The 70,642-nt window shown below is 34.3% G+C and overlaps 8 protein-coding genes across 12 annotated transcripts; 4 read left to right on the top strand and 4 right to left on the bottom strand.

The window, feature by feature from the left end:
* Nucleotides 1-162: 162 nt before the first annotated feature.
* On the bottom strand, nt 163-5,016 carry LOC133668497 (uncharacterized). Of its 4 annotated transcripts, none has more exons than XR_009833729.1 (4): nt 4,448-5,016; nt 2,372-2,632; nt 2,011-2,250; nt 163-415 (listed from the first exon to the last, which is right to left on the bottom strand). XR_009833729.1 is itself a non-coding variant. In XM_062088386.1 (3 exons), the coding sequence occupies exons 1-3, from the start codon at nt 4,865-4,867 to the stop codon at nt 2,062-2,064; spliced, it is 870 nt and encodes a 289-aa protein (XP_061944370.1). In that variant the 5' UTR covers nt 4,868-5,016; the 3' UTR covers nt 1,804-2,061. The 4 variants fall into 4 exon arrangements, 1 of the variants encoding a protein (XP_061944370.1); XR_009833728.1 differs by lacking the exon at nt 163-415 and adding an exon at nt 839-962; XR_009833727.1 differs by lacking the exon at nt 163-415 and adding an exon at nt 839-949.
* A 2,328-nt stretch (nt 5,017-7,344) lies between these two features.
* LOC133668669 (putative disease resistance protein RGA4) lies at nt 7,345-10,989 on the top strand. The gene has a single exon (XM_062088624.1). The coding sequence runs from the start codon at nt 7,345-7,347 to the stop codon at nt 10,987-10,989; it is 3,645 nt and encodes a 1,214-aa protein (XP_061944608.1).
* Nucleotides 10,990-20,937: 9,948 nt separating this feature from the next.
* Nucleotides 20,938-26,137, top strand: LOC133668276 (putative disease resistance protein RGA4). The gene is made up of 2 exons (XM_062088052.1): nt 20,938-24,969; nt 25,383-26,137. Exon 1 carries the CDS (start codon nt 21,300-21,302, stop codon nt 24,945-24,947), a length of 3,648 nt encoding a protein of 1,215 aa, XP_061944036.1. The 5' UTR covers nt 20,938-21,299; the 3' UTR covers nt 24,948-24,969; nt 25,383-26,137.
* Nucleotides 26,138-36,983: 10,846 nt separating this feature from the next.
* LOC133668752 (uncharacterized) lies at nt 36,984-40,241 on the top strand. The gene is made up of 3 exons (XM_062088735.1): nt 36,984-37,274; nt 39,265-39,484; nt 39,568-40,241. Exons 1-3 carry the CDS (start codon nt 37,110-37,112, stop codon nt 39,963-39,965), a joined length of 783 nt encoding a protein of 260 aa, XP_061944719.1. The 5' UTR covers nt 36,984-37,109; the 3' UTR covers nt 39,966-40,241.
* A 55-nt stretch (nt 40,242-40,296) lies between these two features.
* LOC133668751 (uncharacterized) lies at nt 40,297-46,419 on the bottom strand. Its single transcript, XM_062088733.1, has 13 exons — nt 45,879-46,419; nt 45,653-45,784; nt 45,504-45,530; nt 45,029-45,119; nt 44,286-44,329; nt 43,635-43,733; nt 43,303-43,360; nt 43,161-43,213; nt 42,846-42,947; nt 42,343-42,408; nt 41,379-41,500; nt 41,104-41,275; nt 40,297-40,599 (listed from the first exon to the last, which is right to left on the bottom strand). The coding sequence occupies exons 1-13, from the start codon at nt 46,014-46,016 to the stop codon at nt 40,531-40,533; spliced, it is 1,173 nt and encodes a 390-aa protein (XP_061944717.1). The 5' UTR covers nt 46,017-46,419; the 3' UTR covers nt 40,297-40,530.
* A 158-nt stretch (nt 46,420-46,577) lies between these two features.
* Nucleotides 46,578-49,846, top strand: LOC133668750 (pentatricopeptide repeat-containing protein At1g71490). Its single transcript, XM_062088732.1, has 2 exons — nt 46,578-46,780; nt 47,279-49,846. The coding sequence occupies exon 2, from the start codon at nt 47,487-47,489 to the stop codon at nt 49,689-49,691; it is 2,205 nt and encodes a 734-aa protein (XP_061944716.1). The 5' UTR covers nt 46,578-46,780; nt 47,279-47,486; the 3' UTR covers nt 49,692-49,846.
* LOC133668753 (uncharacterized) lies at nt 49,821-53,288 on the bottom strand. Of its 2 annotated transcripts, XM_062088736.1 has the most exons (5): nt 52,881-53,287; nt 52,445-52,559; nt 50,979-51,060; nt 50,457-50,508; nt 49,821-50,054 (listed from the first exon to the last, which is right to left on the bottom strand). In XM_062088736.1, the coding sequence occupies exons 1-5, from the start codon at nt 53,214-53,216 to the stop codon at nt 49,992-49,994; spliced, it is 648 nt and encodes a 215-aa protein (XP_061944720.1). In that variant the 5' UTR covers nt 53,217-53,287; the 3' UTR covers nt 49,821-49,991. The 2 variants fall into 2 exon arrangements, with proteins under 2 accessions (XP_061944720.1, XP_061944721.1); XM_062088737.1 differs by lacking the exon at nt 50,457-50,508 and having other exon boundaries at nt 52,881-53,288.
* An 8,517-nt stretch (nt 53,289-61,805) lies between these two features.
* Nucleotides 61,806-69,028, bottom strand: LOC133668668 (alcohol-forming fatty acyl-CoA reductase-like). The gene is made up of 12 exons (XM_062088623.1): nt 68,937-69,028; nt 68,700-68,803; nt 68,376-68,578; nt 68,119-68,219; nt 67,787-67,979; nt 67,525-67,689; nt 67,347-67,428; nt 66,988-67,260; nt 65,766-65,902; nt 65,532-65,664; nt 64,094-64,142; nt 61,806-61,939 (listed from the first exon to the last, which is right to left on the bottom strand). Exons 1-12 carry the CDS (start codon nt 69,013-69,015, stop codon nt 61,806-61,808), a joined length of 1,653 nt encoding a protein of 550 aa, XP_061944607.1. The 5' UTR covers nt 69,016-69,028.
* Nucleotides 69,029-70,642: the final 1,614 nt, after the last annotated feature.

Raw genomic sequence — 70,642 nt, 5'->3', positions numbered from 1 at the left:
CCTTTAGTTGTTTTTTTTAAATTAGATTTTAATCCAAAAATTTATTTATTTTTTATTTTTAAGTCCGTAGTTTGAGAGTAGAGAGAAAAAATTGTCGAATTCCAGTAATAAAAAAAAATCTTAGTTGACATTAAGGTTGTGAATTTTGTTTTATTATGTCCATAGCGACTAATATATCTCGTATCATTTTAAAAAACATATTACATTGAATCATTTGAAAAACATATTACATTGAATCATTTGTCTCTCATGTATAAGCAACTCTCCCATTTCAATATACGTTTCTTGTTCAGAAGCTCCACCTCCATATCATCATTTGTCTCATTAACAATCAAATTGTTAAAATCAGGAACCACTCTTTCTAACCCCTTCCAAGCATGCAGCTTTAAGAATGATTTCATAGAGAAGAGCTTGCCTAACCTTATAGCGACATGGATTAGTAGCTTGTTCCTCATCTCACTAATTACAAAATCTAACAATCCGCAAGCAAAAGAAAGCTTTGATCACCTATTGTAGATTACACAATCAATATATGGACCTCAATATCTTGGCATTTAAAATTATAAAAATAAAATAAAAGGCAGAAGGAGAGTACCTATTTGATGTTAATTTGTTTTCTCATAAAATTGACTACTGCAGGATTTTTTTCTCGAGTCTAACTAGTCAAGAATCGTGTGATAGCTGGAGGGAGAATATATTATTTGCGCAAAACAAAATCATTAGATTTTTAGTTGTATTTTTTTAAAAAGTTTAACGGGGTGTTCGGGCTAACTTGTGCATACCTTGAGTAATAAATTTCAACCATGATTTCATGTAGAGATTAATTTGAGAGCTTGCCTGGCGATGAACTTTGCTTGGTGATTTAAAATTGGTTATATAGCGAAGGAGTCTTGAATTTGTTCTCAAACACAAATTAGTCACTGAACTTGAAGATTTAGAGTACGTCCTCCTGAAAAAACCACCTAATTATTTGGTCAAATTGATACAAACACAGACGATTCTCAGGGCTTTCGACAGACGAAAGCACAAAGGACAATAAGCAATCAAAAAATCAAAAAAAAAAAGAATTAAAAAAGTTGCTAACAGTAACCTTAAATTTACATTTTATTCTAATAAAATCAATCTCATAACAATATTTATAATGTCTTTCAATAGGTCAAAGAATCGACGTATATTAGATAATAGAGTTGAAATCCTAAAACATCAAAGAAAATAATAGTAAAATCAGAAAAAACATAAAAAAAAAAAATCAAGGAAGGAATTAATCCTGAAGAACCTTCTATAAAAATTAAAACTGTTCCAATAATTACATAAAAAATTATAGCTTTTTTAAAATAATATACACTAACTAAATCTCCTCTTGAACTTAGTCTTATTCTATTAACCTATAAAAATATTTGTCGTTAGATCATTGCACAATAAATCTCCCAATTATTGGAAAAGATTAAAAAAAAAAAATTGCTCCTTATATCACTTACTCCTTGTATCCATAAACTCCTCTTATATTTGAATAACAATTTTCAAATCTTGGTTATTAAACTTGATATAAGAGTAAGGCTCTAGTTATGTATTAAACAGTTATCTCGAGTGAAAAAAAAAAAAGTTTAAATGACATAATTTAAAAAAAAATAAAAAATACAATAAAAAAAACAAAACAAGTCTTATCCAGATCACTTTACTTGCTGAAATAACTGCATATTGACTTTATTTTGGCACCTAGCCTAGATCAGGTACTGGGTTGGCGTAGGTTAACTTGCTAGATTGTTCCAGGTCATATCAAATGTCTTACTCAGTAGAATTGAATTATAAGAAAATCCGAACATGGTATTGCTAATGTCATTCAACTTCATGGGTATCTATACTACAGATTGTTCAGGTATATGAAATCAAGAGGTAAACATGGATTGAAATGGTTTAATTTTCTCAACAATATACAATAGCAGATGAACAAATTGGGAAGTTGGATTAGATTTATACAACCAAAGTGTTGTGACTACGTAGAAAAATCACCTTTGTATGGATCAAAGACTGTATCCTTTTCGAAAGAGGGATCCCAATGGTTTAATTGAAACCATTAGAAGCAGCATATAGGAAGTCCAAGAAGCCTGTTCCCTTGAGAACACCTTTACCAGTCAAGAGTTCAAAATCTATCAAAAACAAGAAGCCAATTATGGCTGCCTGCCCATTTATCAATTCATTCTTGCTGGTGAAACCGAACCCCTCTTGACCCTCATCGATTACCATTCTCACCTGATAAGCATGGACAGAACTTATCAATTCAACCACACAAAATTGGAGTATATGTACATTCTTTTCAATTTATATCCAGTCCACATGATTATGTTAAGACAAATCAAAGTATAGCAGTTACCTCGTCGACGTTGACATCAGATGCTGTCACACCAGGTTGAGCCTTCCCACTGAAGACAATCTCAGCAGACACATCAGATTTTACACCTCCACTGATACTGATGTAGATATTTTCTTCATCAGTTTTCACAGGATACACGAAAAGCGTTCTCAGAGCAGGTGTGAGAACTCTAAGCACGGGGTTATTTGGATACCATTCTTTGATGGCTCCAGTCCGAAGATCAAAAGTGCTATCAGTTGATGGACAAACTATGCAACCATCCTACGGGAAAGAAAGAATAAGGAAATATTCTCATGTTTCTTGTTTTCCCTTGGGTGTAAGAAAATATAACAAGTGCGCAACAAGTATAGACATAAAACGACCCATTTAAGTTTCAAAAGGTATTGACAGATACTCCACTACAAAGAGACAAGTGCAAGGTTCCTATTGTCACAGTAAAATAGCAGAGGAAACTTGATTACAAATGAATTTCCCAAGTCTTGGATGTGCATAAAATGTGAAATTCAGTGGAAAACACCTTTCTATTTTTATTTTTTTAAAGTCAATTTTCACCTGTGTCCAAGAATCCAAAGGCAGCTGGGGACATAATTTCATTCTTGCTATGTGGTAATTTTTTGTAAATATGATTTCAACTGCTGGTAAAATAAGGGAACTGTATGACTTTGATATCTATATGAATTTTTTTTTCTTTTTAGAATGTCTGTTGAAGGAAGCAACTGCATTGTATTAGTATAACAGAGCTATTAACCGAAGGTTAAATACTGTATAGTGCTAATTAAAACTTACTACAACTAAACCCACTTTCAGTCACAGTCTGTTAGTTAGAGAGAACATTTAAAACTTAGTTCAATGCCATAAATCCTAAAGATTGTTGAGGGTGTTTTATGTCAGACCATAAGTCCTAATCTATGAAAATTCAGATGATCTAAAGCAAGGATTGACAATTATATGTTTTATCATACTTGCACCTTGCAGCCTAACTACGGATATAAACAGTCAATAAACAAACAGAGTAGTCATTTCTGCTGAACAAAGCAGGCACCGAATCCTTTTTTGACTGTGGGATGAGGAGTTGTAGACTTAAAACTTCAGTTAAATGCACCAAAGGATAAAAGGAAGAAGTTAAATTTAACTCATCTGATGCCTATAGTTTATCTGATCTCTATATGATTGATATGCCTTCCTCACAATGGAAAACCAACACTGCTAATCTGATCTGATCCTGGGTTTCTGACACAATCATTTACAACCACGAAGGACCTTCACAACGGTCACCATGGAAGACATCTGAAAACAAGCATTAACTTCAACTGCTAAGCTTTCACACAATATAACCAAGGAGTGCTAAGCACTTTATAACTCTTAAGTTGAACGGTCCAATCTAAACTATATTCAATCACATCTTAAATCTCTTGCAATTTCTCAAGTACCCAGAATCTGTTATTTTAGAGATCAAGAAATTCAGACCTTGAAATGTAAGAAAGCTATAAGATATTAGGAGCTTAAAGGAAAGTAACCAAAAGCTTACTAACTCTCCCTTCTCTTCCCTTCACCACTGATGTTAGGTATATCCAATTACTATCCACTTGCACTCTAGAAGCTGACCTTTTATTTGACAAGAGTACTGAATTTAGAGAAACAATTACACACTTGCAAAGACGATGCACTGGGACTCATGGCTTAACAGATGGCTACTAATAGTCACTATATATTCCCTTTCTGCACAAAAGATTCTTCCAAGTTCCAATTAAACATTTGTATACAAAAATTCTTCTTTCGGATACTAGGATCCACTAAATAGATGTACTCGTGAATTATTGTCTTGTAGTTTCAAACAAAGCAGGCCACAGTGAGAAGAATAAAAGCATCTCTCTGACTTTCAACACTCAAATCTAGGATTCAAAATTACAAGGAAAAGGGGCATTATTCACAAATCAAAACATTTCAATCAAAATCTAATCCAAAAGCCCATAAAAACTGGCATTTCCCATTACCATCTTTTTTAAAAAATAAAAATACTGCTGCAGCGTTTAAAACTGAGATGAATACAAAACAAGTGAAGTAAATATACCAAACCTGTGTGAGCTTGGCATTAAGCAGACCTTCAGTATAGGCCCCTTCTGCAGGAGACCGATTCTCAATTGCATAAACCTGGTCTTTATACCATAGCAACAGTATAGTCTCTCCATCTTGAATAATCACTCTTCTTTCTCCCTTAGGCAGGGCAGTCAGTGGCACAACTGGAACCCAATTCTCTCCACCAGAAGACGGTGACTCTTCAGTCAACGACACCTCTGTTGCCTTGCACACTATTCTACAGTTAGACTTGAGTGTCTTACATGAAGGAGCAACAAAATGGCAGTTTATGGGCAATGCAAAGGATGGAGGGTAAGTGGGTCGGTGCCAAAAAGAGATGGTGGTTCGCGGTGGAGAGTTGAAGGAGTGGTTTTGAGTAAAAGGAGTGAGGTGGGAGGGAGCAGTGGTGGTTTTGGCCATGGGAGGAGGGAGATGGAGGGAATGATCAGACAGGAAAAGAGGGAATGGAGGAAAAGAGAGTGTGTGGCGGTAAGGATGTGCACGGCCACATAATGTGGATATTGGGAAAGAAGGAGCTTTGGTCGTCCGTGTTTGTGTTTTGTTGTGCGGCGTTGAGCCACAAATTTATATATGCCTCGTTGATGTGGTTTTTTTTTTCTTCATATATTTATGTTTTTTTATTGTATTTTATTTTTATTTTTATTTTTATTTTTTCGTTCACAATTTCATATAATAATTTTATTGAGAACATAGATTTTCCTTTTATTTCTAAATTTTTTTATAATAACTTTAATGAAAACAAAGATTTTATTTTCTTTTATTTTTTTATTTTTTGCATGGGTGCATAAATAGGAGGATGGTATCCACAACAGATTTAGAGGATTCAAAAATATAGAGGCCAAATAAAAACTCTATTTTTTATAAGTATCATTCTAATATGTGATGCTACTTAAATAAAAATTAAATTGAAAAAAAAACTATTAAATAATAACTTCATGATACAATTAATTGTTCTAAATAAGTTATTTTATTTGAATTGAGATTTAAAGTACTTTAGAAAGGTGTTTTATCATATTTAAATATGTTTCCTCACACAAAAAGGGTGTCGTCATCTAAGAATATATTCGTATTAGTCTTTCTCCATTTATAATATTTTTTTAATGTTATGTAGAGAAATTAAATTAATTAGGAAAAATTTACGATATGTTTAATGTGAAATAAAAGAAGGTGAAACTAAGCAAAAATTAAATACTATTTTATAAAAAATATCACAATTTCTTTTATTTAACTTGTTTTAAGTAATTTAAATTAAAATTGAATACTTGCCATTTCTGGTTAAATACCTAAACCTAATTTTTTATTTCCAAATAAATGTCTCTATTTTTTTTTTAAAAAAAGGAAAGAAGCAACTTGGTTGGGGAGGATATGCTAAAAAGAAATTCAAATGCATAAATGAGAAAGAAAAACCTAGAAAATAAACATTTTATACTGCAAAATCCAAAAATCCTCAGCCAAACCATTAACTAGCTAAAAAAACAGCAAGAAAGTCTTTGATAGGCCATTCAATACAAGTCCAAAGTTAGTTCAATAATTCCTAACTAAGAAGCAACTATTTTGGACGAGGTATGTTTCAACTTTGATGAAGAGATGAAGTTTAATAAGCACACACCTCTCTTTTTATTTTTTTTCTGTTAAATTGCTACTCAAAATATTTGTTAGGCATCTTTTGAAGTTATTTATTAATTTAAATGTAATAAATATTTGTTTTTAGATGTTTAGTCTTGCCACAATTTAGTTTGATATTTATAATTGTTTATTAGAATGTTAAATATCAGTTTGAAATATATTTTAGCATGTTTTAATGATTAGTTAATCAATTTTGAGCAATGGTAAGATATGTTAAGTACAAATGTTGCTTGTGGATTAGATTAATTTGAATAGCTTGCTAGGTTTGTTTGGAGTTGCAAACATGAGGTTTGAGTTTAAAAACAATGGGAAGAATCAATGAAATAATGTTTTTGCCTAAAAGAATGTTATTTTTTCTTATTGTCATTATGTACTTTGCTTGTTATTTTGCTCTTGATTTTTTATTTCTTGTTGTTTTGATAGTTCAAAAAAATTATATTGAGCATGCTTAACTAATATATAGTTGCAAGGCTTTGATTGTTGTTTCTGGGTTTTATATATTTTCTAAGTTTAAAGTCTTTGCTATTCTTTTCTAGATTTTCATTGCTTTTCTGGGTCGATATTTATCTATTGAGTCCTTGTTTTTCATGTTTTTTTTATTGTTTGTTAGCTCCTACATATGCACTTTAGCTTCTTGATTATTAATATAGGATCATAAGGTTTAAAAGCATTAAAATCATAGTATTTGATTTTTGATTCTTTCATTTTATTTTTCACAAAGAATCAAATAATTGTGAAATTATGTTAATTCTTGTGTTAATCCAACCTCAAAATCTTATTTAAATATTGTTTTTACATGCTTTTATGCTTTCAATTTGACATGATCTAGTCTTGTTTTGAATATATATTTTCTAGGTTTTTCCGAGTATTTTTTGTGTTTTTAAGTAAATTCAAATATTTTTTCTCTTTTAATCTTTATTCTTTTTTTATTATTATTAATTTTGAGTTATATTTGTTGGCTTGGACTTTGGGGTAGAAAGCCCAACTCATGTGTCCCATCATTTGGGGTCAATCTTCACCATTCCACCTTCGTGTGGATGATTTGAATGCTTCTTCATTAACTCTTTACAGCTCCTGCTCCTTGCAGCACAACCTCTGCCACTTTCTTGTTCTTGTTAGCTATTTGTTGCCAGTCAATTGTAAAGGCAAATAATAGCGAAACTTCCTTGCTAATCAAACAAAAAATACAAAAAAGAAAAAAAAAACAATTATAGTTGGGATTTCCATCTCCCAATCAACCAGTAAATCAAATGACAGAAGCTGTTTTGGTCAGTATTACTGATAGAATCTTGGGAAAACTAGGGAACCTGGCCCTGCAAGAGATAGCACTGATATGGGGTGTCAAGGACGAGCTTGAAAAACTAAGGAATACTGCCTCTGTTATCAAAGCAATATTTCTTGATGCAGAGGAGCAGCAAACAAAAAGCCATGAGGTTAGAGATTGGCTCCAAAAGCTTAAAGATGCCATTTATGATGCAGATGATTTGCTGGATGATTTCTCCACGGAAATGTTGCAACAGCAGCTGATGATGCAGGATCAGAAGGCGATAGAGGTATGTGCTCTCTTTTCGAAGATAAAGAAGACTGCATATGGTTTTACCATGTCTTGTAAGATTAAGGCAATTAGGGAGAGACTGAATGACATAGCTTCAGACAGAAGCAAATTCCATTTGACAGACCACCCCAGACAGATGCCTAGTGTTGGTGTAGAGAGGGAGCAGACTCATTCTTTTGTTTGCGTTGAAGAAGTTGTGGGGAGAGAGGATGATAAATTGGCCATTGTAGAATTGCTGTTGCACTCTAACACTGAGGAGAATGTTTCTGTTATACCAGTAGTTGGCATTGGGGGGCTAGGAAAGACTACTCTTGTGCAGCTCGTTTACAATTCTGAGAAAATACGAAGGCATTTTGAGCTAAGAATTTGGGTGTGTGTTTCTGATGTTTTTGATGTGAAGTTAATAGTTCAAAAAATTTTGGAATCTGCAACTAATACTAAATGTGATGGCCTTGAGATGGATTCCTTGTTAACTCGTCTTGGAAAAGAAATAGATGGCAAGAAATTTTTGCTTATTTTGGATGATGTATGGAATGATAACCGTGAGAGATGGCTAAAACTGAGGGATCTGTTAATGGGTGGCGCAAGGGGGAGTAAGGTTGTGGTGACGACACGCACTCAGTTGATCGCAACAATTACTGGCACAGCTAAACCATACTTCCTCAGAAATCTTTCTGAAGATGAGTCATGGTCTTTGTTTGAGAAGTTAGCTTTTAAACAAGGGAAAGAATTTGAGAATACAAGACTTGTAGCAATCGGAAAGGAGGTTGTTAAAAAATGTGCTGGAGTTCCCCTTGCCATAAGGACTATGGGAAGCCTTCTTTACTGCAAGGATACTGAAACTGAGTGGCTCTCTTTTAAAGACAGAGATCTTTCCATGATACCTCAAAATGAGAATGACATATTACCGATATTGAAGTTGAGCTATGAGCTACTTCCGCCATGCTTGAAGAATTGCTTTGCTTACTGTTCCTTGTTCCCAAAGGACTACGAAATTAATAAGCAAACACTGATAAAACTCTGGATGGCACAAGGTTTTCTGCAGCCAGCCGATGGAATGCAACATCCTGAGGAAGTCGGTCATCAGTGTTTCATGGATTTAGCTCGGCGATCCTTCTTCCAAGATTTAGAGTATGGTGAATGGGGTGATGTGGTGAGTTGCGGAATGCACGATCTGATGCATGACCTTGCCCTATTAGTTGGTGGAAGTGAGAGCTCTACAGTCGATTCTAATGCAGAAAATATAAGTGAAAGAATTCGTCATGTATCCCTTGACTTTGAATTAGATTCATCGCAGAAAATCCCCCCCTCTTTGTTCAAAGCAAACAAAATTCGGACATTTGTGCTGCCTGTGCAACCAGTTTATCGTAAAATACTGAATCAGGCTCCCCATGATACAATTATTTCCAGTTTCAGGTGCTTGCGTGCATTAGATTTCCATAACACAGGGGTTGACATTGTGCCTAGTTCAATCAGTAAGTTGAAGCATTTGCGGTATCTTGATCTCTCCAAGAACGAAGATCTAAAAAGACTCCCCCGTTGCATTGCGAGACTGAAGAATTTGCAGACACTCAAACTCTCTTCCTGCAAAAGGTTAGAAGCATTGCCAAGACATATCAGTAAAATGATCAGTCTTAGGCATCTTGAGATTGACCAGTGTACTGGTTTGACGCACATGCCAAATGGTCTGGGGCAACTAACTGCTCTTCAGACATTAACACAATTTGTAGTTGGCAAGTATGGCTCCTCCCCTGATCTCAGTGCACGCCTGAGGGAATTAAATGGCCTAAACGACCTCCGAGGAGAGTTCAAAATTTCAAAGCTGGAAAAATTGAAGGTTTCTGCAACGGAATCAAGGGAAGCGAATTTGAAGGGAAAAGAGAACTTGGAGGTCTTGAGATTAGAATGGACCAGAGGAGTTAATGATGACAGAGTTATTGACGAAGATGAAGTGTTGCTAGAAAGCTTTCAGCCACATTCTAATCTTAAGGAGTTTCACATTTACGGGTATAGAGCTGGAAAGTTTCCAAGTTGGATGGTGCTTAACTTGTCTTTATTGCTCCCGAATCTTCAGGAGATCATCATATGGAGGTGTTACAGATGCTTAGAACTCCCGATGTTTAGTCGGCTACCTATGCTCAAGGTTCTGAAACTTGAAGAGGTTACGGCTTTGGAGTACATCGAGAATAGCAGCAATGGGTCTTCTTCATTGTTTTCAGTCAGGGGCAATCTATCCAAGAGAGGAAAAAGAGAAGAAAAATCGGCACTGTTCTTCCCAAGCCTACAAGAACTTCGACTCTTCGACTTGCGTAACTTTAAGGGATGGTGGAGGGAAGAAGTTTCTGTGGTTAATAATGATGAAGCAACAGTAGAAACGACAACCGAAACAGCAGGAATATCACTTCCATCAGTAGCAGCCTGTGAGAAGCAGCAGCCACTACAGCAGCAGCTAGTTCTGCCATCATTTCCTTGTCTTTCAAAATTAACCATTGGCCACTGTCCAAATCTATCAAACTTGCCATTGCATCCATTTCTTAATGAAGTGGAGTTCAAGGATGTAAATGCTGGGCTGGTGCGGTGGTCAATGGTGGGTCTTGCTTCAATAGAAGGGAGTTCAGCATCAAGAAGAAACACTTCACTTCCTTCCTTCCCCTCCACTCTTAAACTGAAGCATTTGTGTATTGACAGCGTCATGGATCTTGTTTCAATTTCAGAGCTGGGACTACAAAACCTCACTTACCTTGAGCATCTAACCATAGAGAATTGTCCAAATCTGTCATCTCTTCCAGAGGAAAGTTTAAGGGGTTTAAGGTCACTCCGTTTTCTCTCCATTCGTGGTTGTGGAAGCCTAACGTCACTGTTCCTGGGATTGCAATATCTCACATCCCTCGAAGAGCTTGAAATCGAAGAGTGCAGAGCACTTGATATGTCAGATTGCGATGAAGAGAACAGCTTGCAATTTCGAGGAATGAAGAGCCTTCGAAGACTGAAAATCGGATATATGCCACAATTAGAATCTATACCGGATGGAATTCATGAAGTTACATCGTTGCAAGATTTAAAGATTGAAGGCTGTGTTGGCTTGAAGACTTTGCCAGAGTGGATTCATGACCTCAAATTACTTCAAAGGCTTGACATTTCTGATTGTCCCGAGCTCAATTCTCTACCACAGGGTTGCATGAAATCATTGCAAATTTTGGAAATCTACAACTGTCCCAAGTTGCTGAGAATATGTGAAACGAGAACAAGCATGGACTGGCCTTTTATTGCCCACATCCCTCATGTCTATGTTGACCGGAAAAAGATGACGATACATGCTGCTGATATCTCAAGCTTATAAGGGTTTCTGTTTCATTTTGCAGGTCTGCTCGTCTTCTTTATCCTTAATTCTTTATAAACTGCCATAGCTATCCCTTGCTTCGTTGGTTGTTGTTCAAGATACAAGAGTTTGGATTCGCTTTGTTATCAAGAAATTAAATGAGCACAAGAATTTTAATTGAAGAAAGAATTCAGGAATTAATGTCCAGAAGTCAAGTCTTTTTATATTTCTGATTTGCTGCAAATTTATAACACATCATTGCTCATCTCACAATTCAAGTACTAAATCAAAATTTTGTGAAATACAAATTTAAGTTGCATATTTTCAACGTTGTGTTCCATTGGCATGCATCTAATAGAAATTTAACCGATGAATTCATCAATTATGAGTATGAGGCTTTAACTATTCAATTATAACATGTTAGATCTTTTTGTGATATGATTGTTTTTATTTGTGAATCAGAGTCAACATCTGATTTGGTGAGGAGATTAGACGTCTACAAATTATACGAGTACATGAATAAAAACGACATATAATGTTATAACTTGTTACTCTATGGTTCGGAGACCGAGCACATTTAAATCTATTTTATTAATTTACTTTTTTTATTTTAGTTATTTATATTAGAAAATTATAATTGATAAATTGAGTTTAATAATTAAATATTTTAGGGTTATGATATTTATATGTTTTTCTTTTAGTTTGTGAGATAATTTTGTTGAATTGAATAAAAATTATATAGTTGAAGATTTTTCCAACCCTTATTCTTATTCTTTTTTGGTTTTTTTTTCTCTGCTTTTAATTCTTAAATTCTTTCTTTGAAGTTTCTTTCTTTTCTACTTTATTTATTTATTTATTTTTATTTTTTGTTCGAATGGTTGCATTTGAAATACTTCTATCCGATTTAATGGGAATCAAAACTTTTCCAGTTATCAGTTGGCTTGTACTAGATCTGAGTGTAGATAAAGCAATTAGTGTGCATATGAGCCTTTTACTTAACCTTTACTTAGAATTTGAAGTTATCGTCCATGAAAAGAAGTATTTTAAGTTATCATACAAGCCTTTTGGGGTTGTTTGCAACGTCCTATTTAAAAATTCAGAGTCAAATATGGAGCACGTACGGAACTAGAAGTTTTTTAATCTAACACAAAGTTTTTTTTATATATATAAATCATTTAAGTTGGAATTTATGTGTATTTGGAATGATTGATTTTGAAGTTAAAGCTCAAAATTAGTGAAATAAAAAGGGACAGAGTTTAGATCATAGTTTTCAGACCCGGTCCGGTGGCCAGCCCCATCCAAGGCCCGGGTTTTGAGTTTTAACCAGGTGTTTAGGTCAATTTTTTGTTTTTAAAAATCAAAACGAGATCATTTTAGTGAAAAAAATCAACGAGTTGCAACAGGGTCTTGCCGGGTCATCGGGTCAACCCACCGGGTCACACCGAGTTTTTTCTTTCCTTATTTTTTCTTCAACTTGGCCTGGTTTTAACTCCGGGTTCCAAATTTCAAAACTATAGTTTAGACTATAGTTATAAGAACCGATCTAACATGTTGAGATGTGGTGATCTATTACCTCAAATCTAGCTTAAATTGATGTAAATATTTAAGGGTCACACCGAGTAGCTTTCTAGGTTTGTTTGGAGTTACAAACATGAGGTTTAAGTTTAAAAACAATGGAAATAACCAATGAAACAATGTTTTTGCCTAAGAGAATGTTATTTTTGCTTGCTGTCATTATAGACTTTGCTTGCTATTTTGCTCTTGATGTTTTTATTTTTTGTTGTTTTGATAGTTCAAAAAAGTTATGTTGAGCATGTTTAACCAATATATAGTTGCAAGGCTTTGGTTGTTATTTCTATGTTTTATGCATTTTCTATGTGTAAAGTCTTTGCTACCCTTTTCTAGGTTTTCATTGCTTTTATAAGTTGATGTTCATCTATTGAACATTGTCTTAGGTCCTTGTTTTTCATGTCTTTTTTTATCATTTGTTAGCTCCTACACATGCACTTTAGCTTTTTGATCATTAATCTAGGATCATAAGGGTTTAAAAACACTGAAATTATGTTGTTTGTTGTGTTAATCCAACCTCAAAATCTTATTTGAATATTGTTTTTACATCCCTTTATGCCTTCAATTTGACATGATCTGGTCTTATTTGGAATTTATGTTTTCTGGGATTTTCCAAGTGTTCTTCGTGTTCTTAAGTAAATTAAAATGTTTTTTTCTCTTTTAATCTTCATTCTTTCTTTTTTGATTTTGGGTCATATTTGTAGGCTTGGGCTTTGGGCCAAAAAGCCCAACCCACATGGTGGGGCTTAATCCATTTTTTAAAAGGCAGTGTTTGGATGATTTAAAAACATTTTTAATTAAAGGTATGTTTGGCAAATATGCCCTAGTATTTTTTTCAGTTATATTTTTTTTTTGTGTTTTTTCCAAAAAGGCATCAAATAATTTCAAAAAATTTTAAAAAAATTCAGGGACCATTTTAAAATTATTTGTGGATCACTCGCATGTTTTTCAATATTTTTATTTAATATTTGGGTTGTAAATTTACTCTGTAAGATATTGATCCAATATTAAATATACCTGTTTTTTTCTTTAAAATTTCAGACAAATACAAAAAACAAATTCCTTATTGAAAAAAAACACATAAATATGTTTTTATTTATCTGTATATGGTGAAATTATAAAAATTGATAAACTTGGTACATGATTATAACCATTAACAGTTAAAGAGAAATGTTTAATAAAATTAAGTATTACGAGAGATAAGAATTATTAAGTAGTGGTTACATGTTTTATAAATCATGTTGCAAATTATTCATCTTGTAATTAGAAAATTTGAGATTCAATAAGATATGAATTTTGATATAGTAAAAACTAACGATGTTGCCTGTGATGAGTTTTTCAATCTATAAGTTTATGAGAGTATAAGAAAAAATGTATTTAAAAATAACAACATATTAATATTGTTCTTACTGAATAAAATGTCTTAATTCATCGCGGTTAAATAGCATATAATAATGTGCATGTCTTAATTTGATTTCTATCAAGTATCTTCCACTCACTATTTTTTTTTTTACAGGTCATCTAGCATGGAAAAATATTGATAAATTTCCACTTGAAAGAACTTTTTCACTGTCATCATGTCTTAGAACATAGTTTATTCTTGTTCTTAAATGAGACTCAAAATAAAACGAGATAAATGTTGAGATATCTTCAACAATATAAGCCTCATATATCGAAGCCTCGACAAGCACATTTTTTAAAATTTTTTCTTTAGGTTGAACAAATATATGTATGAAATTAACTGAATGTCTTAAATTAAAAAAAAAACAATATAAATTTAATTAGGATGAACGTGTAATCTCTAACCTCTCGAATGGATACATCTATCTATACTAGACATGGTCTCTAACATTTGCCTCAAGCAGTAGATATATGGGTAGATGCTCCATTGAGTCGAAAAAAGATGAAGGGAATATCATCTCAAGTTTGCAAATTGTCTAGACGATATTCATTTCAAACTTCTCCATATGTTGGGTATATAACTTGTTAGAGCATATATCTCTAAAAAAATAACTAATCTTTATGAGTGCATCTCATATCCCCTTTGGTAATAAATCATCATAAGCAAATGGAATGAGTTGTTGCATAAACACGTGATAGTCATGACTCTTCATTCCATACAATCTACTATCTTTCAAATTCACCAATCTAGATATGTTTGAAGCATATCTATCAGGAAAACACAGATTCTTAAACCATTGGTGGACAAATAATTATGCATTTTTATCTAAGAGAAAACTAGCTTTGGGCTTTGCAATCCATGACCCATCATAAACCAACTATTATTCTTATGGTGACAAAACAAAGGTATATCATTTTAGCATTCATGTTGTCCGTTGTCTTTCTTTTCCCGTTCATCACCTTGTCAAAAATATTTTCAAACACATTCTTTTCAATATGTATGACACCCAAACTATGGTGAAGGAGATTAGTTTTTTTAATAAGAAAGCTCCCAAAAAAATACTTTGTTATACCCAATTGTGGGTCACACCAAAACCAGAAAATTTCTGTTTACCAAATTGAAAATCAAACACAATATCCTTGTACTATGAGACCATGTCATATAATTGTTAAGGTGAAGGCCTTGTTATTTTCTATATAGTATGTGATTAGTACTTAAAAGTGCATTCTCATTAAGGCTTTATATCATCATATTGCATTAAAGTATCATTAAATTCCCTAACTAAAGCATGTTTTATAATAACAAGTCTGATAATATAATATATCTTTAATTTATGGTAAATGCTTATTTTGAATGTAGGTATATCTCACAATTCAAATGATTGATTGATGTAATTAACTATTGAAAGTGAAGAGACAAAAAGAGGACTAAGCTAAGAGAAGAGATGTTGGTTCAATTCCAAACTGGAACACCATTCGGTTATTGGATCATAACTAGAGTTGTAGACCTTGGATTTAAGTCTTCTTTATATGGATGGAAAGCTAAGACATAGACCTAAAACTTTTATGTGAAGTCTAAGACTCAATTCTACCGTTTTTAAGTTCAAATCTTAGGAACACCAGAGAAGTTGGAATCTGTCCTGCAGCTTAGACACTGTTCAGTTTTTAGCTCATATCTTGAGTTCTAGAAGTCCAAATGAGCTCTGGTTTTTTTTGTTGGAAAGCTGAGACAATTGCCCACAACTTTTATGGTTCAAGGGGCTCTAATTCTGATGTTAGCAATGATGTTTTGGCCAGCCAATAATATCAATAATCAGCCAACAATATCAATAACCAACAGCCAATAATGTCAAAAACCAGCCACCAAATCAATGGTTGGCCACCAACTATTTTCTTAGTCAACCAATCAATAGCTCTGAATTTTAGCTTATAAAAGGAGACATTTGCCATGTATTTAGTCATCTTATTTTTCAGATCAAAATCATTTTCTTGCTTTCTCTTTTTGTAATGTTCAAGTTTTCTTTCATGCTATATTAATCTCTTGTTTATGCTTTTTCATTTCCTTTAATATACTTAGTTAACTTATATCATAATCATGTTCTTATCTTGTTTATTTATGTTCTTCTTCTTCATTATGTTTAGCTAAGTTAGTTATGTCAAGGTGAAAAGGTTTCACTAATGGTGTTAGAATAAACATAATATAAACTCAACATGGACTTTAATGTTTATATCCAAGAAAGATTGTTATTAACATGTTTTATCTTACTAATTCTTAATACTTTGCTTGTTAAATGGTTAATCTAGATTTGCATTGTATAACACTTGGTACATCAAATGCTTGATCCTTCATAGTTTTCGGCAGACATCGTTGTTATGATTGAAATTTGATTTGTTGTTAACATACGTTAGCATCATGAATACCTGAAAATATTTACAAGTATGGTGTTACTTAGATAAGATGATTAATATGATCATGTTAATAATTTATAATGAGCTAATAACGATAAATCATCTGATTGGAACCTCCTTTGTATGTGGTTTCTAGTTGAGTAATAAAAAGAGTTTATATTATATTTATTTGAAATACCATTAGTGGATCCTCTAACATTGACATCTGTTTTATCATTGTTTAATCCTTACATCAATATTACATTTCAAAGTTCTCTTCAACATCAATATCATTTTCATCATCATCATCATCATCATCATTATCATTATTATTTATAATTTATATAGTTCACCTCCCTGTGGTTCGACCCTGGTCTTACCGGGTTATTTATTACTTCGACACTCCTGCACTTGGGATAAGACATCAACTCTTTGATCGTGTTAGTATGGACATATTAATTTTTCATGCATGTTTCAACCAGAAACCATTCTATACACAGGAAAATTATTAATAGTCCACATCAAAGTTGTCTTCATTTGAAAATTATGTTTCATCGAGACATCATATATCAAAGTTTTGAATAATCGTAATTGTTTTAGCTCATCAATCAATGGTCAAAGAAAAACATCTATATTTTTACCCGGGCTATTAGGACCGAGTATGATCATAGATAAGATAATAAACTTCAGCCTTATACATATCTTCGATTGCAAGTTGTAAACTACGAGTATAACCAACTAACAAGAATATGGTGCAGAAAATAACCTAAATGGATTGAATCCTTTTATATATAACCTAATATATACGTTCTATGGTTTCATTAAAATCTGAGGATGCATCCTATTAAGCCATTTCCATGCTTCACCATTGAAATGATGCACCATCACTCCATTTTTTGTATCTTATAAATGATGTCATGTCATGTTCTCAACAGTCTTTGAAGACATGAATAACCTTTGTAGTCTATGAGTGATTGGAAAATATATCAATTTTCTATGTGCGATAAAATTTCTTCCCCTTCCAATTATAAGTTTATATAGAGCATGTCCACAGGTTTTACATTTGGTCAAATCTATATTTTCTAGGTAGTACAACATGCTTAAGTTTGGACACATGTTAATTTTCTAGTATCCTAGGCCAAAGGGTTTTATCATGGATTTAGCAGCATAACAATTCTTTTTTAGCCTATTCCCTATAGGTAAAATGCTTCTTGCTTATTCGATGATTATGTCGTAACCAGCCTCATAAAATAAGAAGCAAGTTGTTTAAATCCTCTCATATCTTTTGAGGAAAGCTATTATGGAGTTGGTATGGTGAATACTGAACGATGGTCATAACACCCTCGCAGGGGTACTCATATAGTTAGAGTGATAAATGTGAGATCCTTGAAAGGTCATAATCATTGAGATAACAATGCCAAATAATAGGGTAAGTAAAGATCATCTAAGCTCATCAAATGAGCATATCCTTCCTAAAGATCAAGTACACAAGTTATAGCTTAAGTAGGCAAAAACGAAGGAGCCATGAAAACTTGTTACAAAGATTAAAGCTTTGAGAGACAAAGTTCATGAAGAAAGGGGACCTATGTTTTTTAGATAAAAATACGTGCGTATTAACCTCAAAGCATTGCGCTTTGATATTTACAGGGGGTCCAAGAAAAGAACCCTTAACATATTTAATTTTTTTCCCAACAAAGAGAAACTATCAGAGGTTTAATTCCTGCCAATAAAAAGACAAAGAAAACCTAATTTTCAAAATATGAGATCATGAGATATATTTAAGGTTATGTGTATGTAAATTTAAAGCATACCATTTCGAATGTGCTTTTAAGCCACTCATTTTAGACAATATCCTTGGCATTATTTTCTTTTGATTGCGCTTTTGAGCCCTTACTTTCCAAATAGTGCATCGTTTAGCCACATTTGTTTTATATAGTGCTTTTAACACTATTTTTTTCTAAGCACACCTTTAAGCCCTTATCCTCTAGATAGTGCGTCCTATCTCTTCTAGATAGTGCTTTTGTCATTATTTTCTTCTGAGTGTGCCTTTGAACCCTCATCTTCCAAATAGTTCATTGTTTAACCCTATCTGCTTTGCATAGTTTTTTTTGCACTATTTTCTTCTAAATGAGCCTTTGAGCCCTCGTCTTACAGATAATGTGTTGTTTAGCCCTATTTATTTTACATAGGGCTTTTGATACTATTTTCTTTTGAGCGCGTTTTTGAACCCTTACTCTTTAGGTAGTGCGCTGTTTAGCTCTTTATTTCTTTTAGATAATCCTTATAACACTATTTTTTTTAGTGCGCCTTTGAGTCATCGCCTTTTAGATATTGAGTTGTTTAACCCCTATCTTTTTTTAGATAGTGCTTTTAGCACTATTTTCTTCTAAGCGTGTCTTTCAGCCCTCACCTTCTAGATAATGCTTTGTTTAGCCCTATCTCTTTTACATAGTGCTTTTAACATTTTTTTCTTCTGAGTGCACCTTTGAGCCCTCACCCCCAAGTAGTGCGTTGTTTAGCCCTTGTCTCTTTTAGATAATGCTTTTGGTACTGTTATCTTCCGAGTGCGCTTTTGAACCCTTACCCTCTAGATTTGTCATTCTCAAAGACATTCTTGAATATCCCATCACTTTGAGAATTCTTGATTTAGTAAATCCACATCCTTTTATCGTTTCTTCTTTATAAACTTACTACCTAAAGTCTCTTACAAGACTTTCTATCACAAGCATTGTAAAGAAATAACAATTATCATAATCCGATTTTAGGTTCCTATAAAATTTTCTTTTTCTTTTTTTTTTAAATAAAAAGCAACTTGGTTGACAAGGACAGGCTGAAAAGGGATTCAAATGCATAAATGAGGAGGAGAAACCTAGAAAATACATAGTCTCACATTGCGAAACCCAAAAATCCTTAGCCAAACCATTAACTAGCCAAGAAAAATAACAAGAAAACCTTTGATAGGCTACCATTACAAATCCAAAGCTAGTTCAAAAATCCCTAGCCAATAAGTAATTTTGTTGAACAAGGTATATTCCAACTTAATTTGATAAAGGGATGGACTTTAATGAGCGTACTCCCTTCCTTTTTATTTTTTTTTCTTTTAAATTGTTGCTTAAAATATTTATTAGGTATTTTTTGAAGTTAAAGAGAGCACGTATATAGCGTAGATTAATGTTAGAGTGCTAGATGGCGCCGGTGGTGAAGTGGTATATTGGTGATGGTAATATTAATGAATATTATGACTTGAAAGTGTTTTTAATCTCATGACAGGAATTGGTATAATTTTCTCCAAATTGAAACTATTTAAAGATTGATTGGGAAAATATCTTTCGTATTTTTTAGTATTATTTGCACACTAAAAAATAAAAAAAAAAGTTAGTCATTAGATTAAAAAAGGAGCCAAGCAGCGTAGCGTATGCAGGTGACCGTCTGGTCCATAAATGAATTTTATTTTCAAAATCAAGATCCAACTATAACTCAACTGGGGCGTAAATCAAACGGAAGATTAAAAAAAAAAAACCGACTTTTGAACTCCGTGTCACCATTCTAACTTGACGGATTTGCCGGTTATTAACCATTTTGACAATTTTATTTTATAGATGTCATCATGCTTTGATGATTATTAGACTCTTTGTCGCATGCAGCGGTTCTTTTACACCCCTATTGCTAGAGGCTGTTGAGAAAGTACGTCCTGTTTTGATCATCAATGGGATTTCTTTCTTCCAATCCATAGAATAGTGCCAGCTTTCCAGTTTAGGAGTTCTGTCCCAGGTTGCCTAGCTAGCTTTCGTCTTCCTCTCCCTTGTCCTCTACTGGAAAAGTGTGATTTTGGGTGCTGATTATGGAGACATCCATACTTGCCTACACCCCGAGTATATTTGTTTAATTAATTATTATTAGTGGAGAAGCATTATATATAGATTGATGGGAAGTCATCATTTTGGCTGTGATCAAAGTACTTGTTGGACTTCTGGTGTGATTAAAGTGTCTGCAACAAAAAGATCACAAGCAGTTCCTCCTGATCTGGTTGTGACGCCTGCATTTTCTTTGAAAGAATTTGGAATGCATCTTTTTGCCCCTTTCTCAGAGCTGGGTGCTCCTTTCTTTTTTTCTTTTTACTTCGTAATGATTGACCTTCTCTTTATATATATAAAGAAAAAGAAAAAGAGAAAGGGAAAGGGAAAGGTTTGCTCATCTTCTTGGAACACTATTGGCCCTTAACGAGAAAAAAACGATACATGTCCTTTTACGTGCGCGACAAGTCTTTGAATTATTTTTTAGCTCCATTTCCAAACAGGAACTAAGACTTCGGAGGGGGTGATGATTGGTGTATAAAGAATGGTACTCCAACCTCCTGGAAACAGACTTTTCTTAAGAAGAGAACAAAATTTTGTTTATTTTTTCCAACCCGGAAGCATTAATTGCACTTCTCTTTTAACAATTCAGGATACTTGGAAATCTCTTTTATATTCCAGAGATATTTTCTCAGTTTTCTCTTTGGAAAGTACGTAGTGGCTTCATTTCTTACAATATTTTATGGAATTAAATAGTTGGTGGAACAACGACTGCATTGTTTGTTTGTTGCTAGTTTTCATAAAAAACAATTTGGGAGATCATGTGCGCGTTGGCATCAAAACAGCGATGAATGTTCACATATGCGTTTTATATTCCTAGTTTGTTGCAATTGGTCCCGATGTAGACTAACGATTGGTGCCATTTTTTCCCATCAATTGGGGTCAATCTTCACCATTCCACCTTCGAGTGCAAGATTTGTATGCTTCTTCATTAACTCTTGACAGCTCCAGCTCCTTGCAGCACAACCTCTGCCACTTTCTTGTTCTTGTTAGCTATTTCTTGCCAATCAATCGTAAAGGCATTTATAGCGAAACTTTCCTTGCTAATCAAACAAAAAATACGAAAAAAAAAAACAATTATAGTTGGGATTTCCATCTCCCAATCAACCAGTAAATCAAATGACAGAAGCTATTTTGGTCAGTATTACTGATAGAATCTTGGGAAAACTAGGGAACCTGGCCCTGCAAGAGATGGGACTGATATGGGGTGTTAAGGACGAGCTTGAAAAACTAAGGAATACTGCCTCTGTTATCAAAGCAATATTTCTTGATGCAGAGGAGCAGCAAACAAAAAGCCATGAGGTTAGAGATTGGCTCCAAAAGCTTAAAGATGCAATTTATGATGCAGATGATTTGCTGGATGATTTCTCCACGGAAATGTTGCAACAGCAGCTGATGATGCAGGATAAGAAGGCGATAGAGGTATGTGCTTTCTTTTCGAAGATAAAGACGACTGCATATGGTTTTAACATGTCTTATAAGATTAAGGCAATTAGGGAGAGACTGAATGACATAGCTTCAGACAGAAGCAAATTCCATTTGACAGACCACCCCAGACAGATGCCTACTGTTAGTGTAGACAGGGAGCAGACTCATTCTTTTGTTTGCGTTGAAGAAGTTGTGGGGAGAGAGGATGATAAATTGGCCATTGTAGAATTGCTGTTGCACTCTAACACTGAGGAGAATGTTTCTGTTATACCAGTAGTTGGCATTGGGGGGCTAGGAAAGACTACTCTTGTGCAGCTCGTTTACAATTCTGAGAAAATACGAAGGCATTTTGAGCTAAGAATTTGGGTGTGTGTTTCTGATGTTTTTGATGTGAAGTTAATAGTTCAAAAAATTTTGGAATCTGCAACTAATACTAAATGTGATGGCCTTGAGATGGATTCCTTGTTAACTCGTCTTGGAAAAGAAATAGATGGCAAGAAATTTTTGCTTATTTTGGATGATGTATGGAATGATAACCGTGAGAGATGGCTAAAACTGAGGGATCTGTTAATGGGTGGCGCAAGGGGGAGTAAGGTTGTGGTGACGACACGCACTCAGTTGATCGCAACAATTACTGGCACAGCTAAACCATACTTCCTCAGAAGTCTTTCTGAAGATGAGTCATGGTCTTTGTTTGAGAAGTTAGCTTTTAAACAAGGGAAAGAATTTGAGAATACAAGACTTGTAGCAATCGGAAAGGAGGTTGTTAAAAAATGTGCTGGAGTTCCCCTTGCCATAAGGACTATGGGAAGCCTTCTTTACTGCAAGGATACAGAAACTGAGTGGCTCTCCTTTAAAGACAGAGATCTTTCCATGATACCTCAAAATGAGAATGACATATTACCGATATTGAAGTTGAGCTATGAGCTACTTCCGCCATGCTTGAAGAATTGCTTTGCTTACTGTTCCTTGTTCCCAAAGGACTACGAAATTAATAAGCAAACACTGATAAAACTCTGGATGGCACAAGGTATTCTGCAGCCAGCCGATGGAATGCAACATCCTGAGGAAGTCGGTCATCAGTGTTTCATGGATTTAGCTCGGCGATCCTTCTTCCAAGATTTAGAGTATGGTGAATGGGGTGATGTGGTGAGTTGCGGAATGCACGATCTGATGCATGACCTTGCCCTATTAGTTGGTGGAAGTGAGAGCTCTTCAGTCGATTCTAATGCAGAAAATATAAGTGAAAGAATTCGTCATGTATCCCTTGACTTTGAATTAGATTCATCGCAGAAAATCCCCCCCTCTTTGTTCAAAGCAAACAAAATTCGGACATTTGTGCTGCCTGTGCAACCAGTTTATCGTAAAATACTGAATCAGGCTCCCCATGATACAATTATTTCCAGTTTCAGGTGCTTGCGTGCATTAGATTTCCATAACACAGGGGTTGACATTGTGCCTAGTTCAATCAGTAAGTTGAAGCATTTGCGGTATCTTGATCTCTCCAAGAACGAAGATCTAAAAAGACTCCCCCGTTGCATTACCAGACTGAAGAATTTGCAGACACTCAAACTCTCTTCCTGCAAAAGGTTAGAAGCATTGCCAAGACATATCAGTAAAATGATCAGTCTTAGGCATCTTGAGATTGACCACTGTACTGGTTTGACGCACATGCCAAATGGTCTGGGGCAACTAACTGCTCTTCAGACATTAACACAATTTGTAGTTGGCAAGTATGGCTCCTCCCCTGATCTCAGTGCACGCCTGTGGGAATTAAATGGCCTAAACGACCTACGAGGAGAGTTCAAAATTTCAAAGCTGGAAAAATTGAAGGTTTCTGTAGCGGAATTAAGGGAAGCGAATTTGAAGGGAAAAGAGAACTTGGAGGTCTTGAGATTAGAATGGACCAGAGGAGTTAATGATGACAGAGTTATTGATGAAGATGAAGTGTTGCTAGAAAGCTTTCAGCCACATTCTAATCTTAAGGAGTTTCACATTTACGGGTATAGAGCTGGAAAGTTTCCAAGTTGGATGGTGCTTAACTTGTCTTTATTGCTCCCGAATCTGCAGGAGATCATCATATGGAGGTGTTACAGATGCTTAGAACTCCCGATGTTTAGTCGGCTACCTATGCTCAAGGTTCTGAAACTTGAAGAGGTTACGGCTTTGGAGTACATCGAGAATAGCAGCAATGGGTCTTCTTCATTGTATTCAGTCAGGGGCAATCTATCCAAGAGAGGAAAAAGAGAAGAAAAATCGGCACTGTTCTTCCCAAGCCTACAAGAACTTCGACTCTTTGACTTGCGCAATTTTAAGGGATGGTGGAGGGAAGAAGTTTCTGTGGTTAATAATGATGAAGCAACAGTAGAAACGACAACCGAAACAGCAGGAATATCACTTCCATCAGTAGCAGCCTGTGAGGAGAAGCAACAGCCACTACAGCAGCAGCTAGTTCTGCCGTCATTTCCTTGTCTTTCAAAATTAACCATTGGCCACTGTCCAAATCTATCAAACTTGCCATTGCATCCATTTCTTAATGAAGTGGAGTTCAAGGATGTAAATGCTGGGCTGGTGCAGTGGTCAATGGTGGGTCTTGCTTCAATAGAAGGGAGTTCAGCATCAGGAAGAAACACTTCACTTCCTTCCTTCCCCTCCACACTTAAACTGAAGCATTTGTGTATCGACAGCGTCTTGGATCTTGTTTCAATGTCAGAGTTGGGACTACAAAACCTCACTTACCTTGAGCATCTAACCATAGAGAATTGTCCAAATCTGTCATCTCTGCCAGAGGAAAGTTTAAGGGGTTTAAGGTCACTCCGTTCTCTCTCCATTCGTGGTTGTGGAAGCCTAACGTCACTGTTCCTGGGATTGCAATATCTCACCTCCCTCGAAGAGCTTGAAATCAAAGAGTGCAGAGCACTTGATATGTCAGATTGCGATGAAGAGAACAGCTTGCAATTTCGAGGACTGAAGAGCCTTCGGAGACTGAAAATCGGATATATGCCACAATTAGAATCTATACCGGATGGAATTCATGAAGTTACATCGTTGCAAGATTTAAAGATTGAAGGCTGTGTTGGCTTGAAGACTTTGCCAGAGTGGATTCATGACCTCAAATTACTTCAAAGGCTTGACATTTCTGATTGTCCCGAGCTCAATTCTCTACCAGAGGGTTGCATGAAAGCATTGCAAATTTTGGAAATCTACAACTGTCCCAAGTTGCTGAGAATATGTGAAACGAGAACAAGCATGGACTGGCCTTTTATTGCCCACATCCCTCATGTCTATGTTGACCGGAAAAAGATCACGATACATGCTGCTGATATCTCAAGCTTATAAGGGTTTCTGTTTCATTTTGCAGGTCTGCTCGTCTTCTTTATCCTTAATTCTTTATAAACTGCCATAGCTATCCCTTACTTCGTTGGTTGTTGTTCAAGATACAAGAGTTTGGATTCGCTTTGTTATCAAGAAATGAAATGAGCACAAGAATTTTAATTGAAGAAAGAATTCAGGAACTAATGTCCAGAAGTCAAGTCTTTTTATATTTCTGATTTGCTGCAAAATTTATAACACATCATTGCACATCTCACAATTCAAGTACAAAATCAAAATTTTGTGAAATACAAATTTTAGTTGCATATTTTCAATGTTGTGTTCCATTGGCATGCATCTTGTAGAAATTAATTCACCAATTATGAGTACAACTTTTTAACTATTTAATCATATAACTTGTTAGATTATTTCATGATATGATTTTTTTTATTTGTGATACAGAGACAGAATTTGATCTGGTGACGACACTGAATTTATACTGCAAATTACACGAGTATATGAATAAAGACAATATAAAATGGCTTAATTTGTTACTCTCTGGTTAGGAAACTGAGCTCATTTGAGTCTATTTTATTATTTTATTTTATTTATTTTGATATTTATATTAGAAAATTTTAATTAATGGGTTGGGTTAATAGTTAAATGTTTTAGGATTATGTTATTTTTATATTTTTCTTTGAGCTTGTGAGATAGTTTTGATTAATGGAATAAAAATTATAAAGTGGAAGACTTTTTCAACCTTTATTTTTTTTTTTTTGCTTTTAATTCTTAACTTCTTTAAATTTTCTTTCTTTTATATTTTAAATATTTTTTTTATTTTTTTGGGAATCAAAACTTTTCCAGTTATCAGTTGGTTTTTACTAGATCTAAGTGTAGATAAAGCAATTAGTGTGCCTTTAACTTAACCATACTTAGAATTTGAAGTTATCGTCCATGAAAAGAAGTATTTTAAGTTATCGCACCAGTAGTCTTGGTAAGGTTTTTTTATTTTTGTATTTTGAGTTCAAGCTTCAACGTGCATAGTTGTTATTCTCGTAGTGCCTTACCTGTCTACTAAGTTTGTAGGGCATTCAGTAAGTTCGGGGATTAGTCGTGGTGCGCGTAAGCTGACTCGAACACCCCGGGTTATAACAAAAAAAGTATTTTAAGTTATTATACAAGCCTTTTAGGGCGGAACTAGAAGTTTTTTAATCTATCACAAAGTTTTTTTGAATTCATTTATGTTGGAATTTATGTGTATTGGAATAATTGATTTTGAAGTTAAAGCTCAAAATTAGTGAAATAAAAAGGAATATAGTTTAGACCATAATTAAAATAATATTCCTTAATTAAATTGAGCCAAGTCAATTTACATACCTACAAGGTCTAGGGACAGGTCAACTCCTGAGCTGTGTCCTGTAACTATGGTTCACGCATATAAAACGAAAAGCTTTGGCACAATGAGGTCAAATTTTGCTTTGCAACTGTCATTGAAAAGCTTCTTCCACATTTCTTACAGATGAAAAGGCGCAATAATCGAGTGGGTTTTCTATGCTAGCCCAACAGGCAACTGTGGAGAAGTTCCATGAAATTGTTGCATTCTTTGATATCATAGCCCTGGTTTAGAAGTTCCATGAAAATAATACTAAAGAGAGTGTTATTTTCTGTTTATTTTGGGTTTTTTTTATTTTAGTTTTTTTTTACTTTGATTTATTTTTAACTAAATTAATTTGGATGAAGTTTTTTGGTTTTAAATTTATGAAGTCAAAATCGAACTAAAATTTTTCTGAAATATTCTAATTAATCGATTTAATAAGTTCGGTTGTTCATCTGGAGACTCCCAGTTGAAATAGCAGAAGCAAGGGACGACTTGCTTCAAGGTATCTCCTATGAAGATGCTCCTTGAGGTCTAAAGCTGATGTTCTTAGCAGTCAGAATGTCCAAAAGGAACCGAAACCGCATTAAAATTTATTAATCACAGGTATTTGTAAGATTTATAGGATGCCATCAGCACAGCCTCTGAACTCATCATCCTGGTAAGATGCTTTCAATTTCTTGACCGAATGCAGTAGCTAAAAAGCAAGGGATATATAGGCTCTGCTGCATTCCCAAAAACGATGTAAAGGTTCAATTGTTAAGCAAAACAGCAATTACTTTGATGGCTTAAACGATCTTGCTGTGGTTTTGTCAGCAGCTTGACATCCCAAATATGGCAATCAATTACAAATGGATCTGTAGATGAGGTCCTTCGTCATGGTTTGTCACAAAAAAAGAAAAAATCCCAACAAAACTGGAATGAACACTAAAGAATAACCAAGCTCATCCCCATTAAAGGTGAAAACCTTTCCTCTTCTGCCTCTGTATGGGGCCAAAAATTTAAGTTGCATATATTACATTTTATAATGTCTGAATAATTATAGCAATATATACACCAGATTTGTTTATATTTTCCAGTTCTGAACTATCTTCAGAATACAACAAATCAAAGGGCCATTCATGACCACTTAAGTAGAGGAAAATCACTTCAACAGGAGGGTATATAATTCCTTCAAGATCATCAAGGAAGAACGGCTGAAAGATAAGGGGAAATTAGAGGAAGGAAATGATTGTTCAAAGTTGTTCATCCACATGCAATGAATGTCAATGTTCTTGTCCCTTCTTTTAGTTTGGAGGGTTCTTACTTAAAATCACAGTTGAATGCTCACAGCTAAAGAAAAAGTAGCTGCAGCAGTACCGTAGCAAATATACAAGAAACAGGTTTATGCTCAACTTCAATTATTAATTCCATATGGGGTCCCATCCACCTTTTTTATTCTTTGATTTTTCTTAGGATAGGTTTTTGTTCTGTCTGATTGTCTAAAATTCCAACATTTTAATCAGATTAAATTGAAAATCTTACTAAAGTTGATCGTGGCGGGATCGAGGCGCCATGGACATGTAATATAAGACCTTCCCATCAAGATAGTGAATGTAGGAGATTTATATTTAAGAAAAAAAAACTGATAAGAAATTCTTGTGTAAATCATATGATTCACTAAAATAAAATCAAAGAATCCCCTTCTCATCAGCACGAACTTGACAAGAACATCAATTATCGCCACCTAGTTGAAAACTATGCCAGCCACCTAACACAAAACCACAAATAATTTTGATGATTGAGCAGACATTAAGCTGTTGATCGATTGATGATTTCTTTATCAATATATGATTTGTTCTTTGTTTTTTCCTTTTAAAGGGGTGAAACTACAATTAAAAATAAGATTTCAAGCAAAGACAAAAAGTAGCTTCGTGAATTAACAGGAGTCTACTTGTAAACTTTGACAAGCTCAATAATGGCTAAGGCCAAAGAATTATAGAAGAAGATAGAAACAAACAAGGAAGTAGAATGTACAGAGAAAAAGGGTAAAGGAAAGCAATAACGTAAAGAGATAAATAGCAGATAATTAGCTTGTGAATAAAATTTTGTATATGAGATAAGCATTGTTTCAAGCAACTAGATATCCTTTTTATATTGGTATAAAGTTGGAGTTTTACATAAATTTCTAATATTGTTTATATCTAGAAAAAAGTTAATATTATGAATTTTAATATAATTAATTTACATTTTTAATAGCCCATCTCCTTCTTAGCAATCTCATATTTCCCTACTAATTTTTAATATTTATTAATGTATTCTGCTAAAGACTCTTATTCGGAATAAAACTTGGTTTTCTAGTCATTCATGTTAACTCTTATCTCTATAATCATTAGTTTTTTTCTAGTTGATCATGACTTCTAACTCTCTTAGTTAATCTTGAGTTTTATTTTCATTAGTTGATTGTTTTTTATCTTTCCTAATTGACTTAAACTCTTTTTTAGCCTAGTTGATTTTATTATTGACGATCAATTTTAGCCTTATTTTTCTTGTTTAGTAATGAACAATTATTATTTTTATTTGATTGATATATAGATTTTAATTTTTACATAAACAATGCCACTCATATTTTTTTATTTAAGATAAATGAAGAAATATTGACTTGCCCTATTATTAAATCTATCAACAAATCAACCATTAATAATGTGATAAATTAAACACTACTTATTTTAAATATCAACCATGTTTCACTTTTTAACTTGTTAGCTAACTAAGCAATTTCAAAATAAAATGTTGTTTGGTTTAGAAGCAATACTTAAAAGTTACTTGAGTGGTTAACTCTTACCTTTTTCTTGTTTAGCTTGTGTTTAAATAAGTTATGTAGATTTTCTTTTTATTTTTACGATGGCTTTTCTAAATATCTTCTTAGAAACTTACCTCTTGAGTTGTTTAAGATCTAAAACGATTATGGATAAAGATGGCGGTATTTGGATTTAAACCTTCTTCAGTATTTTTGTCAAGGTTGTTTATTATAGAATAAGTCTGTCCTATGTTGAAATCGTTCATTGTGCATTGTTATTTACCTATTTTTATGTTGGATTATGTATGATCTTGTTTAACATTGGTTGTGTGTGTTGTTGGCCATTAATACCATATATTAGTAATCTAACAGGTGCCTTTCATATTGATTTTTAACAAAAGAACAACTATTCTTTTTTTCATAGCTATATGTTTGGTATGGTGTATTGTTTAGTATCATCTTTTCTCATCAATGTGTTTAGTTGATGCATCCTTCTAAACTATGAATTGGTTAATCAATCTTGTTTCCATGTTTTTTTTTATATAGGTTTTAAAGATATTGGTGTTTTGTAACTAAACCATAATCCTCGTCGCTATGTTTAGGTCATTTATGTTATGGCTAATGGTTATGTCACTCAATATCAATGAGTCTTTCAAGCTTAAAGCTCTTGGTATGTCATTAAATTATAACTTGTTCAGCTTTCCCTCCTAAATCTTCTCTTTTAGAAAGGATGGCATGATAAATAGAACACTTATAATCCTCACAATAAGGCATCTCCTAAACTTTTTATGACAATTTGTTGGCTTTTCCATGATTGATATATCTTTTTCAATAAAATACAATCATAGCAAGCAATGAACTAGACAACTTGAGTTGTATAAAGAAATTATTTTCATATCATCACATTGATTAGTAAATTTAGCTATGTGTTTCTTGTTAAATAGTTATTGTCTCTAGAAAATTGTTTGAAGTAGGCTATCTTGATGCCTGTAGGAATTGAATATAATATTTTAAGATTATAGATGATAATATGTAAGCCTAGTTGTATGTCTAACTTTTAACCCCATCTCTTTTAAATATTGAGCCAACTCAACCTTATCATTTTTTTTCCTTTTCTTGTTAATCAATAAAAAGTGTTTATGATGCATGAGGATTAAGGTTTTCTTGTTAAAAATAGGTTTGTGTGAAACTAAACTACCTATTAACAAATTGTTATGGTTGTAGATATAGATGTTGTGCAATGTAAGTGGCCTAATACTGCTTATACACTTGAGAGGTCAATAATGCATCAAGAGAAATTATGCCTAGATTGAACTATGCTTGCTACGAAGTCAGATACGTGAATATGTGATATTCAACATAAGATTATATAGTTCCAAGTATCTTTATTGGAGTGCTTGATACTGCAAAATATCCTAGGACTTTCCTTTGTATGTCTAGATTAAAAAAAATGCTCAATATACTCCTTTTAAGCTTATTTTAGATCTAGTTGAGTTAATCAGATGTTGTCTGCATAGTTTTGTTAACAACCATAATATTATTATGATAGGTTTTATTAGTTATATTCTTCATCTTAATCTAAATAGCTTTTAAATCAACATTAGGCATAATTGTGTTTAAGTTCTAATAAAATGATGTTCTCTCAAGAGCAATCATTTATATCTAATTGGAATTTGACACAACTAGTTTTGACCACCTGATAACACCATTTCATCTTAAAGAAAGATAGACATAGAGTTGTGGTGAAGGAACATAAAAACCAAGATATCCGTCAACAGTTGATAGAATTAACAACATTATGATAGGTGAAAAAGTAAGAGCCTACATAATGATATTAGGGTTTTTTCTAAATGTAGTTTTTTACTATTATGGGGAATTAGATGATGAAAAGTCATCTTGTGGCATGTCTAACCTAAATTTTTTCTACTAATACCTATGGTGATAGTGGATTCATAGAATTTGTTTATTGCCTATACTAATTGACCACCAATTATTATAGAAATGATTTTATAAATAGGTTTTTTTAGATTGTATAATTCTTGATCAAACAATCGCACTTGACATACCAATTTATTAACTTGACAAATAATCATTATGATCTATCAAACACCAATTTATTGATTGATTATTGACTTCTCAAACAATATGCTATATATTCTTTTTTCCTTTCTTCAAATAAAGAGAAATTATAATTAGAAACTGAATTCCATATAGAGATAGATAACATCCTTATAAATCAAATGAAGTGTAGGAGTCTACTTGTAAATCTTGACGGGCTTAATAATCATATGTAATACTAAAGAAATAAACAACAAGGCAAAAAAAAACGATAAAGAAAAATCTGTAAAGGAAAGCATTGAATGAAAAAGGTAAATTAAAAAAAAAACTTGTAAATAATATTTGCATATATAAGTTGCCCATCATTTTTAGTAACTAAAAGGTATTTTTATATTGTTATGAAGTTTGAATTACTTGTAAAATTCTAATCTTAATCATATATAGTCTGCTTATAACAAATAAGGAGTTTATATTATCAACTCTAATAAAATTTGAATTTCTGTCAGCACATTTCTTTCTTAACAATCACACATTTCCTCACTAATTTATAATATGTTCTAGTATAATCTACTAAAGACTTATATTCATCCTAGAAACTTGATCTTTTGATTAATGACTTATCTCTATTGTTAGTTGCCTTTTTTGATACATCTTATCATTGACTATTGATTTTGACACACCATGACATTAATGGGACTCGCCTAAATTATATATATAATTTAAAAATAAAGTCACTATCTAGTAAATAAATGATGTTATGAATCTTATAACCAACACTGGTCTTAGATAATTTGGTTAAGGGGTTAGTTATGCTTAGAAGGAGATCAATGTCACTTTTATTGTATCCTTTCATATGAAAGTTCATCTTTACTATGTATTTTTATCTTAAATCTATTATGTTTTTAATTGACATAAAATATTCTAATTATCTCCTAAGATTACTTATAATGTTTTATCATTTTGTAGTGAATGATTCAATATCAATCTCTAAAAATAGGTGACTTGTTGATTTAATTATTTTATACATTATCGAATATTAGTCCTTAGAAATAAGAGATTCTTTAATTGGGATGAAAATGAGTATCCATGGGTTAGGTTTTTTTAATATTCATACTCTACCCATTACCTAGCGGTTAAAGAACTTAGATATCCATACCTTGTTCATCGGATTTCATGTATCCAAATGGATATCTATTTTATGAAAATAATTTATTATTTAATAAAAAAAATTAAATAGTAATGTGTGGGGGGTATTAAATGATAAAATTATAAATCTTTTACATATATGATACATATATGTGTGTATTGTGCCAATATTAATATATGTATATGTTATATTGAATTAAAAAAAATACAAATATTCTCCATATATATATATATATATATATATATATATATATATATCATCTTAGGATTGAGTTGGTTTTCTGATCGGGTTTGACATCATTTATATCTTATTCATTACTCATCAGATAAAAGAACTATCAATAAAAAAAACTTATTTATTCGGGTCAGATCGAGTTGGTATCCATTAGATTCAGATTAAATTGTCATCCATACTCATAAATCCATTTATTAAAAAACAAGTCTTAGTAAAAACATCGTTAATTTAGCAAAATCTTGATGAAAGCTAGTTAACATAATTTTAAACTCATTTTTATTTTGAAATGAAAATTATTAAGCTTACATCGGTACCAAAAATAGGAAACACATAAAATAAATTTAAATTTAATTTTGACAATATCATGATGAAATTTATTATCTTATTATTAGAATTATATTAAAAGAATGTCTTGAGTCTACATACATCGAAGCTTGAAATTAAAAGACGGGTAAAATAAAATTTAGTGTCGGTCCCTTGGATTAGGGACCTTAGAGCATCTCCAATGGAGATGTTAAATGGATAGCAAAAAATAAAAAACTAATATTTTGGCTTTTCTTTACTTGTTTTTCATACTCCAAGGAAAAAGTCAAATAAAATGCTAAGATACTTTTTTTTTCCCACAAATGTGATTCCTACATATCTTTCAAAAGAACCAAAACTAACAAAGTAGGGCCAGCAAAAGAATAAGCCAATTAAATCTAGCCATGTGAAAAAAAAAACATCAAAATCATTAAAAAAAATAAAACATTTATTTATTCAACGCTAATAGAATTGGCTTTTCAAATGGCTTTTTTCCATTGGAATATACATGGTAAAAAAAAACTATATTTATACTATTCAAAATGCTATTTTATCAATTTGCCTCTTTAAAATAGCATTTTTCATTGAAGATGCCCTTAATACCAAAATTAAACACAATTAAATAATGACTAAAATTGAAGAGATATTTATTATTACTATTATTATTATTATTGAAAAGAAACAAGGGTCAAATTTTGGTTATTATAGATTTTAGCCTCTTTTTTTTTTTGTAATTTTATAGTGAACAAATATTATTCTGTCGACATGAAGTTTTTATTCTTAGTATAAAGAAATCGCCAATTAATGAGACGAACATCGACTTAAACCAACATTGATGGAAAGGGACAATCATCTCCATGGTAGGTAGAGAGAGCTCTCTGATTTTATAAAAATGGTGGTTTCTGGTTTTTTAATGGTGTAAAAGAAGGGTTGATTTGTAGTATTGAAGATGACTGCTCGCGATGGATGGGATGGAAGGATGAAAACAAAAGGTAATGAGAAAACATCTCATTCAAAGTGGGTATCTATCTTTCTTCTCCATTTCGAAGAGATAATGAGAAGATTTATGTTGCCATTATGGAAACAATTAAAGATATCTTCCACGCGGTATATTATTATAATTATAAACGCTGCTACAAGGAATTGGATTGATTTAACAGTTCATATAAACAATTTTTAATATATAGTTTTAAATTATTTAAGAATAATTTTGTGTTGTAACTTAGCTGCTTAAAATAATAATTAAGAAAGGGTGGACGATACACCTTAGCTTTTAGGGTTTTTTTTTTATTAGTCATTTGGGTTTTTTGCTATTTTTTTATATTTTGCTTTTTTTTTTATCAATTATACTTTTTAATGTGGAGTTTTTATTTAATTTTATTATTTAATATTGAATTTATGGTAAATTATTTTTTATTTTTATAATATAATAAAATAAAAAGTTAATTTTACTAAAATGAATCCATAACCCGGATCATGAGTTTGATAATTTAACTAGGATTAACCTGATATGTTTTATTTTTTTTCTTTGATTTTAATTTTCTTTGAACCTATCTAGCTAACAAGATCACGTTCGATAACTTTCATGCAATTTAATTTAAAAATCGAGTTAAGTAAAGAATGGGGTAAAGAGTTTTTAAATTTAAACCTTTATCCGAAATTCAATAATAATATAAAAAATATTATGCTATTTAGATATATTTTTTTATATACTCTAATAAATCTTAGCCTACTCTATAGTTATGATAAGACGGGAAATAAACTAGTTTTTTATATAAAGTTTTCTTGTTTAATTTAACTTGACACTTCTTTCAACTTCTAATCATAATTTCTTAGTACAATAATCCATTTTACTGTTGTCCCGTCGGGAGATGACATATTTTGTCCTCCAAACTTGTAATATATTTTCTCTCATTTATGGCTTCTTTTTGTTTTAATTATTATTATTATTATTATTTATTAATAATAATAATAATAATAATAATAATGTAATTGTAAAGGAATCCATGATGCCAGTGGATAAGGCATAGATGATTGATGGCCACGGCCCACGGACATTAGTGATTTGTGGGGCAAGTGTGGATCAGACACGTGACAATAAGGTCATTTCCAAAGTTAAGGCACGTGGATTGATTATGTGTCAATACATTTAAATCTTGACTAATCATATTTTTCCATCTAATAAAATAATTAAAACATATATTAAATCGCTCTTACCATATATATATGCGGATAAAAGAAAATTAAAGCATTGACATCAAGTTGGAAAAAAGAAAATATAAGAAAATTTTCTGTCTATGAAATTTAAATTACAGTTTCTAATTAACATATATAGATTTATTATAAATTATTTTTACTGAAATTAACCAGTTGAAAACTCTAAATATCTATGAGACATAAAAGCAAAAAATATCAAGAAAATAATCTTTACATAGAAAATCTCAAGTTGTTTATTATAAATGATAATATAGAAGTTGAATTGCATATTATTTAAATTCATACAAAACAAATCATGAAATCAAGTGATACAATAGCATTTATTTAAAAAATCAGGAGCAAATAAGAATTTAAATTCAAAATATTTATATTTTTTTCAAATCCTTATTACTTTTTTGATTTAGCTTTAGGATAAAAAATCTCTAAATTCCATAGTTTTAAAACCCAGCTCAACACGGGACTCGGTCGATTCGAGGCTGGAACCGGACCGGGTTGAAGAAAACATAGTGGAAGGAAAAACCCGGCGTGACCCGGTTGCAATCCGTTGACTTTTTTTTACTAAAACGACGTCATTTTAATTTTTTTAAAAAAAAAATTTTACCCGGACGACCCGGTGACCCGGAACCCCGGCCTTGGACCGGGCCGGATCTAAAAACTATTCTAAATTCAATTCTAATAAAACAGATTAAAACTCGATACGATTTGAAAAAAAATGCTATAAAAAGTAAACAAATTTTTTATTTAAGCATTTTTATGGATATGGATCTATTACTATCACTACTTAAACACAATATAAATAAACATAACTATAATCATAATGACTACATATTCATAAAAATATATAAGACTATCATAATACAATTAAATCATTAAATAATTAATATATGAATAGTCAAAATATTAAAATCGTGTATAGGAGCTCTTTAAATGTAGCATAAGAAATTATAATTCTTTTCTTTTGAGACAATATTTTTTAATTAAAGGAAACATTTAAGATAAGATTAAAGGAGTCATTTAATTTGATCATCAATTTGATTTTGAAATCAAATATTTTTTTCGAGAAAGGGAATGAATAATTTTTAATTTTACCATCTATTTGAATTCTGTCGTGTAAAGCTTGGTGGATAATAAATGTTAATTACTTTTATAATCGCAGTCTTATCATCCGCTAACATGGGGGCTAATGCACAACAATTTTTAGGTGGTCAAGAAACTAAAATTAGACCCCAGGAGATGACCCGATGAAGGAGTCGGATCTTGAATGACTTAGATCAATCCGAATAAATTATCTAAAAAATTATATATATAAAATTTTAATATTTTATATAAAAAAATTAAGAAATAATTAATATGAATATAGGCGCTATATATTATAGATAATGAAGTTTAAAAGATTATTTCAATAGGTTTGTATCCCACATTGAAAAAATATTATGTTATTCTTTTAAGTTGAAGGATTTAAAACAAAAAAGTTTTTTTCTTGTGAATATATGAGTATATATATATATATATATATTAAAAGGCTTTAAATCCTACATTTTAAAAATAAAATATTCTTCTAGTATTTATATAGTGAACTTTGAAAATGGTTAATAACCAACTAAAAAAATATATAAAAAAACGATCTCTATCTAGAAGAAAAAACACATTTGAAAAAAAAACAGGTCTCAATCGGGTTATGCCGGGTTGCCGAGTGACGAGTTAACCTGGCAGATCAACCAGGTTTCGTTAGGTTTTTGTTTATCCTAATATTTTATCTTACCCGAACCGGTCCAGCCACTAAATTAACTAGTTGAACCGAGTTTAATAACTATAACTAAATGTCTATTATTAGCAAAACTACTAATTATCCACGAAAATCCTTTCAAACTAAAATAAAAAATTGTAATTAACTATGATCCGACGTGGTAAACCCTATAAATACACTTCTACTGAAGGGCAATATTCTTGCAAGAGCTCTTCTTAGTTCTTTCCTTTCTCCTCTCTCTCTCCTTCAATAATTCTCTACATATATCCAGGAGATAGGCAAAATAACCATTAGGAGGAGAAGGGTCTTGGCTAGCTTTAAACGCATGCATGGACAGCCTTGAAGAGAAGGTTTCTGTGTTCTTTCATGAAGATTCTGCTGATGAGTCGTCTGGTCGCTCTTTGGAGGAAGAAGACGACTACGAGTCTGACAACAACTTGCACGACCCCATGGAAAGAGCCTTGTATTGGGAATCACAAGACGCCTTGCTTCAGGTATTTAATTTTAATTACAATAATTTAAAACAAAATTTGCAATAATTCTAAAAGGGTTAGCAGGGCTTCATTTCAGCTCCTCTAGAAATGATATATATCACAAGAGGAATATCCCTTTTTCTTCCAACCCTATAAACATTTATGAATTGTGACCGACATTAATTATTTCCATCATTTTAGATTTTTCAATATTGAATGCATTGCAAAGTAATTACATAAAAAGATTTTCGTACCATTTGTTTTTATATTTGTTTATTTTAAAAGTAAATTTAACTTGAAAATACGTTAAATTTTTATTTTATACTATTTTTAATTATTTTAACATGTTAATATTAAAATAAAAAATAAAAATTAGATCTTCTTGTCCATAGAAAAAGATTTTTTTTGGGTGGAAAAAGCAGAAAACTCTAAAGTACACGTGTGTCAACTATTGTATGGCCGGTTGGTGTGACGTGCCCAATTTTTGGCAGCCATTTATGTTAGCGGCAACCTGAATTGTAAGTAATAGCCACGTGCACGGTTGCAGTAGGGTGGTTAGGTGTCCCCTTCAAATTGCAAGGGCTGGCGTGGTGAAAGTGATATCCACCTCCTCTTTAAAATCTTGGAGAAATAAGAAAAATACATCAACTTTAGAGCTTGGATGGGACTATACTTTGCTTACTTTATATTTTAATCTATGTTTAGATTTTTATTTTTTAATTAAAAGGATGTTTTCGTACTATTTTTTATAGTTTTTATATTCCATGATTAAATTCGTTTCTAATAAAGCATAAGCAAGATAAAAATAAACTTATTAAATTTGAGTAATTAATCAATATTATTTTAAAATAATATTATTTTATGATATTTTTTAAAAATAAAATGATATTGTTTTGAACAAGTTTTAACTATAGTTTTAAAATTTGACCCAACCTGACATGTCGATCTGGAATCCAGCTAATTCGGAGCTAGAATTGAGCTAGGTTTAACAAAAAATAAGGGAAGTCAAAAATCCAGATGACTCGGTTGACCTAGTGAGTTGACCCGGTCAAAAACCCGGTTGTAACTCGTTGACTATTTATTTTCTCAACCTAAACGACACCGTTTTGATTTATAAAAAAAAAAATTAGGGTTGACCTGGGTGACCTGGTAACCCCATCAAAATCTGATAACCCGAGCAAAATTCATAACCTGAATTTTGAACTGGGTTTAAAAACTCTAGTTTTAATCAAATTACTTATTAATCTATCAAGTCGATTAGATTATACTTATCAAGATAAAGGGCTGCGAGTAAACTTATAATGGATGATTAAGCAAACTCTCTTTACCTTAAAAAAGAGGGGCTTAGAGGAAGGCATTAAATTAGGTTAATTCTTCCCACTGCTGGCTGGCTTTATAATGTAATGGTATAACCTGGAGAAGAGGGATTGGCATACCTGCTTTATAGTTCATTTACATATCTCTCTCATGGAAAGAAAATTTTCTATTATCCTATAATCAGCCCTAAGGTAAGGGTAAGAAAGCTGAACTTCTAATGTAAATTGAATTTTAAATCATTGTATTAAGGCTGCAACAAAATCTTTTATAATTTGATTTCAAGTTAGTAACTTTTATTTTTTCTTTCCTTTCTTTTTTGTTTCGGATAGAAAAATAGAAGAGTTGAGTGAATAAAAACCAAAAGAAGGTTTATGGCCAATAATAAAGACGTCCGAATAAGGGTTATTTTAGAATGTACAAGTTGTGTTCGAAACAGTGTTAATAAAAAATAAATAAGCATTTTTAGACATATTACTCAAAAGAATCGACACAATAGGCCTAGCCCATTGGAGTTGAGAAAATGTTGTCTATTTTGAAACAGTAATTAAACGTTACTTTGAAAATCAGAAATTAAAGCCATGTTTAGCATTATGAGATCCTATTTACTGCATGGATAAATTAGGTATGAGGCATTAGACCAGGAAACAAAATTATGCTTGTTTTCTGGAACTATAATGGGATCAATTGTATGAAGGGAGTTTTGGAGCGCTATAGCTCTATAGGCTCAAAGTTAAGGCAAGAGGTTAGCAGAGTTGTAGGGGTAGCAAAAGAGAGTGATTTTTGCAATTGCATGAAGCCCACTGATGGCTGCACTAGCTGTTTAAGACAAAGGGTTGTCAATTTGCTCACACAGAAGGGATTCGAAGCATCTCTTTGCACATCGAAGTGGAAAAACACCAGAAAGCATCCAGGAGGTAACAATTCTATCCTTCTCTCGGCTATATGCATGCTAGCATTTTGTGGTAGGACTGTTTTGACGACGCCCTTGATTTTCCAGGAAAACATGAGTACATAGAAATAATTGCAGGCACAATGGGTCGCAAGAAGCCAATCCCGTATCTGATTGAGCTTGAATTCAGAGACCAGTTTGAGATTGCCAAAGCGAGTGATGAATACCGCAATCTTGTGGCACGGCTGCCAGAATACTACGTGGGGAAAGCTGACTACCTCAATGCCATTGTTGGCATTCTATGTGATGCAGCAAAGAGATCAATGAAGGAGAAGAAAATCCATATGGGTCCATGGAGAAAGAGGAGCTTCATGCAGATGAAATGGTCAAATTGCTCTGAAAGACGATCTGTTGACAAGTCTTCAAGCAAATCTTCTCCCTCGTCAAGACAAGCACATGAATCCTGCTTGCACTTGTCTGCTGCTCCAGCTTTGACTGTTACTTAGTCATAGGAAGTGAACCCATTTTCCTCTCGTTAGAAATCTTTTTTGACCTCTACGAGTGTATAATGCCACCTATATAGGAAAATCCATGTGGATAAAATGCAATATCATGGCTAGGATTATCATGTGAGAAGTGTTTTTAGTTGTATTAATTTGCGGCTATGGCTGAGATGCTTAAGCTAGGCAGGCCCCAGTGCCGAGCTCTCTACAAGGGATGTGCTAATACTATGTTTAAATCAGCAATGTATTGCGTTCAAGTTTGAGTGTATTATCAGAAAAGTCCAGTGCCTGCTTCTCTTCCCCCACCTGGTCATTGCCCCTGATTTCCCTGAAATGCTGAAGCAAAGTCCTTGTAGATTCATGCACTCGAGTGCTAATGCAAGGAAGCCAATTATTACATACAATATTTGCGTAAAAAATTTGTGAGGTCTCAGGACACTGCTACTATGGCACAAATATTTGGAATACTCTTAAGAACCCTGTGACTCAGTATGTGAATGACTAGAAATTCTTTCATGTAATTTCTGGCCATTATATCTACACATGCAAACCCTTGTTTGACTTTCATTCAGGCTTTGGAGCCCTGGAATGATGATGAAAGAATCCTGAAGAGCCCGTCCGGGTTATCAGCGTGTACCTGTCAAGAATTTGGAGCAATGTGAGCTGCTCTAGAAAGAAATTAATAATGCAGCATTGAAATGCATTCCTACTCGAGCCAGGATATCTTCGCCATGGCACTAACATTAAAAACACTAGGAATTTTCTAGCCCCCCCCAACACAAACCTGCCTAGATATTAACATGGGACTCGTTTCTGACAACAGTGAAAAAAATGACACCAGGGCAACATATTCATTTTGTACAGCTTAAAGCCTTAAGCTCAGTAAGCTGGCAAACTAAATGGGCAAAATTTCAGAATATTCTGAAATCAGCCACCTTTTTTTATTTTGCAAAGCAAGGTTTTCTGGGTCTAGCCACTGAATGAGTCTTCTACTTGCGCACTATCCTCAGACAATTGAGGATAAGCTTCGAAAATCATGTTTATTTTTCCATGTACTTTACTTAGAACATGGACGGAGGGGAGTAATTTGAAAATAATAATGTCAGAACTAGAGATATTAAAGCATGCAGAAGAAAAATACCCAGTGGCCAGCATCTTCAAGGACATGCATTTCAACTCCAGCTCCCTCCTCAGCAGCCAGATCTTCAGCAGCATGAATTCTCTGGAGATCTTCAAGGGCCCACCGGTGCAAGCTCCTCTCTGCTTTCAAAAAATTTACATGCACACCTTGAGGCAAATTTTCAACAAATTTCCTGCAGTCAACAACATGGATTAACTTGAGTAAGGAAGCAATGCTCTGATCAACGTAGAGGAAGGTACTGTTTTTAACTCGCATTAACCATATTTCAAGATTACCACAAATTTGTTTCTTCATACGATTGGTACATTTCAGAAATTCCATCGAGGTCAAACATCCAAGAGAAACTTGATGATGGCAAACCAGGAGGGCCATTTGTTTTAAGATTAGTCACCACCCACTGGACATAAAAAGCAGAAAGACAATTAATGCCAAGAACTTGAGGGGATCACAATTAGCATCTTTATAGAAAAACATAATTGAAGTACAGGAAACAAACTAAATAGAAGTTAGCTTAATTACTCAGTAATCTCAGTTACAATCCTAAAGTTGCACCAAACATGAAGTAAGCAATATATTGATTTCTCTAGCAGTTTATTTGCTTTATGAGAGCATGTAGTTGCTGGGAGCTCTAGATGCTATTGCCTAGACGTGGTTTCCCTCCTTTCCTCCATTTTCAAATTGAAACTCTAGCAAGATATTGTCTAAATTCAGCAGTCAAACAGCTACTCATAATAATATATTTCAAACCGTCTTTTCGAATCTGAATCAGATCTGCACCATGTATCCTACATCATGCTACACGTATACTACTCTCTCCTGATCTTTCTAATTATCTTCCACCAAATTAACATCTAATTCCACACAAACTTTTGTTTTTCAGGGCGGAACAAGAGTTAATGAAGAGTCTAAGGAGAAGAATTTGTCACTGTCATTTTATTAAAATTAAATCTATGGGGGCAAAAAATAATGTTTGCCATTGTACCTCCATGAAACGTCTGTGAAGACTGTCCATATGATTAGCAGGAAAGTAATCAAGCTAGGAGCAGAAATGATGTAGAAAAAGATGAAAACCTTTAACATCTCTATATACAATATACCTCAAACTGCAAACATCACATTTTATTACTAATGTGAATGAAGATTCTCACATAGATTACAATAGCAACAGCAACTTTTTTCATGCAGAAACCGAACAACAATAGGAGTATCATGAATAAGCATTTGGAATTCAGAATATACCTGTGCAACATCCTTAGAAAACCCTTCTTGTATAAGAGCATTGACAATATCTCGCTTTGAGAAGACCTTCCTTGAAGAAAGATTATAAGATACTCATAATAATGCCCAAAAAAAAAAACAAAGAAGAAAACAGACATCCAAACAAAGAGAAGACACAAATACTGTATATTTGGTGATAGTTACAGGTACACACACAAAAAAAAAGAGTCAACAGACATCAAAGGAATAGAGTAGATATAATCACTCATGATAACAGTAGGAAAGATAAGGGTGACAGACAATGCTTGGATGCTGAGTTAGAGAATTCAACACTAAATAGAAGTGCATCGGTGTTTAAGGAAAAATCACTTGCTTGGATGCCGAGTTAGAAATCCAACTCTCAATAGAAGAACATCTGTGTTTGAAAAAATTCACTACCCCACCAAGATAAACACAGCATCACTATCACATCAAAAAGGTCTATGATACACCCAAATATGCGTGTTATAACTTATGAAACATACCTCCTTTGGTAGTTTCCTTATAAAAGATATTAGTTCTGCAGGATGGTCTTCTCCATCTCCACCAGCCCTAACTTTTCCAGGAGTAGCATCTAGAGACCAAACCTGAAGTGGCGCAAAGACTATAAGAATTTAAAGAGATAAAGCAAAATGAAATGACAAAGACCAACCATAGAAAATTAATAAAGGACCCTGTTATTATACATAGAGAAAATGGATTACTTGCTACAAAACTCGGACTAACATCTGAAAACTGGTATTTTAACCCAATCTTATGTTCTAAACCATCTAAAGAATATTTGCAGATTGTAAACTTACTCTTACAGATTGGGCAAGAGGCTTTGCAGCTTGTTCCACCATACTCAAGGCAACTGCATGGACAAATAGGGAGAGTGTTTATGCATTGAAGTCAATTAAAATATCAGATTGGTAAATTGCATGTCAAGGTAGGTAGATGTACCTTTTCCACCAAAGCTGTGCCCAATTAAAACACGAGGTGTTATTCTAAGCTGTGCAACCTATTCAAACAAAATCACTAACATTTAATTAGCCATAAAAATATTCTCGAGTGGTGGTCGGGAGGCTTATTGTGGTTAGGAAGGAAGTGGCAACAAAAGAAGAGCTGCAACAATTTCAAGAAGCATAAACAGCTGGAGCGCATTAACAGATGCATCAGCCATGCACAAAGAACCCACCATCTTGGACTCTTGGGGCTGTCTCAGTTTTAAAGAAACGAAAAATAGAAGAACAAATTGTCCATGAATAAATAGCCAAAGCTTAAAAGTCACTCACTAGCTTTAAGACATCAAAAGCAGTTGAGGCAACAGTGTGGGGCCCCCTCTTTCTGATTGATGCTGAATCACCGTGGCACCGCAGGTCAACCAAAAGAAACTGCATAATTTGTCAATGATAAGTAATATTCTAATCACCCTCAAATCCATGCCAAAACTGACTCATTTGAACGCCTTAAATCCCAAGTAATGTACTTCATGCATAATTGTTGAAGTTCATGATTGTATACAAGTTCTCCCCCCAATTACCCACTACAGTTGGATCATAACTGGACAATGATTGTTGTCTCTTGCTTCCTCAAGCATGCATGTAAAACAGGGACAAAGAAGTCACACAAAGTATCGGCAGACACTCACACAATAGACCTTCAAAAGTACATGAGCATTATTTGACAGCATTAAAAACTCACATGAAGATGTTAAAATGCAATTGCTATGTTGGCGCCATTTTCACAATGGAACCTATGCTCACATGCAGACCATGAAATCTAATTGCTTCATATGGTTGGAACATAGGGCGACTGTAATCCTCGGTCATACTGATACAAATATCACAGGGAATTATGGAACCATGCTAGCTTGACCTAGCACTTTTTTTGGGGTTATAGAGAATATAAAAGATACAAAAGGAAAAAAAAAAAAAGAACAGTACCTGCCATGCTGGAAATTCTTGTGCCAATCTCCGTGTAAAGGTTCCTGTGATATTTTAAATCTGTAAACTATATTTCAAAAAGTTCCTATTAATGTGTGTGTATGTAAAAGCATTCAAAAAGCAACTAATCAAAAGATGTTAGAAATTAATGCATGAAGTTCTGCAGCAGAAGGTAGTGAGACCACTTCACTGAGGTGATGGCACTTTGAAAACAAAATCATCAGAAAAGGAACACTTCACATTTCATAATTTTATAGAAAGTGTGTGATTTCTTCTTTTTTGTTTTGTGTAGGATATATTCTAAATTTGATGGTTGAGACATACTATATTGCTTAGGTTATCAATGCTACAGCATAAGACAACTTGAAACACATCACAGTTGGAACCTATACTTCGAGGGGAAAATAAACAGAAAGGATAACAACTTAGATTAATGAGGTCTTTAGTTTTTTGCAATTTAGTGTTTCATCTTTCATAATTGTTAATTCCAAGGTTTTCTAGGATTTTCGAGGGTGTTTATTTTGGGAGTCTAAGTTAGTCCCCTGGCTCATCTCCATTAGATAGTCTCCTGTTTGAAATCCTAGTTCTAGAAGGAGATATGGTATCCCAACTTGCCAAGGGACAAGGGTTAAACATCAACATGGTGCAAGTATATAACGGTCGTGAAAATTATATTTTCTAACAAGTAATCAAGGCAAATATAGAAAATCATAAATGAGTTGAAACTAATACATAGTACTTACCCCAGTTCTTCCTGCTGCCTAAAATTCCATGCAGAAGCACGGCTGTTGGTGGATCCGGCTTTGATTTACCCATCACAGAACCCCATTTTACCTATGCAGCAAATCATTCAGCATAAGCAATTCTGCCCATGAAAAAATGTATACACCCACTCCGCTGACCTCAACTCTATTTCACTCTCAAAATGTAATATGAAAAGATAGCACATCAATCATAAACCTAAATTGCCATACATCTTCTCACTAACTATAATCAGTTGGACTTGGACCAACTTTCCAAATCTATTCATTTTCACCATTGAATCGATATAAGACAAAAAACGAAAAGTCTTTACAATTGCACACCTCATAAGAAAAGAAAAGAAATTCATTGTCTTTACATGAACCATTAATTCATCAAATATTCTGTAGATAACCAAGAAGTAACAATTCATTCTAATAATGTTAAAAAAAAATGGTAAATTTGGGAACAACTTACAAGTGGTCCTTGAACAAGATCATATGCCTGCAAACATAACAAAAATCCCATCACTCAAACTGAAAATACTACTAATTTTCTACCACCCTAATTCTTTTTTTCTTTCCTGAGTTAAGAAAAAATAATTAAATGAACAAAATTGGATATACCAAGACAGCAGGTCGGTCGGCCGTATCTCTTCCGTAAACGACCCTCTCATCTACCAATGCCATCCGTATGCTCCTCTTTTCTTTATTCCTTCTACTTGATTTACCCTCGGTACCTAACTGGAATTCGTTTTTCTAAAAAAAAAAAAAACATTATCAACATAACACTCTAATAATAATAATAATAATAATTAAAAAGAAGAAAAAAAAATTGAAATCACACGATCACCTGAAACGGCATTGAAATCCTGGTTCTAGAGGAGGTGGCTCTCCAATTTAAACCGAAATCTAAGTTCTTCTTGTCAATGCAATTAACGGCGGGTTCACGGCGACCACCGCACGCCATGAAATTAGAAATTGCCGACATTTATCAGAAACCGATCATGCAAGAACGCGCAAACCGATTGAAAAAAAACAGCTAGAGAAGTGTTTAGTTGTGAGGAAGCAGATAAAAACGGCAGCGTATTAGAAGGGATTTGCAAGAGCGTGCGCAATGCAAAAGGAAGGTTCAAAAGGGAAAGGCAATGGAAGGCGGAGAAATTTAGAGGTTTCTTGTTTGCCTTTATTAATTTGACATAAAAACTGAATCCATTAATAGTAAAAATAATAATATATTTTTACAATATATAGAGTGAGGGAGGGGACGGAAAGCGGAGGCGGAGATACCAAAGCTTGCGCGTTCTCAGGGTCTCGCGGTCGCTGTGGTGGTAGGGACAAGACGGTGTCTACTACCACTAGCTCTGTTTTATCGTGGCAGCCATTGAAATGACTAAAATGTCATTTTCAGTTTATAGTGATTGTCACGTGGATGGGCACATGGTCATCTTTGCTCGCTGGCAAAAGAAGCAACTTGTTATGTTTTGTTTTTTTACGGTTCGGTCGTTTCGATGAGTTTCGCATATCGCGTTTCGTGTTCTTGATGGATGAATCGCGTTTCGGACAATTGCTTTTGTGCGGCTGAAACTGGCAAAACCCTAAACCCTCACAGGCCACAGGGTTCTCTCATTATCTTCTCTTTTCTCTCCCATTTAGCGTGAAAAACACTCTTCCTGCCTGCCTGCCTGCCAATCCTAAGCTAAGAAGTATAAGGATATCTCAGCAGCCGTCAAACCCTAATTCCGATTTGGACCGGTAAAGTTCTCTCTCCCCTTCCAAATTGTTTTTGTTTCATTTTCTTTTCTTTTCTTTTCTACACTAAGATTTCATGATTTTTTTTTCGGGTTTTTCATTTAGTTCTGTATGAAAATTTAAGCAGTGAAAAATCAATGATTGCTGTTGATTTTTGTTTTTTTTTTCTAGTTTCTTGAATGATTTTTTTTTGGCTTTAGAAATCAATGGTTTGAAACGGTATTGAGTGCTGTTGAAAAAAGTAAGAATATTTGTTTTTTTTCCTCGTTATTCATCCTTATTGTTATCGAAAATCAAGGAAACTTCAAGTCAATTTGACCTACATTAAGACTTACATGCTACCTGGTGTTATTTCCAGATTATTAACCTGTAAATTGAACCTAGTTATGCCAATTCATTTGCATTTTATCACTCCATCTAGATTTTCTTTTTCTTTTTTCTTTTTTTTTTCTTTTGGAAGCACAATTAGTCCATAACTTGCATCGTTATCAATGCTTACAGGGGAAGTGCTAAATAACAAAGAAGATTGTGGTAGGCTGCTTGAGTTGGGTAATCTATTCAACCTTTTCCTTGATCTTGTAAAGCGAAAATTGAGTCGCTTACTTGGCAAATTCTTTCTTTCCAATTTAGTCTTTGCAAGTGAAGGCAAAGTAATGCAATCAGTTTGGACTCACCATGTTATTGAACACTGTGGTTATGTTTATAGTGCATGCCTTCTTCTTCTCCGCGTTTTGTGTTAAGAGGACTTTCTGTAAGTCAAATAAAAAAATGCATACCTAAACAAGGGAAACAAAGTGCCATAGCAGTAGGTTTTCAAAGCAATTACCCTGTTATAGAAACGGATGCATCTAACAATGTTTCTATGATAGATAACCTTTTTAATTCTCTCAAAGACCTTGCAAGGAAGGGACATTTATTAAAAGCATTTGAAACCTTCTCTCTGATCAAGCTCCATGCCTCTTCAGCTAATCGTGATGCTATCTTACATTCAATTTCTTCATTGCTTTACTCTTGTACCAACCTTAAATCACTCCCGCAGGGTAAACAGCTCCATGCCCACACCATCTCTTTGGGATTTGAAAATCATCTCGTTTTGGTTCCCAAGCTTGTCACATTTTACTCAAGCTTCAGTCTCCTAGCTGATGCGCACATCATCACTGTGAATTCAGTTATTGTGAACCCTTTGCCTTGGAACTTGCTTATCTCATCCTATGTTAACAATGGGTTACATGGAGAGGCTCTTTCAGCATATAGAGAAATGGTACATAAAGGGGTTAGACCTGATAATTTCACTTATCCATCAGTCCTTAAGGCTTGTGGTGAAAAATTGGATCTGGACTTTGGGAGGGAGGTACATGAGTCTATTAATGCTGCCTATGGGCACAGATGGAACCTGTACGTGCATAATTCTTTGGTTTCCATGTATGGAAAATTTGGGGAATTGGATGCTGCTCGTCGCTTATTTAATCAAATGCCAGAGAGAGATGCTGTTTCTTGGAACGGAATAATCAGTAATTATGCCTCCAGGGGTCTGTGGAAAGAAGCATTTGAACTGTTTGAAGAAATGAGACTAGCAGGCGCAGAAGTGAATATTATAACTTGGAACACCATAGCAGGAGGGTGCGTACAGACAAGAAATTTTAAAGGGGCACTTGAGTTGCTTTCTCAGATGAGAAGGTGTGGCATTGATTTGGATCCAGTGGCAATGATTATTGGCTTAGGTGCATGTTCACACATTGGGGCCATTAAGTTAGGAGCAGTGATTCATGCTTCTGCAATTCGTAGTTGTTTCGATGGATTTGATAATGTAAGAAATGCACTGATAGCCATGTATTCACGGTGTAAAGACCTCAGGCATGCTGACATTTTATTTAAATCAACTAAAACTAAGAGCTTAACTACTTGGAACTCCATGCTTTCTGGTTATACTCACATGGACCGATCTGAGGAAGCCTCGTTCCTGTTCAGGGAGATGCTGTTTTCTGGAATTGAACCTAATTATGTGACTATTGCAAGCATTCTTCCCCATTGTGCTCGAGTGGTGAATTTACAACAAGGGAAGGAGTTCCATTGTTACATTATGAGGCGTGAAGGGTTTGAGGACTATTTATTGCTTTGGAATTCCCTCGTTGAGATGTATGCAAGATCTGGAAAGGTTTTATCAGCAAAAAGAGTGTTTGACTCATTGAGAAGGAGGGATAAAGTGACTTATACCTCCTTGATTGCTGGGTATGGTATACAGGGAGAGGGGAAGACTGCACTAAAATTGTTTGATGAAATGATCAAACATCGGATTAAACCAGACCAGGTCACCATGGTGGCAGTTCTATCTGCGTGTAGCCATTCTGGTCTAGTAACTGAAGGAAACGTGTTGTTTGAAAAGATGTCAACTCTCTATGGGATAGTTCCCGCAGTAGAGCACTTTTCATGCATGGTTGATCTCTTTGGGAGAGCTGGATTGTTAAATAAAGCAAAGAAAGTAATTACCAGTATGCCTTACAGGCCAACCACTGCTATGTGGGCCACTCTTGTAGGCGCCTGCCGGATCCATGGAAACACAGAGATAGGGGAATGGGCAGCTGAGAAATTGCTGGAAATGAAGCCTGAAAATCCAGGTTACTATGTGTTGATTGCTAATATGCATGCTGCTGCTGGTCGTTGGAGCAAGCTGGCAGAAGTCAGGACTTACATGAGGGATTTAGGTGTGAGGAAGGCCCCTGGATGTACCTGGGTTGATGTCGGCTCTGGATTCTCCCCCTTTGTGGTTGGTGACACTTCCAAACACAACTCAAATGATCTTTACGAATTGTTGGAGGGGTTGACTGATCTAATGAAAGATGCCGGTTATGTTGCCGGAGAAAATTTTAGTTCCGAGGATGAAGTGTTGGAGGAGATAGAATGCTGCAACATGTGAATTTTAGTTCCTTGAATTGTGTTGTGTTCGGACTTTTACTTGGAGAGAGAGAGCTCGATGCAACTTGTTGAGCACATTGAATTGTGCAATTTTACTCTGGATTTATATTATTTATAAAAAAAATGTAAATAAATAAACTGGTTCCACTTGTAGAATAGCAATTATAAAAATAGGATTTACCAAGTTGAATATACATTTGACAAACAAAATCATAATGATTTGCTCTCGTCATTTAAAATGAAAAGAAAATGATGGTATGGTTTCAGAGGATGATATCTTTCATCTATGCACAGGCTTTCATCACAGCTGGTCTGCTAATTGCGGAAATCGCTGCAGCAGCCAAGTTACACCCCTGATAGCAACCTGTTTCTCGAAAAAAAAAAAAAAAAGCATCACAACCACAAAAAAGCAAATCTACTACAGATATTCAAGTTCATGTAGTATAAACCTTTGAGCTAGAGAAATGAAAAATTACACCCTTGAGAGCTGTGAGGATGTTTCTTTGTCAAGGTAATCCTTTGAACCAGAGAAATGAAAAATTCTCAAGGAAGAAATGTTAATCAAGGGTGGACAAAGACAATGTGTGTTTCAGTGTGTGTGTGTGTGAGAGAGAGGGGATATTGAAGCAGCTCTCAATAAGTAGTTTAATCAATATTGAGTTCATAATTCCATGGCATGCTACACAAAAACTAATAGGCCTATCATTTTTCTCATCCTCGCATAGGCAAACTGGTTCACAGAAACTAATTGGCCTTGCATACATACCAAAGCTGCCTCCCCAGGCTTGACTGCAGGCTCAACACTGTCTCGTCCATAACTGTTTCAGAAAATTGAGAAGTTTCCTCAACGAAAACATGTCTTCCCAAATAAATATCGCTTTCAAAATGTAAAAGTTCTGTGGCATATGATCCAAATACTTCTTAAGATTGAAGATTGCTGTTGTTAAATAGCCTCGAAAAGTAGAAAGCGTGCTAGTGTTTTATATCAGCAATGGTCCAGAGGAACACGTTGCAGGATCAAACAACTCCTTAAATTTAAAAGCAGGAATGCATCAGAATTCTATCTATTGCTGAAAACTGTAGAGCATGTTGATACTGCTCAAAGAAAGTCAATGAGTTGAGCCAGTTTCAGTGACAAGAGAAAGTCACACAGACTCCATGCTCAATTGCTGAGCTGGGTTGAGACCTGGGAGAGATTCTGGAGACAGCCTTCAGCGCATAAAAACGTTGCTGACATATGTGGGATATATCTGTATAAAACAAGTTCCATTTCTACAAGATCACTTACATTATTTGCCTCTTGCCATTCACAGCATCTAGCCGATAAAAGCTGCATCCTTTGCTAAATGGGAAAGACTTGCCCTTCCATTCTGTAATGATTAGCAATACAATTTATCCAGAGAAATCATGACAACCTTTGTTACCATTACTTAACATCCTAAGCAGGGAACATAAATCACTAAACAACATGGAAGGTAAAGAGTTGATGGAAGGTAAGGGGATGTTTGGTATCATTTCCATTTCATGTTTTCAGATTTTTGGTTTTAGTTTTCAGTTTTTTGAGTGCAGAAAACTTCTTTGGTTCTGCTTTTGTTTTGAACCTGCTTTTGTGTTTGCGGTGCAAAAAACACAGTAAGGTGTTTGGTAACTATAAAAACTGTATTTTATACCACGGGATCCACTAAAAATTAAGTTTGAAACGCAGTTTTTATAAAGCAATTTTTACATTTTTTTTAATTGAGTTTCGTAAAACACTATTTGTTTTAAAAACACTTTTGAAAAAATTTGAAATTTTTTTATTTTTTTCTTTAATGCAAATTTTTTTTTTGTTTTTAGTTTATTTTGATGCACTGATATCAAAAATAATTTTTAAAAAATAACAATACATTATTTTAATGTATTTTCAAGTAAAAAACACTTTGAAAAGCAACCGCAATCATAAAATTACCAAACATGTTAGTAACATAGTTTTTACTGCACATAAACTTTAACCATAATTTTTACCAAACATATATTTAAATCCAACTAATCTCAGCTAACTATATTTTTTTAAAACTTATTTTTTTTCAAACTACAACCACAAAAATTATTTAAAAAACAAACACACTCTTATAATTTCTTATTAAAACAGACAATTCTCATATCTCATTTACAATTCTTGAAAACCAAAACAGAAATGATAGCAAACAGCCCTAAATAAATTCCATTGATGTGCTTTTTTCAATATTAGGTAATGCTTGGTACAAGGATAACGGAGTTAAAAATCCACACCCATTCTTTTAACAAGGACTTTATTGTGTAAAAATACTTGAAAATAAAACTACGAGAAGTGTAACTTAACTAATTAATAAATTTATTTTTTAAAGGTTATCAGTTTGAGTTCAACAAATCTTATGAATATTAGAGGCTTACATGGTTGTTAAGTTCAAGATTAATGGGATTAGTCGAGATACGCACAAACTAACCCGAACAACCACATTAATCAAAAAAAAAAACACTTGTAAATGTACTATAAACACAAAAGTCAATACTAATAAATAAATTATTCTTTGGATTCTGTTTTTTCCACCCAAATTTAAGTGAGTCCCCATGCTTTTTGTAAAATCCTAAAGGTAAGCATATTAGGATTGAGAGAAAACCAAAAGCGTTGTGTTTTCAAACATGATGAAGGACTAAATCGTGATCATGTTAAGAAATTAGGGATTAAAGAACATTTTACTAATACAAATAAAGAATTACGTTTTTGAAACATACCTAAATGCCATGTAACTCCGACCGCAAAGGAATCCTCGTTAGAGATATCATCAATCACAAACTGGAGGTCTTTGCTTACAGTATCAATGAACTTGTTGAAGAACTCCAGTATTGCCTGCGCAAGGGTTTTATGTCATCCTTTAATTATATTTTATTTTTTATAATTTCAATTAGATAAAATTAATTCAAATTAAAGTTATTAAACCCTGTCGGTCTCATGATTTAGTTCAAAACTTAGATTCAATGTTGATTTGTATCAATAAAAAACAACATAATTTTTGTTTATATAAAAATAATTAAAACAACACTATTTAAACAAAGCCGGGTTAACATGTGAGACGCGGCCTAGATTATTAAAATCAAGCATTAGCACGTGACTTCCGCGTGCGTGCAAGCAAGAAAGAGAAGAGATTAGGAGGCGGTATGCTGTGAGTACCTTACGACCAACGAATGGACGAGGAAAGATAAGGTCCTCGTACACACAATTCTCGGCAATAAGCTCCTCCACGGAGTCCAAATCGTGGCCGTTGATTCCATCATAGAAGCTCCTGACGACATCTGATGCAGATTCCACGGATGGTGCAACGGTGACCGTTTGATTTTCTGATGAGGAGGCTTTGATCGTGGTCTTTGTAGCCCATGCCTTGCTGCTAGAGGTGAAAATGTTAGCATGTTGAGTGGAGATTAGCTGGGGACGAGATAGAGTGGGAATCCTGTGAAGGGGAAGAGGTTTTGAAGAAAAGAAAGATGATGCGGTGGAGCTCATCAGCATGGCTAGTGATGATTATTTGGTTTTGTTTGTGTCCAAATTTTAAGACTAATATATGTTCTAAATATTACGCTGCAGACAACAAGAGGTTAAAGCTAGGGTGGTGTTATGATGGTTTTTTATTAAAATATTTTTTATTTGAAAATATATAAAAATAATATTTTTAATTTTTATATTAATACATTAAAATCATCTAAAATTAAAAAAAAATATTAATTTAAAATTAAAAAAATCAAATTCTTACAAAAACATTTTCCAACTATAAAAACAAGCACCTTGTTTATTTATAATTTTTGAGATTATACTTTCTTCTCTCTAACATCTTATGAAATAACTTCATTTTTAATGAATTAACTAAAAAAAATAAAAGATTTATTTTTATGAGAATTGGAGATTTAGGTTTAAGTTTTGAATTATGAAAACATATATTATCTAATTGTTACTGATTAAAAAAAAGCACTTGGGTGATGATTCTATTTTTGACATGTTTCATTTTTTCAAAATATTTTAAATAAAATAATTAAGTATTTCAATTAAATGCCTTAATAATTCAAAATTATTTTTTGAATTTTTTGTTTGATTTGTCTAAATGAATTTAGATAAAGGGCATGTAAATAAATTATTACTTCTATACTTAAAAAAAACTTGAGAATAATTATGGAATAATGAAGCTTATCTTCCTTTTTTTTTCCAATTCAACTCTCTATTTTTTTTTCATTTTTAAAATTTTAATTTAGTTTTTTTTTCTCTTAATTTCATCTTTTTTTTTTGTAATAGCATTTAGGTTGCCTTGAGACCAACCAAATTGATTGGATTATATCGGGACAACTTACACATGGTTTAATTTTAAACCAAGGCGAAACAAGTGTTAGTGTAAATGCCCTATAACCAATCGGTTAGTTACACGTGACGTTGACTTTGTTCATGTATATATATTTAATTAATAAATGTTTATTTATCTTTAATATTCATCTAATATTTGATTAATGAATCTAATATTTCATTAATGAATCTAGATTAAAGATATAGTCTTTGGGACAAAATTACTTTGTAAGTAAAATTATAAAGTTGTTATAATTATGAGGTTTATATTGCATCAAAATTAATGGGTCATGGTTTTCTAAAAACCTCCCCCATTTAAAGGCCATAACACGAAAGTCATAACCCAAAATGGGGTTATGTCTTTTCGATGTCCAACTTCATGTTGGGCCATGGCTTGCCCGTACCAAACCCTAGGTTGGGTCATGAAGTGCTCGCACCTAACTCCAAGTGGGGAACTCTAATTCGGGTCATGACTCATCCGTGCACCACTCTAATTCGGGTCATAACGCATCCGTGCCCAATTCCAAGTTGGGCCAGGGACGCATCTATGTCCAACTTCATGTTGGGCTATGGTGCATCCGTGTCCAACCCTATATTGGGTCAAGGACACATCCATGCCCAACTCCACGTTGGACTATGGTGCGTCTGTCCCTAACTATTAGTGAGTACAATCACAAGCTGACCTAATTCCTCTTGGATTCAGCATATGAGTTGAACCCAACTCTTTTTAGGTTCAGTGTATAGTTAAAAGGTAACTTCATACAAAGCCTCTCAAACTCCGGACCTAGGCTAATTATGATATTGATAAGGGAATTTTTAGCATGTATATTTTCTACTATTCATGCTTGATTTTGAAATATTTTGGATGTGTTGCACAAGTTAATTAGAATTTTGGATCCATTTTTGAACTATTGACCTCGTGGGAAATTAATGTGTTTTCAGATACTAGGTTACTTAGTAGGTATAATTCGGTAGTAAAACCAAACATCGATTGATTTTGGGCTGCAAAGGAAGTTATACAACTCAGTTCCAGGCTTTCATCATTATTTTCAAATATCTGAGATGAAGATCTACAAAACATATGAAGGGCATAGAACTTAGTTTTGCTGTTTTGAAGCCCAAAGAGCGAGTCGAAAAACAGGGATTGAATCAGACCCAAACTTCTTGCACTCTAAATGCTGTCTCAGGTTATGGCCCATATCGCAAGTCTTAGAGGTCCAAAAATTTCAAGATCAGTGTCGTTGGAAAGAAGATTCGATTTTCTACAATTTCTCCAGAAATAAAGATCTTTGAATTCACACTTTTCCTACCTCAAATCTGGCCCGCAATATCCAGATAAGAAAGGAATACGAAACAGAGAAGGAAATTTTCTTCTTTCCATCTAGGGGTAAAAAGGCCAAAATATAAAAAGAGAAAAATAAAGATCAACTAAGGTGACGAAAGACATAGAGAGACCTTAGAATACACTAAAAAGAAGAGAGGAGGCGACACAAAAGAGGAGACAAAAAAACAGAGAAAAACAAGGGTTGAAAATCAAAGCTGATTGGAAGACACCTAACTACTTTTCTGCCACTCTCTGCTTTTGAGTGATATTCATTGTATCAAGTTTGTTTCTCTTTAATTCAATTATGGAGTAGACTTTTATTCTGGGATTTTTTATGTAACCTTACTATGAATATGTGAACAATTCCTTTGATTGAATTATTACATTAGTTGTTGAGTATTTCATTCTATGTTTAATGTTTATGTATGCTTGGCCAACATCTAAATAATTTGGAATTCAATTTGAGACTGAAAAGTGATAATTGTTTTAGCTGTTGTTTGAAATATCTTAAGAAATCTATAGGATAGAGATATCCTAGGAACTTTTGTAATCGTTAAAGGTTTTACGGTACTTAATAAATTTCGACAAGTTTAGAAATTTCGTAGAGTATATGAAGTTTGCTTGTCGAAATAATTCATTGATACTTGATACGGATTAGTGTTTAAATTAGAAAAACCTGATTATCAATGCTAGGAGTAATTAATTCAATTGAGAAAGTTCACATAGGAATAGTTACGGTAAGTCAGAAATCTTAGAACCAGTAGAATTGAATTCAATAATATTTAATCAGTTAGTTGTTCATTTTTAATTATTAATTTTTGTTTTGAAAACTATCTCATTCGATTCCTCGAATAGATCATAATTTAAAAGACTTTGGTAATTAGTAGTAACTTTTACAAATCCTTGTGGGACGGTACTCTACTCATCACTTTATTACTTGTTACGATTCGTGCACTTGCGAAATTAATCAACAGATACTCATCACATCCCATTAAATATGAACAAGCTATCCATGCTTATATTAATTAGATGTGATGACATAAGCAGTAGAATAATATTATTTTATTATTATGAGATTACATCTCCACCCCTTCAACATTGTATGAAGGAGGTCAAGCTAGATAATATAAAACGAAGCATGAGTATACAGAAAAAAGGTTTGAAACCTTATACTCTAAGATAAACACAATCCTTCTCTAACTTCTACATCTTCTTCTCCAACTTCTACATCTTCTTCTCCTTCTTCCTCTCTATCTTCATAAAAGCTCATTAATACCTTTATTAATGTCTTTTTGCCACATAAAAATACCTCGTATTAACTTGATCTTTGAAGGGTCCCTATTAACACCCCAAGGGGTCTATAAGGGACATTGTGTAGGTATTTATCGAAGAGAAGATTTACAACCTTTGAAGATTTTATTAAAGAAGAAGTTATTGCAGTTTGGAAGTTAAGGTCGTAGAACATAATGTGAATGACATACAAAGATCTTAAGGAGTAATTGCTTCTAGAATATTCCTTGTGATTTTTGTATTGCCATTAGTTGGCGCTGTCTGTAGGAACACTTATAAAAAGCTAATTACTTCTCCAGCAAGAAACTAAGCTTTGACGATTGTTCCATCTATTACACCAATATAGCAGATCCATACACACCAAGGCATATCATAAATGCCAACATTGCTGCTGGTACATCCACCAAACCTCAGATTGAGAAGATGGTTGAGCAGATACATTTGCTTTCTAAAGAGGTCATCAGATTGAGAGGATAACTCACTATTCATCCTCAACCAGCTCGCGATGTCCCAGCACATAACTTACCACCTCAGCCACATAGGACCCCTATCACCTAGAGACGCCTCAGCTATGTAGAGGGATATGGGCAGAATGAGAAGGAACCACCCAAACAACGTTCTCATAGTTTAGCTTGAGAACATTCACATCGTCCTACGGTACCACTAAAAAATGAACATTCTCATAGAGTCCATACTAGCCACCATGGGAAAGAAAAAAGTAATCACCCCCACTATTCTATGCTAGATTCCTCCAGTTCATCTGACTTATATCGAGAACAACCTAGAAAAAGGGATGGGAAGAACTCACAGCATAACCAACCTGACCACCAATATCAGGTGGAAGGTTCCTCTCTATCCAAGAGAGTCCTTAAAGCCAAGGTTCCAAAGGACTATCTATCCACAAAGATGAACCTAGATAACTATAATGGACTTACAGACCCCTGAAAGCATATCTAGTATGTGAAGGAGAGCCTTAAGCTGGTCATTCATGATAATGACATCATGTGCAAGATATTACCCATTACATTTAGAGGGAACGTAAGTGATACAACAACCTGGAGCCAGGGTCTGTCCTAAACTTCCATTACTTGTGTGTTAAACTAGTTTCACGTTTCAGCACCAGCATTCCTATGAAGAAAAGCTTCACATAGCTATTTGGAGTTACCCAAGGTGAGAAGGAGTCCACCCGAGCATATCTAAGGAGATTTAATGAAGAAATGCTTAAGGTGGAAGACTTGTTGGGACTTATAGCTCATGAGGCTTTGATGAAGAGGGTAGAAGTGAAGAGTTGTGGAAGCAAGTCCACCCACTATAAGACAGAACTCCTGAGGGTGAAGTAGATGATTGAGAGCCACATAAGATTAGAGGAAGCCACATAGAGAGGGGGTCCGAGTTGAACCCCCCAACAGGAATCATTCCCCTATTAAACGATATGATGTTAAGAAGAAAAGACCCTCTAGGGAACATCCTAGGAGTTTACACTCCTATAAACACCAGCTATACAGAGATCTACACGACTTTAAAGGGTCAGAACCTACTTTAGTATCCTCATCTTTTAAAACCCAATCCCAGCCTTAAGTTCTCCAAGAAGTATTGTCAGTTCCATAAAAAGAAGAGACACGAAACTAAGGATTGTTATGCTCTCAAGAAAGAAGTGAAAAGACTTCTAACACAAGGATACCTCAAACAATTCCTCAAAAATGATCCACCTTAAGAAGGGGAGGGAAATGAAGTGAGACAATAGAGACCATCACTCTTAGAGGTTTTTATCATATTGGAAGGCTCATTTACCAATATAGGCGTCACCAGTAATAAGAGAACAAGGTTGAGAGATCAATTTCTAGTGACAATGGGTCAAGAAAGTTCTTGGCATGAACCCATCACTTTTACCCTTCTAATGAACAAGGGATTAAACATCCATATGAAGATGCCTTGGTGATTTTCACGGTCATGAAAGGTCACAGGGTCCACAGGATCCTAGTGAATGACAATAGCTTAGTGAACATCCTATCAGTAGAGGCCATGACAAAGATGGGCATAGACGCCTCTAGAATGACTCTAATGCCAAACCCTCATTGGGATAGAAGGGTCAGTAGTGCCCGTAAGGGGGCGGTAGGGTCAATTGTCACAATGGGATTGCACCTCGTTGTGTAACTCTCTAACAGACCTTTATGGTCATTGACACCCATCTCCCATACAATGCCATCATTAGGAGGCCATTGCTCCACCAGATTAGTGCAGTAGCTAACACTAAGTATGCAATCATGAAGTTCCTAACTATTAAAGGGGTAGCTATGATGAAGGGGAACTAGGAAGCATTAAGAGAGTGCGAAAACACATGTATGAAAGGCAATAAAGGCTTACTAATTGATCACCCCGAAACCTATAGAAAGAAGCCCGAGGTCAAAACGAAGGTAGTTAAAGAACTAGTTGAAGTCTTTTTGGGCCCTACTGAGAAAAAGGTCACAAGAGTGGGTTGCACCCTGAACAGTCAACAGCAACATGATCTCACAGAGCTGCTGGTATCATAGAGAAGCAACTTTGCCTTCCATCCAGAGGATATGCCAAGGATTAGCCTTGAAATAGTTTTGTACCAGCTGAGTGTAGACCCTAGCTTTCCCCTAATACGATAGAAGAAGAGAAGTATAAGGGGGGACAAGTAGAAGACCATCTCTGAGGAGGTAGACAATCTCATATTAGCAGAAAATAAGAGAGATGACATACCCTGAGTGGCTCGCCAATGTTGTGATAATAAAGAAGGCTAACAACAAATGGCGAATGTGTGTGGACTTCACAGATTTGAACAAGGCTTGCCTGAAGGATAACTTCCCTCTCTACAAGATAGATAAATTGGTGGATTCAACAATAGGGTATGAGTTCCTCAGCTCATTGGATGCATACTCTAGGTACCATTAAATCCCCATGCATTCAACTGATGAAGAGAAAATGTCCTTCATAATTGAAAGAAGGACCTACTGTTACAGGGCTATGCCTTTCAGTCTAAAGAATGCAGGGGCAACATACTAAAAGATGGTGAACAAAGTGTTCAAACATTAGTTGGGTAGGATCATGAAATGATATATGGATGACATGTTGGTGAAAAGTATGATTTTTGAACAACATCTACAAGACCTCAGAAAAGTTTTCCAAGTACTGGAGAGTCATAGTATGAAGCTGAACCCCTCCAAGTGCATGTTCGCTATCCAAAAGGGGAAGTTCTTGGGTTTTTTAGTTAGCAATAAAGAGATTGAACCCAACTAAAAAACAATCCAGGTACTGTTGAGCATGACTCCCTCCAAGATAGTGAAAAAGGTGCAACACCTCATAGGGAGGTTAACAACTTTGAGCAGATTCATAGCTAGATTCGGGGAATGAAGTTTATCGTTTTTCAAAGTTCTGAGGAACACCCCCAACTTCTAGTGGACACCTGAGTGTCAAAAATCTTTCGAAGAGCTAAAGGTCTACCTCTCCTTCCTCAATGTCCTTTCTTAACCTAGAGAGGGAGAGACTCTATTCTTGTATCTAAAGGTGTAGACCGAGCTATTAGTGTAGTGTTGGTCAAGGAAGAAAGAGTACAACATTCTACTATGCGAGCAAGATACTTCTAGATATACAAACTCGCTACTTGAGAGTAGAAAAGATTCTCTTAGCACTAGTGACAACTTCCAAGAAGTTGAAGGCCTATTTCTAAGCACACCAAGTGGTAGTATTGACAAACCAGCCTCTAAGACAAATCTTTTACAAATTGGACATGTCAGGACGACTGGTGAAATGGGAAATAGTATTGGGAGAATACAGGTTACAGTACAAACCAAGACTCACAATCAAAGGGCAAGCCCTGACCGACTTCATAGCGGAATGTAGATTTGAATAGGCTGTCACAGAGGATCCTTCTCCTGATCCGAAACTAGTAAATCCTGAGTCACTAAAATGGACCCCCTCCTAGTATTAGCAACACTATGTGGACGGTAACTCTACACAAGAAAAAAATGGGGCAGATATTCTACTTACTAGCCAAGAGGGGCAGGTTTACCAGTATGGGCTCAGATTTGGGTTTCCAGCTACCAACAATGTGGCCGAATATGAAGCCTTGATAGCTGGCTTAGGTTTGGTGGAAGCCTTGAAAGTGTACCCCTTATAGGTGCACAACGATTCTCAGGTGATTGTGGGATAATGCTAGGGGATGTATGAAGCCAGGAATCCAACCATGGTCAAATATTTTGAGAAGGCTAAAGCCATGCTGACTTAGAAGGACGAGATGATCAACATCACAAGGGTGCCCTAGAGGACAATGCACAAGCTAACTTCCTCTCCACATTAGCCAGTGCTAACCGAATTGACCTTTTCATTGATGTCTGGATTCAAGTCTTGGATCGACCCAGCATGGAAGAGAGCAATGCTACAATACTCCTAATTATAAGAGTTGAGGATTGGAGAGCACCAATCAAGGAATACCAATTCACAGGTACCTTTCCCTTGGACAGGAAGGAAACTATTAAGCTGACCAAAAGAGCCTTAGGTTATTGTTTGATTAACGGGGTCTTGTATTGAAGATCTATATCATCACCGCTCCTCAAGTGCTTGTCTTTAGAGGAAGGCACTTATGTTTTGAAGGAGATGCATGAGGGAGTTTATGGATTGCATACAGAATTTAGAGCTTTGGCTGCTCAGACCCTAAGAGCAGACTTTTATTGGCCTTCCATACTCCAAGAATCTAAAGACTTAGTAAAGAAGTGTGATAAATGTTAAGGCAACCCTGATCATTTCTCCTTGGCCCTTCTACCATTAAGGAATGGATATTATAGGACCCTTCCCCAAAGCAACAGGGAAAAGACAGTTTGTTCTAGTGGTTGTGGATTACTTCACCAAATGAATGGAAGCTGAAGCATTAACAAACATCACAACCAACAAGGTGATCTCTTTCTTATGAAAGAACATAATCTGTTGATTTGGTTACTTATGATATTGATCACCGATAATGGAAGCCAATTCGACAACCAGAAAATGAGGGAACAGTACGAAAGGTTACAGATTAATTATAGGTTCTCTTCAATATCACACCCTTAGACGAATGGGCAAGTTGAACTTACTAACAGGGTCCTACTCAATGGTTTGAAGAAGATAAAAGAGGCTAAGTCAGAATAGGCTAAGCTCTTTTATGAAATCTTGTGGGCATACAGGACAACAACAAAGATCTCAATAGGGAAACCCCTTTTCTCCTCACATGGAATTGAAGCCATGATTCCAGTAGAGATTGGATGTCCTAGCGCTAGAGTACTGTACTTATTTCCTAAAAAAAATAAGCAAGGACTCAGAGTCAATCTAGATTTACTGGAAGAGTCTAGACTCACAGCTGCAATAAAGAATGAGGCTTACAGACATAAGGCTACCTAGTACCACAATACTAGAGTTAAAAACAGAACCTTCAAACAAGGGAACTTGGTACTATGAAAGCTAGAAGCCATAGACAACAGAGAAAGTAGAGGAAAGCTAGCTCCAAAATAGGATGGTCATTCCAGAGTGAACCGGGTGATCAGAGATAACACCTATCACCTGCAAAATCTACAAGGCTCTGACCTTCCTCATACGTGGAACTCAGACCATTTTAGGCTGTATCATTATTGAATACATAAATGAAGAATGCATATTTTTATCACTTATGTTCTTATTTAATTTACATTCCTTTTTCAAGAATACTTTTTACCGATCTAAACTGGGTTACACACCTCTGTGGCATTCGGGGCCCATTTCTCCAAGACAGTAGCGAAGTTCAAAGTAAGCATCAACCTCTACTATCATCAATCGGGGTTACACACCCTTGTGGTGTCTGGGACCCACTTCTCCGCTGTAATAGTAAGGGATCAATGCTTCACTCTTCAAGATGGCTTTTAACGCCCCCTCCATTTCTTTTGTCTAACCTTTTTAGTTGGAAGCAAGAGCATTAGAGTGGCCTTATCGAGTCCATCTTGTCTGTTCAAACGGGTTACATACCCATGTATGTGGTCCGGGACCCGCATCTCTCCTGGACAACATGGAATTAGTCTTTATGGCATTCAAGAGTGCTGGGACGGCTTTACCAGGCTCAACTCATCTATCCAACTCAGGTTAGACAGCCTATGTGCAGTCTAGGACCCACATATCTCTTGGATAGCACGAGTACCAACCTATACAACATTAACAAGTACTGGAACCAGCCTTCCTATAATAACACATCCTACTGGTCCAAATAGGGTTACACACCTCTTTAGTGTTTAAGACCCGCTTCTCCAAGACAATAGTGATTGTCCAATGCTCTTCAAATGAAGGACTAAGAACACATCTTGAATACTTAAACAATGAACTCTCTAGAAACACCATCTTTGAGACCCTAATAGGGGGGAGTGTAAAAGACATCATGATCATGATTATGACTCAACTAAGGTTAGTAAAAAATTTCTTTGGTCGTAAGTCTCCCTATATTTCCAAAAAATAAGCAGACTTGGGGGGCTACTGATGGGTCATGGTTTTTTAAAAACCTCCCCCATTTAAAGGCCATCACATGAAAGTCACCCAAAATAGGGTTATATTTTTTCGGTGTCCAACTTAACATTGGGTCATGGCATGCCCGCGCCCAATGCTAAGTTGAGCAGGGGCGCATCCGTGCCCAACCCTAGGTTGGGCCAAAGCGTGCCCGCACCTAACTCTAAGTTGGGTGTGGGCGCGTCCTTGTCCAACCTAGGTTAAGCCATGGTGTGCCCGCTCCCAACTCTAAGTAGGGTAAGGGCGCATCCGCACCTCACTCTAATTCGGGTCGTGACACGTCTGTGCCCAATTGTAATTCAGGTTGTGATGCATCCCCGCCCAACTTTAATTTGGGTCGTGATACGTGCACGCCGAGCTCCACATTGGGCCAGGATGCATCCGGGCTTAGCACCAAGTTGGGTCAGGATGCGTTCGTGCCTAACTCTATGTTGGGCTATGGTGCACCCGTCCCTAACCATTCTTAGGTGCAGTCACAAGCTGACCTAATTCCTCTTGGGTTCAGCATATGAGTTGAACCTAACTACTTTCAGGTTCAATATATAGCTAAAAGATAACTCCAAACTAAACCTCTCATACTCTGGGCTTAGGCTAGTAATTATGATACCCATCATATCCCATTAAATATGAACAATCGGTCCATGCTTATATTAATTAGATGTGTTGGCACGAGCAGTAGAATAATATTATTTTATTATTACGACATTACATCTTTACCCCTCCAACGTTGTATGAAGCAAGTCAAGCCAAGTAATATAAAAGAAAGCATGAGTATACAGAAAAAAGGTTTGAAACCTTATACTCTGAGACATAAACACAATCCTCCTTCTTCTTCTCTAACTTCTACATCTTTTTCTCCTTCTTCTTTATCTTCATAAAAGCTCATTAATACATTTATTAATGTCTTTTTGCCACATAAAAATACCTCGTACTGACTTGATCTTCAGAGGGTCCCCCATCAATACCTCAGGGGTCTATAAAGGACATTATGCAGGTATTTGTCAATGAGAAGATTTACAACCTTTGAAGATTTACATTAAAGAAGAAGTCATTGCAGTTTGAAAGTGAAGATTGTAGAACACACTGTGAATGACATACAAGGATCTTAAGGAATAATTCTTTCCAGAATATTCCCTGTGATTTTTGTATCGCCATTAAAAGCATTATTCTTAAGTATTTATGGTCAATGTTCTATTAAGACTGCACATTAATTAGAGTTGTTAATACTTAGTACATATCATGTTCTTTTCTTTACGAAAAGAAATAGTTATTCTTATACAACTAGAAAAAATAAATAAAAACTTCATTACATTAATGTCTTTCATTGTTTTGGATGAAAGATTTCCAACTAAGTTAGTATGCTAAAAAGTGTACCACTAAGTTAAACGATGCCATCGGCACATCTATGTCAAATATTGTCGACACTTCAAATATATCAAATGGTATTTTAATTGATAATTGACACTAAGATATTAGTTCTACCATTTCTGTCTCACAAGTGGATTCGTTTGCATCAGTATATATAGGCTTATTTCATATTATCAAGTGAAATGTATCTCTCAAACTTCTTATAGATTTTGCATCGAGGTTTCTTTCGTGTCTACAGTCCTTTTACAAATGCGCCTTCCTTGGAGTTGCCAATATCACCTTGTTTATTGTTCGATGAAAATTTATTTGGCTCCATTTTTTTTTTATATTATTTGCTCTTGAACTTGTAATCAACCTACTAACACTAGCAAGGTGATTGAGAGTTGAGTGAGATCTCTCAACTCTTCAATAATGTTGATGAAAAAATTAATCTATTTTTTTTTTTTGAGGAAAATTAAGATTTTCTCAACAACTTCAATTATTGTTGAAGAGAAATCATTAATGATTTGTTCTTCTTTCATCCACAGATTTTCAAAATCTCTTCTTAGAGTTTGAAGCTTTATGGCTCGGTGCTTTGAAATTCATTTTGCAACGTATCCCAAGCACAGTTTTGGAATTAAAATTATAATTAACTGAAAATATTGAAAAAAAGGATATTGTATAAGAACATGATATAAATATGAGTGATATATTTGTCCAATTATATAACTATATATTGAATCATTTAACGAAAAAACATCAAGGAAAAATAGCATATTTCAATAACAAGAAAATCGAAAATTACACAAGTCTTTAACAACATATATACACTTGATATATTAAATTTCAATTTTATTGGATAATATTTATTTTGTGCACTAATTTTATTTTTCATCATAATAAAAAACACCAAATATTACAATCAATTATAAGACAATTCGTAGGAACAGTATGCCCAAATTAATGTCGCCGTGCACATGCTCTCTGGCAATATATCATTTTAGCACATGTTTTACGAGACCAGGAAAATGAGCATCCATGATGTAAGCTTCCCAATTAACACATGTGGGGTCAAAATTGAAGGCATCTGCATCTGAACAAGTCTCTCTTGCAGCAATTTGCAACTTTTCCGAGTTGGTGTCATCGAATCTGAGTAAAAAAAGATAAATTTAATTTATTATGCGCTAATCTATGTAATATTCATTCAAACTATAAGATATATCAATGGAATTCAATGACTATATCCTCACATGCCCTTAAAGAACACATAAGGTTCATAGAGCTCAGCTAATCGCATTCCACGCTTCAAGTTTCTGTCAAGAGCAGTGTACTTGTCCTTATAGGGTTTCTGGAATAAACCAGTAATGATTGCTAGATATTGGAATACCTGGTAAGAGAAAAAAAATACTTGTTAGTTTGAGATTAATGAGAAAAAAATCACATACGTAGGAAGTTTATGTTTGATTATATGTTGTAACAAAGGAAAAGCAATTATGGAATAAGACATACGTTAATTTAATTATTGATTTTAGGTTGTAATCATGAATTAGACGTACCAATCCCGATATTCCTCCACCACTTTATTAATTATAGGTAACTTAAACTATTAGATGAGATTATAAAATATAATTTATATTATTTTATAACATATTTCTTTAAATGAAAGCTTTTTAAACTTGAAATTTGCACAAACACATGCTACTTTATGCTTAATTTTTATCACATAAATGAGGATGATGAGATTCGAATTCATAACTGCTTGATCATTAAAGCTCTAATACTATATTAAAAAACTAATTCAACCTAATAACTTAAACTGTTAAGTGAGTTTTTAATATATAATTTTTATTATTTTCTAATACTATCTAACCTAGGGGTGATCATTTTCGGTTTCAATATATAACAAAAACCGGTTCAAACCGGTTTAGCTTGATTTTTTTTGGTTTGGCTTGGTTTTTTTCCGGTTTGGCTCTGGTTTTTTCAGTTTCAAGCTTATAAAACCAAAACCGAACCAAACCGGTTAGTTTTTTTTGCTCACTCCTAATCTAACCCAACATTTATAAATTGGGTATTAGTAATTCTTGCAAAAATCAATAACTTAAATGACAAACACTGGTCAATAAGATAGGGGTAATTAATAAGGAAAAGCGGTTCTTGAAATTCTGTGACTTTGCTTTCTTCAAGGGTATATGCAAATGCCTCCTTTTCTTATATTCAAATAATTTAGTAAAAATAGATTTTCATTAAATAACTTGTTATTTTCGATCCACAAGAACACATTTCGTGCAACTATCATGACACCACATCCTCTTTTTGAACGATGGACCTATGATGATGCAGGTGATGTGTGAAGTATATGAACTATAGAAACAGACTAAATTTTGATGGACAGAACGAAATGTGAAATTAAACTAATGCCAAAGAATTTGAAATTGAGACGCAGCTGAATTAAATTAGTTATGCTCATCAAACCTTTAATGGCAACGAATAACGAATCGCCATGTATATACGGAAACTAGCCATGGAGCTGAAAGCGGTAACGTCGCCAACCTTTATTGGCTTTCCTTCTTTGTCAATCAACGGGTTTTGAGCGAAGTAACGAAAGCTTAACTCTTGAAAATTTGAGAATTTGAACGGATTTCTCAATGAAGATCCTACATGATAAATGATTTCTGAAGTAGTGGATCGGTTTGCATATTCCACCATGGCCATGATAAGAGCATTGATTACCATGTCAGCTGGTATCTGCATCATTTCCAGGACATTTTCAGTTTTGGCATGCTAATATATATATAAAAACTAATGAAAGAACGAAGGGGGTATTAGCTAACCACGTCAACTGTTAACTGTGGATTGAACGGAAAGTGTTTCAATTTCCCTTTAGCATAGCCAACAGCTACACCATCAATGGTCCTGTGTTATTGGGACAAAAATTGAGATTCGAAAATTAATGAAGAACCATGCATGCTTACACCCTGATGCGCATGCAGATATGCAGTAGCAGCCTACCTTACACCTTCAATCCAACCGGGAAACGGCTCCTGGTAAGTACTTGTTACCATAGTAGGGCGGATAATGACTAGAGGTACTGTATCTCTATTATAATGGACTAGGAACATCTCTCCCATTGCCTTGGTAAATACGTAAGTGTTTGGCCATCCAAACATCCTGGCCCTGTAATTAATCACGATCAAGGGAAAAGACATCATGTCAGGCAAAGAAGTATAAGGTCTTAAACGAAAATTGTCACAATTTAATTGGATATTATTACCGTTCAGTGCCATAATCCTTCATGTAAGATGTGACCGCACTCTCTTCAGCATGTTCTGAGTGGAGTTTCCTCAATTTCTCCTGGACCAGTTTCTTTTCTATGTCGATGTCTATCATTTCCGTGCCTTTCTTGGCTTTGCCCAAGGGAAATGGCTTCTCCTGTATCAATCCTGCATCTTCGCCGCATACGTAAGCTGACGAAAGCAAAATCATTGAGAAGAATGTTAGCCTGCATTAAAGATTCCAAAACATTATACTTGGCGTGGATTGTGCCATGCATAGACGAGTACAGTGTGTTAAAGCTCAATCCAAGTACATAATAAATATTCTTACCAGTTGATAAATGGACAAGCACCTTAACATTATTACATTTCTTGACAAAGTTCAAGAGGTGCAAAGGTCCCAATGTATTGATACCTAATGCAACATCGTATCTTCAACAGACAATATAAAAAAACAAGTAAGAAGAGTGAAACGTTACTAATTTTAGTGATTAATAAATTCTTAAATATCTTTCGTTGCAAAGGAATTTAAATCTCTTATCTCTAAAAGAAATGAACTAATGAAAATCAGTTAATTTGCTTGCTGACCTTTCATCAAAGTTGGTGGTGGCAGCGCAGTTAATCACCGTATCAATTTCATTCCATATCTGATCCTTCAACAATGAGTCTCTTATTCCCAAGTCCACACAAGAGATGTCCCCAGGAACAGGAGTCACTTTTTCATAAACGAAGGAATATAAACTTGCACCATGTTGCTCTCTCAAAACATCAAACAAGGCCATCCCTATCACCTGTATAAATCAGTATATATACAATAGAGTATCAAGAACTATTCTATGTTTCAGTCCATGATGCACATATAACAAATTTAAGATAAAAAAAAAAGAGAAAGAAAGAAGAAGAAGATTTTACCTCATTATGCAGGCGTTCTTCAGCAGATTTAGTGTCCACGGCTCTTAGAAGAAGATAAAGCTTCTTCACTTTGGGTTGAACCCTCAATATCTTCTCCACAAAAACTGCCAATGTTAGAAAACAACATTGTTAATAGATTGATTTTGTCACAGCACATCACTATAAAAATTAAAGGGACGAAATCATAAATTCGTAAGTCTTGAGGAAATAAATTTCTTTTGAGAGGGGACACAATACTCTTTGCAAGAAATCCAGTTGCACCAATGACCAAAATGGACTTGTTGTTTAGGAACTCCAGTATACTTCCCAGCTCCATTGAAGATAATATTTTCCTACCTTTATTAAATTTTTGGATGAATTAAAAACAGCATCTCGGAGGGTGTATATAACCACAACACGATTTTCCAAGTAGCATCAGAGGAACAGTGGTTGTTTGCAAACTTAAATTGACATTTACTAGTCTTTTAGGTACAGTGTGACAAATCATTTAAAACGTTTAAAGCTGGGTAGTTAGCGAGGATTAGCTAGCATGGACCAGGTCAGATGTGATGACAATTCAAGAAATCCTCTCATAAGATGTAGGAAAACAATTGTGTATTTTTTTAGTCGGGAATGTTTAGTCGGAGGAGTTGGTTTCTTATGACTTGTTTGTTTTTTTATTTTGTTGCTCTTTCTTGTTTCATGCAATAGTTTAACGCTTTTCTTTTCTTTCCTTGTTTATCAGTTAGGTTATTATTTTTGTGTTTTTTTTAAAATTTTTTTTTACTATTAACAAAAAAAAAAAGGGAAAACGATTGTGTACTTTTTTTTTTTTGTTGGAAACGATTGTGTGCTTAGACACATGCTATTGTGAATTCAAATAGTGCCACGCAATTCTTTTCTTTCACCCTAGCCTCGGGAAAACATCTGTGGGTCTCAACACTAGAAAGTTGCTTGCAACTCCTTTCTTTTGCATTCGTCGGATTGGGTCCTCTGCTCGCATGTAATCATTAAGGCTGTCCTCTCGAGTTTAGTGGACGGGTATTTGGGCGATGTTGTTGGTCAGAAACATCAAAACTCCAAAGATGATAAAATTTATATTTTTAAAAATATTTTGATAAAATAAATCTAATAACACTAAAAAAAATTTATTAATAATGTATTAATATAGTAGGTCACATGAACTGTTCAAAGGCAAGTGAACCTCGTCATCTTCGGACGTCTTGTGTGGCTCACTTCGTTCACTGTAATTAGTGACCTTTTCTGAATATTGTTTGATTTATCATTAAAATATTTTCAACGGAATTAATGACGTCATTATCAAAGCTTTATACGCCTCTAAGAGTATCATCATCGAAGTTTCGGCATGCCTCTAAAATATTTTTTTTTTATTTTTTCTCTCTCTCCTCTATCTTTACAAATTACAAGAAGAAAAAAAAAGAGAAAAAAAAAACAAAGAAAAAAAGGTCTCTAAGAAACACCGAAGTTTCGATGACAACATTACTAGTACAATAAAAAAAAATCTTAATGAGATGAATCTAACAATACTAAGTTAAACGAAAAGAAAATTTTTATGATAAATAAATTAATGTTATTACATTAATATCCTTTTCACTGTTTTGGATGAAATACTTTCAACCTGCAACCATATTTTTGAAGTTAGAAAGTGCACCACTAAGTTAAACGAGCCATTGGCACATATATATCAATTGTCAATACTTCAACTAGATTAATTGGTATTTAGTTGAGAATAATAGGAGTATTAAACTAATTAGTTAGCTATCCTTTTCTATTTATATATGTAGGGCAATACATAATAGTAAAATTAAAGAGTACAACACAAGATCAAATCTATACACTATACATGGTAAATATAATTTATATACTATACACCCTATAATTCAACATTTTCTATAATACGCCTCCTCAAGCTGATGGTGGGGTCTCAACCTAAAGTTTGAATC

The sequence above is a fragment of the Populus nigra genome, chromosome 11, assembly GCF_951802175.1.
Source record: "Populus nigra chromosome 11, ddPopNigr1.1, whole genome shotgun sequence".
Taxonomy (NCBI): domain Eukaryota; kingdom Viridiplantae; phylum Streptophyta; class Magnoliopsida; order Malpighiales; family Salicaceae; genus Populus; species Populus nigra.
Note: the sequence above shows the minus strand (reverse complement) of the source record. Positions and strands in the feature narration are given on the sequence as shown.

Excerpts from the sequence above, each read along its gene's own strand:
- LOC133668497 (XM_062088386.1), bottom strand. The coding sequence starts at position 4,867 with ATGGCCAAAACCACCACTGCTCCCTCCCACCTCACTCCTTTTACTCAA. Across the intron at positions 2,633-4,447 it reads TTAATGCCAAGCTCACACAG|GATGGTTGCATAGTTTGTCC; the intron begins GTTTGGTATATT and ends TCTTTCCCGTAG. Across the intron at positions 2,251-2,371 it reads CTGATGTCAACGTCGACGAG|GTGAGAATGGTAATCGATGA; the intron begins GTAACTGCTATA and ends CATGCTTATCAG.
- LOC133668669 (XM_062088624.1), top strand. The coding sequence starts at position 7,345 with ATGACAGAAGCTGTTTTGGTCAGTATTACTGATAGAATCTTGGGAAAA.
- LOC133668276 (XM_062088052.1), top strand. The coding sequence starts at position 21,300 with ATGACAGAAGCTATTTTGGTCAGTATTACTGATAGAATCTTGGGAAAA.
- LOC133668752 (XM_062088735.1), top strand. The coding sequence starts at position 37,110 with ATGGACAGCCTTGAAGAGAAGGTTTCTGTGTTCTTTCATGAAGATTCT. Across the intron at positions 37,275-39,264 it reads CACAAGACGCCTTGCTTCAG|GGAGTTTTGGAGCGCTATAG; the intron begins GTATTTAATTTT and ends AATTGTATGAAG. Across the intron at positions 39,485-39,567 it reads CACCAGAAAGCATCCAGGAG|GAAAACATGAGTACATAGAA; the intron begins GTAACAATTCTA and ends TTGATTTTCCAG.
- LOC133668751 (XM_062088733.1), bottom strand. The coding sequence starts at position 46,016 with ATGTCGGCAATTTCTAATTTCATGGCGTGCGGTGGTCGCCGTGAACCC. Across the intron at positions 44,330-45,028 it reads AGGCAGCAGGAAGAACTGGG|GAACCTTTACACGGAGATTG; the intron begins GTAAGTACTATG and ends AAAATATCACAG. Across the intron at positions 43,361-43,634 it reads CTTTTGATGTCTTAAAGCTA|GTTGCACAGCTTAGAATAAC; the intron begins GTGAGTGACTTT and ends TTGTTTGAATAG.
- LOC133668750 (XM_062088732.1), top strand. The coding sequence starts at position 47,487 with ATGCCTTCTTCTTCTCCGCGTTTTGTGTTAAGAGGACTTTCTGTAAGT.
- LOC133668753 (XM_062088736.1), bottom strand. The coding sequence starts at position 53,216 with ATGCTGATGAGCTCCACCGCATCATCTTTCTTTTCTTCAAAACCTCTT. Across the intron at positions 51,061-52,444 it reads CGGAGTTACATGGCATTTAG|AATGGAAGGGCAAGTCTTTC; the intron begins GTATGTTTCAAA and ends TAATCATTACAG. Across the intron at positions 50,509-50,978 it reads AATGGCAAGAGGCAAATAAT|TTATGGACGAGACAGTGTTG; the intron begins GTAAGTGATCTT and ends TTTCTGAAACAG.
- LOC133668668 (XM_062088623.1), bottom strand. The coding sequence starts at position 69,015 with ATGGAGCTGGGAAGTATACTGGAGTTCCTAAACAACAAGTCCATTTTG. Across the intron at positions 68,579-68,699 it reads AAGAACGCCTGCATAATGAG|GTGATAGGGATGGCCTTGTT; the intron begins GTAAAATCTTCT and ends TGATTTATACAG. Across the intron at positions 65,665-65,765 it reads TATGTGTTCTTTAAGGGCAT|ATTCGATGACACCAACTCGG; the intron begins GTGAGGATATAG and ends TTTTTTACTCAG.